Genomic DNA, 72,089 nt, shown 5'->3' on the forward strand with positions numbered 1-72,089 from the left:
GCTAAATATCACTGTATTTCTCTGACAGCTGCAGATGAGCGGGCTGCGAACCAGCTAGGCTGCAAAGGCTGCGTCACAAGGCAGGTTAGTAATAATATTGCATGTACCGTCATAACAAATAAATATAACAGTTCTAGAAAGTGTTGTACCAGTATAAAAATGTATTGTGTATGGGACGTACTGAATAAACTAGACAATATGGCAGGGAGACTGTCATATAGGTTGTGTGGAAATAAAGGTGTAATATCTTGTGAATAAAAGTATAACCACTGGAGTGCTTGCGTACATTCTGCTTTCATATGTTGATGTAGTGTTGCATCCTATAAATAGTACTGTTATAATAAGCAGTGTTATCCACACTGTTGAATGCAGATAAAGTGTGTAGGAGGTTCAGTATAACAATGTTGGAAGTCCCAAGAGGTCAATCTTATTGTACAACTGAGGGAGACTTAGACAGAAAACAATGGAATGCTTCACACCAATTCCCTGATAGCACAGCGTACTGTGATGTCAATTGTAATATTTTTACCACACACAGCAGGGGTTTGAATCCCGGGAGTGGTAGTAAGTTGTATGCGTAATCATACCCCACAACCGTACAGAGTCTGTGAGAATGTTCAGATAGAAAGCTGTATGCATAATTAGACCCAACTGTACAGACTGTGGCAGAATGTTCAGGTAATAAGCTGTAGGCATGGTCATACCCCTCAGATGTTCTGATCTGTCCAGCATGTCCAGATAAATGGCCCATATCTGCTGCCCAGTAACCTGCTCCCCTGACAAATCAGTGTGATGATTCAAGAAATGTAGACAGCTTTTACTGACATATAACTGATAGTCAGACCTGAACATAGAGAATGTATATGAAAACAAACCTGTCATTGTAGCATCTCACCCAAAGTGTATGACAAATATTCTTAAACTATGTCACATTAACACCTGCATCCTGTCAAGCCTTGACCAGTGTGTGTGCAATAAAAGACTGTTAGGTATATGTATAACATCAACATGGAATCTGGGAGTATGTGTAGAATTTGTCAGGTAGTGTTAACAGATTTTCTCCACAGCTATAACAGGTAAGAGGTGTAGACTGTAGGTACAACAAGTTCACTTATATACTTGTCTACAAGCATAGAATCTGGGAGTATGTGTAGAATTTGTCAGCCAGTGTTAATATTTTAAAAGGTAAGACTATATGTAAGACACAGTCCACGTATATACTAATCTACAAACATACCATTGTACAAAGTAAGGCCATTGGGTAGTGTAATAATACATGTAAGGGACAGATTACTGCAGTGACTAAGAAAGTTGTGAAAACTACAGAGATATATTAGTTGTCAATTGACCTCTCTCTCTCACCCCCACCATATGTGCAACAATAACCTAATTACACACCTAAATGGGTGCGTGTACACCCCAAACTTTTCTTGGGACACATGTCCTATTGGTTTATACATATTCACATTTGGTTCTATGCATGTGCCATGTTAATATACTCCCATATTGGTGGACTGTTGCTATCAATGAAACCTGCATGCTGTTGTAATGGTCACTGTTGTCCCATATATGCATGTGTTCTGCTCACCCTGCAACTGTTGTAAATCTGGTGTCTTGGGTTAATGGGAATACCTATGCATGATATTATAACTAATCCTGAATGCTGTTGGCTATTACTAACCGATATCTGTCCTGAAACTGCAACACCATAGCTCGTATGGGAAGGCCGGTCCCAGCAGACCCACCTGTCCCACCTCAGCTGGCCATGGCACCGGGCACCAGCACATCTGGCGCCCAGCCTGGGACCTCCTCCTTCCATTGGCCCTGCACCACCTCTGGGTGGAACTGCCTCAGGGGATGGGCTCGGCCCCCACCTAGGAGTGGGAGCGGAAAGGTACCTGTCACCCGCCGTCAGGTCTGGGCCGTGGTGCATCGGGACCTTGACAAGGAGATTCGAGACCAGCTATGCCAGCTTGAGGGCCACGTGGCACAATTATAGGGTGAGCCTGCCCCTCCTACCCAGCACAGCCACCTTTGGGGCCGTGAAGTTGCAATGGTGACTGCCTATGGGTGGGGATGGACCTCAGTCCCACTGTTTCCATTTGAGGGCTCATGGGCTTGCTACTTCCAAACATCCCTCCTCATCCAAGGTGTTTACCCCATGTGTCCTATACCACCCCTGTATGTGTCTTGTTTGTCTTGTCTGTTAACCTACCCAGCTTACCTCTCCAAATATACCAACTACCCCTCCCCAACATCCAACTCTCACCTGAAAAAAAAAGGGGGCAATCTGTTCCCACAAAAAAATATCGCCCCATACATAGCTGTCCATTTTGCACGCATGTCCACTGGACACAAGTAATCCAGTCTAATTGGCATCCCAACAAATTATTGTTCTCCTCACCCTGACCCAGGGGTTTGAGTGTCCAAATCTACCCCCAAATTCAGTGTATATGCACAACTGTTGCTGTAGAAGAAATGGGCAGCTATGGACCTTCCTTACACCCTTCCTGCACATCCCTAGCTATTTTCCCTACTGTCTTTCCCTCTTTGTGCACCTTTTTTCACCACTTTCCTATCAACCCCTTTTTCTTTTCTTTTAAAGAAATTAGTGCGGAGGTAAGTGGGAGTAAGCACTTTTAAGCAGCAGTAAGCGGGTTTAAGCCTGTTTGCATGGGGGTAAGCACGGCCTACACAGGTTAAGCAATTCAGAAGCTAACAGAGTATAAGAAACTGTAACCGAAAGTTACCAGTGCTTAACTCTGCACACACCTGTGCAAACCCCGCTTACAACTACTTTAAAGTGCCTCAATCACTCTGAATCCAATGGCCCGTGCTCTGCCCATCAACAAAATAAACAGCCTCTGCAAGGCTCGAACTGAGGACCCTGCACATCATACACAAAGTGAATTACCACAAAGCCATGACAGATATACATAAATCTGATGTTTTCAAAAACATATCATCCAGCCCAGTCATGCAACAGTACAGAGAATGTATACCAACATCTAGCTGTATGTGTGTGTGTAAATATATTACTATCTAAACAGATACAACATATCTATATATGTCGATATATATATATATATATATATATATATATATATATATATATATATATAAATGTATATTTAGAAATATATACATATATATATAAATATACATGAACATATATACATGCAAATGCCTACATCGACACATATATATGTCTACACCTATATGTCTAGATATACACAGCAAGGTACATATATGTATGCAGATATATATCTATGTAGGTACATATGGACATAGTCATATATATGTAAACAGATGTATATATCTATATAGGTATATGTGGCCATAAATCTGTAGATAGCAATGGTAGATTAACAAAAACAAATGTGTCCACATGCACTGTTAATGGGGTTGAGAGGCCCCAAACAATATACGTCTTGTATGAATAGGCATACCCCCCACAGCCAAACACGTCCACCCTGCAATACACTACAAAGTGTTGCAGATACCATAACCAGGACCTGATATGACATGGGCACAAGATGTTAACAGTACTACATCCCACCTGTATGATGTCAGGCTGGTATTGGCAACATATCATGCAGTACAGTCTGGCTCCCATAGGAAATGCAAAATGTGGAAGCTATCAACATCCCCAGGATACATATACACAGACACATATATGCAGATACAGATATACATATATATATATATATATATATATATATATATATATATATATATATATATATATATATATATATATATATATATATATATATATATATATATATATATATACACATATATATAGATGTATATATATATATATATATATATATATATATATATATATATATATACATCTATATATATATATATATATATATATATATATATATGTACATATATATAGATATACATGTGACTACACATACACACGCAGAGATATGTACAGTAAGATACATATGTAGAAGGTGCACAAAATATGGAACAACCACTATGCTTACAGTTCACACCTGAACAATCATTGCCTGCAACATATACCCACAGAGAGGTCATAGGACAAAACACCACACATAGGTTTGCAGAAATGGAAAACCTTTATTTGTGTACTATTACAGTTCTATATACTATTGCTACTGTAATTGGGATTGTCTTCACAGACATGGTGTGTGAGGGAGGTCACATCTGCTTTCCACATGTGTGCCATTGGCTACTGACAGACATCCTAACGACATCATAGTAAAGTACCACTGCTAGCACGTACTGCCCCTGCCGACTGCAGCAGAGATGCTGGCCAATATGTGTGGACATTCTGACACACTATGTACAGTCCAGAGGTATACACAGAGCCCCTTAGTGCAAAACATGTGTACCATGCCTAACAATATGGATGTTAACAGCCATGTAGATGGGTATCACACATAACAATGATATACATATGCCACCATAGGTTATGCATTCACACACCCCTGTCTGCCCTGACACATAATAACTGCTGGCACAGGGGTGCCATGGCCACATACTACCCACTAGATATTGACATACATCTGTACAGCATCCCACTGCTCTGTCTGACATACATGACAGTTAAGGGAGGCCTGGCAGCAGTACATCTGGCAAGTATCTGCACATGACATCTCACTGGGTAAGTACACTAAGCTGCTAGGTATGTAACAATGCACTGTGCAGGCTACAGGCAGACTGGCTCAACACTGGCCTACATCTCCTATGGGGGAATGCACATGTACCTGCATATATAGCAGGCTGTACAGGCATGTCACAGCACAGGGTAAGATACACCTGTGTGAAAGTGCATAACCACAACCAATAAGAACACAGCCACAGCCACATATGGCAATCTAGCATAATATTACAGTATATGGACTATCTGTTCGACACCATCCTCATATATGGCACTCACACACTAACCCTACATATACTGGGCCACTACACAGTTTGTTCTGATGGCTGACTGTGGTATGGGACATGTGTATGTATGGCCCTACAAACGTGTAAACCAATATGGCAACATACAGTGGAACAGCATGTAACATCAGATAGGATGGGACCTAGGATGAGGACAACTACCACAGTCTGTATACAGGCCAAGGTACATATTAACAATACACACACTGTTGACATTCACCATAAGTACACATACCTCAGTACTGCACAAACAACCACAGTATGTCCAGGTTATGTCATCAAATATAACCCCTACTGTACATAACATGTGTTGCAGTCTGATATCTCACTGGCTTATCAGATATGATGACACCAATTATGGTGTACAGCACATATGCACCTCTTAATGCATGACATATGTACAAAAGTTGACTGAGTTGTGGCTGGAAGCACATACACAGGGCCAATATTGACACATTGCTGTGATAACATCATACAATAGCTGTTGTAACAGGTTTTGTTGCAACATATGTCCTGTGAGGGATATGAAGTCAGTAACTGTCATGGCTTTCACCATCTACAGACTGCAATCCTCACACTACCTTCTGCAGTTCACAGATACATGTTCTGTGGGTAACACATGACACCAAAGGCACCACACACTGCCCAGTCTGCAAATGACCCTACAGATGGGGAGTCCTCATAAACATACAACTGACATGCAGGTATTAATACATGTAGGACAGCCATATCTGCACACTCCCTGTTAAACCAACATTACTCCAAATGCAGTATAGCAGTACTTACAGTCTGTAGTCAGGTCAGGCACATCCCCCTCCTGTGTGCTGGCCTGTTTCCACAATGTATGTTGTCAGAGGTAAATCCCCACTCTATCTGAGATGCTGTTTGCCAAACAACAGAAAGAGTTCCTGCTCACAGTGAATGAAAAGGACCAACACAAACATGATGTTACTAGATATTGGAGTGTGTTTCCATGCAATTGGCTATGGGAATGTTACCATGCAATCAGTTAAGGGAGGCTGCAATTCAAGCAGAGGCCATCAGCTGATCATGAGCATTACCTAAAATACACATGCTGCTGCCTATGAAAAGCAGGTATAGGTCTCAACATCCACCAGTGATGGAGTGAGAGAGGGAGATAGAGGCATCAACAAGTCAGGGAGGGGTGGGAGAGTAAAACCTACGCACGTTTGTGTCACACACCTACCAGCACAGGGTATCAAACCCTTGATGACTATGTAGTGCTATCACAGTCCTGTTCAAATGTTGGATGCACCGCAGTGTTTACCTGTTGTGGAGTCCGCAGAACAGATATGTGATGGTGAGTGACATCTGAACCAGGGATATGGTAGCTATATGGTAAGTGATGTGCATGTGCCTGTCCGCATGAACAGGTGCCAGCGTCAACACAGCCACACTCTCACAGGAACACACACACATTAACACACTTGGCAGGGCCAGGGATACAGCTCATCTCTAGTGAGATTGCCACAACACATTACTGTGCAGGTATCACATGCACCACACAGGTCAAACGGAGGTTATATGGGCAAAGGGTATGGGGAGGTGTCTGACATCAGACAGCATGCTTCAGTATGCCACTGGGGGTTGTAGTGAGTATGGATGTGATCAAATGCATCGTACAACACACACATGAACACACAGGGTGCCAGTACTGACATGCATGGGTGCATTTTTGCACGGGTATGTGGTGGTTGACTGTGCCAGACAGCTATACAAGGCTAGGTGATGGGTATACCTTGGCATCAGGCAACATGGCAATGGTCTGCATTGTGGCTCAGGCCTGTGGTTTCTGCATTTGCCCACACATGTGGGTATTGTATCCACCATCCAGTCACCTGGGTGGCTATTGCGTGTGGCCAATGCTGTGCATCGCTTGTCACGTATATATTCCCTATTCCATGACATGGATGGTGTCTGGGATGTGCACACCTCCCACATGCATGTACAGTGACATGTGGAACTGTACCTGGTGTGTCAGGCCAATGTTGTGTACACATATTATGATCAGTTGTGCCAGTCTTGGCCACCTGTGGCAGGAACTGGTAATGGACAGCAGGTTTACCTTGCACCTACATTGATAGCATGCTAACGGCATTCCCTTGTGTCAGTGGCATCTGTCCATACAGGGCATCTTTTCAGGCATGGTATGTTCTTTGTGGGTCACATGTGATGGTACCACAGGTGTTGCTGATGTCCAGTGGAGAACATGGGGAAAGTGCACTGTCTGCATGTATGTGCCTATTGGACAGTTGGACAGGGTGCTATTCCCTCTGTAGGCCACTGCAATCACTCCATAGTTACTATCAGTCGTCAATATGCAGTGTACTACACACACATATTGGCTGTTGCCTTGGCGTGTGTGTGTGTGTGTGTGTGTATGCGACATGGGTTGGGAGTGTGCTCTGGTTAATACTGGGGTTGCTAACTGTGATTGCATGGCCATGATGTCACATGTATGGGTATGGATTTGCACCCCAGCCTCTCGGCTATATCACAGCTGTTATCCGTGTACAGTGGGCATTGTGATATAGGGCTACCATAAAAGACATTTGAAAAACACACCCCACATTGGGCCTAGGTGTCACACACTCACACCCACAAAGGATACAAGTTACAAACACACACACACCTGTCATGTCTGGGAGTTGAACCCCTACCTAACTAATTTATTACACTACACAGTTATAGTATGCGCCATGAAGATTACTGGAGTACTCCTTTCCCAAAGGTGTATTTCACATTGTATGAAATCAGCAGGACTGCCAAAGTAGGCCATTGGACATGTACTGAGTGTGACTAGCCTAAAATGCATTGCTCCCCACAGACATTGAAACACACACAAAACATCCACAACTGACATGTGTGGGTATAGAACCCCTAAGAGAGGTCTATATCACACTACAGCATGGAGCTGTTATAGGACGCACAACAGGGATTACTGGGGAACTCCTTCCCCAAAGGTGTATTTCACATTGGATGACATCAGCAGGACTGCCAAAGTAAGCCATTGGAAATGTACTGATTGTGACTAGCTTAAAATGCATTACTCCCTACACAGACATTGAAACACACACAAAACATCCACAACCAACATGTGTGGGTAGCAGTACGCAATTATGGCATGCACTATGGAGATTACTGGGCTACATCCTTTCCAGAGGTGTATTTCTAGGTGGATGACATTAGCAGCCTTGCCAAAGTAGAGCATACAAATTGTATGGAGTGTGACTACCCTAAAAAGCATTGCTGTCTACACAGTCAGGGTCAGACAGACGAACACGCAAACACACACACACTTGCCATGTCTGGGAGCAGAACAGCTACTTACCAAATTTATCACACAAACAGCAGTACACAGTTACAGGACGCGCTACGGAGATTACTAGGCTACAGCTTCCCAGAGGTGTATTTCTAGGTGGATGACATCAGCAACCTTACCAAAGATGAGCATTTGAATTGTAGGGAGTGTGACTACCTTAAAAAGCATTGCTCTCTACACAGACAGATGCACACACAAAGTTGCCATGTCTGGGAATTGAACTCCTACCTAACTATTTTACCACACTACAGCAGTATGCAGTTATGGGACGAGCCATGGAGATTACTGGAATACAGCCTTTCCAGGGATGTATTTCTAGGTGGATGACATCAGCAGCCTTACCAAAGTAGAGCACTTCAATTCTAGGGAGTGTGATGACCCTAAAAAGCATTGCTCTCTACACAGACAGACACAAACGTGCGCACACACACACACACACACACACACACACACACACACACACACACACACACACACACACACACACACACACACACACACACACACACACACACACACACACACACATACACACGCAAACACACACACAGAGTTGCTAAGGCTGGGGTTAGAACTCCTACCTAACTAGTTTATCACACTACAGCAGTTATGGGACGCGCCACAGAGATTACTGGGATACAACTCTCCCAAAGGTGTATTTCACAGTAGATGGCCTCAGCAGGCTTGTCATACTGGGGCTATGGGGAGGGCATTGTGTGTGCATGGGCCATAACCCATTCATCTATGGGTTGACATGCCACATGCGGGCACAACCTGGGTCATATTCCACAGGTACGTGTATACAGATGCAAGATGACTACTTCCTTTAACAGTCATGTTGCACAGCTGGCACGTGCACCACATACTCTGTAATGGTGACAGATACCAGTGGCTAGTATCTGCAGTGTGTGACATCAGACCTCATCTGGTTGTGGCCCTTTGGTTGTGTGCTGGGTGCAAGAACCCTGGATGGCTCCTTGTCACAGTCACTCTCTTCCACACATCTATGTATGTCTACCTTTGGCTTATTAGTGTGTTGTCCTTACATATGGTTCATGGTTCATGGATTAGTACTAGACTAACTGCCCTTGTGGGCCATTTTAAGCCTAGCCAATTTACCCATTTGAGAATCAAACCCTGCACCTTGTGTCTGCAAGGTAAACACCTTAACCATTATGCCATCCTCCTGTATTCCTATCCACTGAGTGTGCAAAGCATGTGTGGTGCATACTGAGGAGTGTCTGCACTAACATCTGCGGCTGCCAGATGTGTCTGGTCCACTGGTGTTTGCAGACATGGCCTTCATGTGTTTAAGTGTGTGAGCATGCCCAGTATGACATTTCAGTATGTTGTTGACTGACACTGCCTTCATTACTCTGTGTGTGGGCATGCCCAGTATGGCCATCTGTACTGAATGTGTGGATCGAGTCCAGGTAATTTGTACTGCAGTGCTGACCTTTGTGTTGTACACCTACAGGTAGCATGCTATCTCTGCAAGGTATCCATCAATCATTTGGCATGGACTGTTACTACATTTCTGCATAGGATGGGGGGGGGTCACACTTGACTATTTCTACATTTCTACACAGGATTTTGGGGGGCACACCTGATTGTTACTATATTTCTACGTATGATGGGGGGCACACCTGACTATTTCTACATTTCTACACGGGATTGGGGGTGGGGCACACCTGACTGTGACTACATTTCTGCGTCAGATGGGGGGCACACCTGACACTTGTACACATTTGCTAGGACTGTACTGGTATGTCGGGTACTCCATTTCAGTCTGTAGTCTTACCTAAAGTGCTGGCTAGAGGCATACCAGTGTACTACAGATCTTAGCTTTTCATTACCTACATATTAGTTTCTGACTTCCTACCCTTCAGAACTGACATCCCACTGCCTGACCTGCTGTAGTCTGTCTGTGTAGGCCTGGGGGGAGGTTACCCATAGGCCTTATTCAGAGGCCATAGCACAGCCTTTGTTTGTGTTTGTCTACACCTGTCCTGCTGGCTGTAACTGTTGTTGGGTATGTGACCCCCCCCTACTGGCATGTGTGAGTCACTTACCTTGTGGGTGTCCCAGTATTGAAGGTGGCGCTGCAGGGCTGCCTATGATGGATGCACATAATACACACCCTACACATGGTTAGGCACAGGTAGTGTAATGTTTGGCATCCCTTTTACTTTATGTGAGAGTCGGAGAGAGGTGTTATTCCCTGGGTCCCTCCTGTGTCAGTGTATGTGCTATGCATTGCCTCTTTGCCAAGGCCAGGGCATACTGGGCATGCCTCTTTCTGCTTACTGGGGCAGGCTCAGGTTGCTCCGCCTCTGAGCCACTCTTTGCCTGTGCAGACCTTGGCAATGGTGGGGGGCTGTGTGGCCCTGCCCATGCTGTTCCTGCTGCAGCTGTTTCTGCAAGATCATATTGTGTAACATACCACATACAGGGACAGTTTGGGTACATGTAGCTGGTGAGTACTGTAAGACTCCACCGGATGTGTCCAGTCACCGGAACTGTGACTTGAGCATGCCAAACACACTCTCTACTATAATTCTGGTCTGTGCGTGTGCCTCATTATGGAGTTCTTGTTCGGGTGTGTGTGCATTTCTGATGGGTGTCATCAGCCACGGCTCCAGTCTGTATACAGCCTCCCCCACTAGATGACCATGAGGGATGTCCCCATTGGCAAATCTCTGGTACAGCTGCATCAGATGCCAGATGTGGGAATCGTAATAGCTTCCAGGGCAGATAGCACACACATTCATTATCATGCCTGGGCATCGCACATGACCTGGCAGTTGATGGAGGCAAAGCCCTTGCAGTTAATGTAGTCCCTACCCCATTCACCAGGTGGTGCTTTGATGCATATGTGCGTGCAGTCTATTGCACCCACTACCTCAGGGTATTCTGCTATTTGGTGGAACAGTTGCATATTGCTGGCCAACACCTCACGGGTCTTGGGGAAATATACGTGCTCACCCACATGTGCTGACATGGCATCCAGGAACTGGTGGAGTACTGATGCCTGTGAAATCCCCATCATATCCCCAGTTGGCCTTTGGGAGGTACCTGTAGCTAGTATTCTTAGGCCTACACATACCTTGGTATCCACTGGGATGGGTTCCCCTCTGTTAGTTCTGTGTGTCAGGCATGGCTGGCATAGCTCAACAATTTGCTGTAGGAGGTCCCTGTACACCCTATAGTGCTCCACTATCTACAGCTCATGTAGCCCCTGGTAGGTTACCCTGGGTCTGTACACTCTTCTCCGTCTCCTCACTGTGGGTTGGTCAACAGTATTCACATCCTCACCACCCTCAGCCTCTTCCACAAGTTGTATGATAGTTATTGCAGCCCCTATCATTTTGCTGTTGTGAGTGTTAAATGTTCCCCGCTTGTTTACACCGGTGGTGTAGAGTGTGGGAAAAAACAGAGGGGAAGGTGTTTGCTTAGTTTATAGTAGTGTTCTGGGCTGGGCTGGTCTGCTGCCTGTGTAAATGTCTGATTCTGATACATTTCACCTGCCAGCTAAGCTAGTTCTCTTTGATTACCTTCCCACTGCTGTGTTCCCTTCCCATTGCCATCCTGTTTAAGCCCATGTGCGCGCCGCACAGAGTGCTCAAATGTGCACACTGCTGCTATTTCCTGGTTTAACTTCTTTTTTCTTTCTGTAAAACCCAGTGCGCAGTGTGCACACCCGCTTGGACTTTGTAAAGAGTGCTAGGCAGGTTTGGACACACCCCCTAGATTAGCTGTGCTAAGCTAGGAGCAAACCTGAGACACAGGGCTCCAATTGGCTTACAGTATGCCCAGCACACCCCCCATGATGTCACCTAACTCCTGGGCTTGCACTAAGCTATTCCTACTCTTACGCTCTTGAGACCTGACTCACATGCTAGGGAAAACTGGTACTCACTATCCTTCCCCTCTTTTGCATAGGATTACCTGGTAATGCATAGTTCCATATCTTACACTGAGCCTCCCCCTTTAGCAACCACTACTCACTGGCCAGGTTGTCTTCTGCCTTCCATTGTCTTGCATGGCAGAATACTGATTTTAGTTAGACTGTTTATTTTATTATTTCCCCCCAATCCCATTTGTGCGCCGCTGCCCTACGCTTCAACAGCCGAGATCGGCTAAAAATAAATAAAAGTTGATTTTTGTATTTATTTTTTTGTTTGTAATGCCAATGGCCTTATACTTGGCCATTGACATGCTTACTACATGATATGCAACCTTTATTTGGTGCTGCCACAGCTCCGTTTTGGATTTTGCAGAAATGTACTTGGTTACTAACTGAGTACATTTCTGCAGATAGCACTAGTCTTGCACGGACTGCTGCAAGCTACCTGGATTGCAAAATCACTTTATTTGCATGGATTTCACCTGCAAATGGGGTGATTTGCATACCAGGGCTTAGTCCATGCAAGATTAGTGCAGGATTGCTCATGCACACCCATGCAGGCTGTTCCTGGATCGTGCGGCTAGGGAAATGGTATTAGCAAATGAAATAAGAGCAGTAGTGGTGCAGTGGTGTGGCCAGAAGCCATGCTGAGTTGGGGCGATCAGGTTACCTTGAGTGACATGAGCCAAGATTTGTTTGTGGACACAGTGTTAGAGCATTTTGGAGAGGGGAGAAAGTATGGCAATAGGTCAAAAATTAGAGAGATCTGTGGAATTTCCACCTTTGTGGATAGGTATGGTATAGAATTATTTCCAGAGGGTAGGGATAGTTGATTCTGTAATAGAGTGATTTATATGGCTGGAGACAGGGTATGCTACAGCTGTAGCAGCAGCCTTTAGGAAGAGAGATGTCAGACTGTCAGCTGAAGGGGAGCATGGTTTGAGTTTGAGGAGATTTGTAATGCATCTTGTAAGAACTGGCCTTAATGAGAAGGGGGAGTTTTGTAGTTGGGAGTTGAGGGATTCATTGGGTTGGAAGTCTGCACAAGTTTACTAATGGTGTCAATGAAGTATGAAGTGAAGAAGGATGCAGTTTCTTGGGGTGTACTTTTAGGGCAAGGGTTGGGTGTTGACAGATTTCCTAGGTGGAGAATTTGATTAATAGTGTTCCAAAACATTTTAGGGTTACTGGATTGGGTAGCTTGGGGGTTATGGTAGAAGTTTCTTTTATTATTGTTAATGTTTTTTTTTTTTTGGTTAGATTCTGGAGTTCCCTATATTTTTGGTAGTTTGTGGTAGATTTTGTCTTGGACCAAATTTACCAGGCAGAATCTCTTTTGTGGATAACAGACTGAGTTGAGTTGGTAAGCCAGGGGGAACATCAGGATTTGACTCTGACAGTTCTGGGAGGGACAAGAGAGTTGACTGTGTTGAGGAAGATGGAGTTGAATTGTGAAACAGCTTTGTCAAGAGGTAAGATAGAGAGAAAGGACCAGCCTACAGCTAACAGAGAAACATCTCTGGGTTAAAGGTGGTCAGTTTTTGGCAGTCTTTAAATGTGTGGGTTCTGTGGAGGTGGGGAGAGAATCGCAGGATGTGTACTGGGCAATGGTTGCTGATGGAGTCAGGTAGTGTTTCAGGGTAGTGACAGAGGTTAGGGTTAGAGACAAGAATCCAGTCAATGATAGAACTAGTATTAGTAGGTTTATGGTGAAAAGTGGGAGAAGAGATAAACTGGGTATAGCCATATAGATTTATGCTGGTGGAAGGGGAGTCATAATAGAGGGAAAGCCAACTGATGTCAACATCACCTAGTATTATGGTCTCATTAGGTATGTTGTTGGACATCCAATTAAGAATCTGTTCTAGTAAGGGTATGTTCTCTCCAGGTGGTATGTAGATGGTGACTATTGTAAGGGTTGTATGGCTGTCAGGTTTATAATTAGCAATAATGAGCTCTGCTGGGTGAAAGGAGGGAGAAGGGTTAGATGGGGGAGTTAGAGTTAGGAGGTCTGAATACATAATAGCAATTCCACTGCCATTTTTGTGTGTCCTATCAAGACATAGGTTCATAGGTTGGTACTAGGCTATCGGCCCCAAGGCCTATACAGGCCTAGCCATAACAATTCCCTGGATATTTCTTCCCACAATATTTACTTCCCTGAATCCTGTCTAGCAGGGTGAATGACATCATCCCTGGGGTGAATTTCCTATCTCCCATCCAATCAACAAGGTTACTTTTGAAGAGGGCCAAGAAGGTGCTCTGTTTGACATGTATGGGCAGTCTATTCCAGAGTATGGGGAGTCTCTGGGTCAGGAACCTATCCCTCCAGCATGTTTTGTTCATTGTGATGACAAGGTTTAGATCCCTGGAGCATGTGGCTCTAAGGGATTGGGATTTCTTTAAGTGGAGCATGTCCAAAAGCTCAGGGTTTTACATGGCCTTGTATGTTAAGCAGAGATCACCTCTGAGTAGACAATATACCAGAGTATAGCTGGAGTTGTTTTAGACAGTCAGCATAAAGGAATTTGCTTTAGGCCTGTGATTCTTTTAGTGAGGTATTTCTGTGGCCTTTCCAGCTGTTGCAGATGTCTTGTGAGGTATGTACGAAATGGGGTGTTGTACTCTGTAATGAGGCTAATGAGGGATGAGTATAGTGGGACAATGACCTCCTTTTTTCTGGATTAAAAGCCCTTAGTGATGAGGTGTGCCACATAGAAGGATTTCCTGACTGTTGTGGCGATGTGGTTAGCAAAGGTGAGACCACTGTCCACCTGTGTCCCTAAGTCTCTCATCACACTTTCGGTGTTTAGTGTACTGCTACCTATGTGGTAATTCATGGGTACATGTTTTTTCCCAAAAGGGATAACTATACATTTCTTGGCATTAAGCTTGAGCCCATGGCTCTGGCACCAAGCATCTGTTTCTGTAAGGCCCTATTGTAGAATATCCACATAATTTGGGGATTCAATAATGGCTCCCAGTTTGCAGTCATCTGTGAACTTTGTTAGCCAGAGTCCCTTAGTGTTGGCCTGTACTTCAGTGAAGTAGATGTCAAACAAGAGTGGTCCCAGGACTGAACTCTGAGGTACTCCACTTGTCTGGAGGAGCTGGATTTGGAGTCAGCTACATTTACAGCCTGGGTTTGGTCAGTAAGCCAGTTAGCAACCCATCGAGTGACGTAGGGATTTATGCCCAGCTTAGTAAGTTTATCTATGATTCCAGAGTGGGGGATGGTATAAAAGGCCTTGGCGAGGTCCAGATAGGCTGTGTGGACCGCATTACCCTCGTCCACAGCTCTGGAGACAGATTTGAAGAAGTCACTCAGGTTCAGGAGACAAGATCGGCCCTTCACGAACCCAAACTCGGTAGGGTCCAGTGATTGAAGGTTGCCAATGTCTTTGTTTATAACATCCATGATAATGTGTTCCATGCCCTTGCAGATCAGGCTCGTCAGACTGATGGGACGGTAGTTCTCGGGATCCAAGGTGGATCCCCCCTTGTGGAGTGGGATAACTGTAGCTGTGCTCCACTCAGTAAGATGATGTATCCTGAGGGGAAATATTCTTTCTCAGTGTTGTGTGGTTGGACCCATGTTTCAGAGAGTGTCACTATGTTAGGGAAGTATTGGGCTATCCATGAGTGGAATTCAGTTATTTTATTAAGGATACTGTTGGTGTTGATAAACTAAAATGAAAGATGTTTGGGAGAGAGGTGAAGAGTGATTAAAGTGTTTTGTGATGTGGTAGGAGCAGATGGGTTAAAGTGCAGGCCGGGAATGAGGTGGATGTCACCTGAGTATGAGGGTGTAAAGGGGGTGGTGGATAAATTATATAGAAGGGTAGGGAGAGAGACATTTTTGTTTAGTTCTAGTAAGTGGATAGATCTTGGGAGGCAGTTTGATTCTGGGAAGAGTGAATTCGGTACAGGAGAAGTGTGAGGGTAATATGGGAGAGCAGTAGTGGCTGTTGGAGTGTTTAAAGTAGTGAGATGAGGTTGGAGTGCAGGGATGTTGGATTAGCTGAGTGTGTTATGAGGTGAGGATAGAAAAGAGAAGAAGAAGAGAGAATATGATGAGGGGGAAAAGACAGGATGATGGAAGAGGAATGAGCATATTGATGGGTATTCAGTATGTCAGAGAGTATTGACAGTGTAGATGATAGAAAGACTGTGGGAGTAGTAAATGGGTGGGAGGGGAGTGGTGAGTACAGGTGGGTGATGTGAAGTAAATGAGTAGAGAGGTGGGAGGGGTAGGTCCTGTTGGGTTAGAGCTACTGGAGATTGGATTTCAGAGGGGTGGGGCGGGGTGGGGTTGAAGTGGTTAGCTATAAAGGTAAGTGAAGTAAGGGTGGGTGGGAATGGGGGTAGGGGAGCAGAGTGAGGCAAACATAGCAATGGCAAATGGAGCAGGCTGGACTGGGATGCAGCCAGATGCAAGAGTGAAGAAAAACAATGTGTGAACGTGAAAAAAAAGCTGAAAAAAGCAGTTGCTAGTTTAGTACAATGGAAAAGGGAAAGGTGAATGAAGGAGCAGGCTTACTGGGAAGGGAGTGGAGGGTACAGAAGCTTAGGGCAGTGTGTGTGTTTACACATAGATTTATTTATGACAGTATGCATAAGTCTAAGCAAAATGATATATGTATATATAAACATGCAGATACAGATATATACAAGTATATGTATAAATTAAAGATATAGCTGAAGTTTAAAGGAATGCCCATCTTCAATAATCTTTAGAGATCTTTGCCTGTCTCAAAATGGATGTAGTCAAGGAAAAAGGATGTTCTCCTTCATGGGTATGTCTGTAAAAAAATCTCCACAGAGTCATGCACTTTGTCAACACTGTGATGTGCTGGGATAAAGCCCAAGTGATCTGCAATCCACCAGAGACCTGGAGATATTATTTTCTATCTGCTGGACAGTTTCACCGTGCAAAACAATACTGTTTTTTTCATGAGCACTTCAATATACAATAATGGTTTTCACAGACAATAATGCCCAATACTACAGCAAACACTAAAGAAAATAGAAAATAAACAAATTTCAACAACAGTAAAGTGATAATTACATGAGCTGTGTACACTTTACTGTTTCTCCTCACATGCTGGTGATACTTGGCAATAGAAAAATCCTTGGGAAGAGAGGAGGCTTAATGCAAAAAAAAAACAGTTGTCTCAACTTGTGCAATGCACAAATCTCTTCAAGAACCCTAAAGTGCAGGAGGATTAACATATATGTGAAGAATTTCATTTCAAAGGCATGCATCTGGAGCATTTCTCCCCGGGCCTCCGCTGAAAATTGGTTTTGTTCCAAGTCGGACTTTCCTGGTAAACAAATGTTAATAAATAAAATTAATAAATAAATAAAGGACACTGTATTAAAGAAGAAAGCTTTCATTGTGCGAAAATCTGAACAGAAAAATTTATACATGAAGTCCTAAGAACACTTAACTGCAGACACAGATGTAATTTGACCTTAATCATCAATGTTGGGGATTTCCGAGATAAAAAAAGCTCTTACGGGGAAAGCTCAATAACATCTGTCCCGTGTCTTTTGTTGGTCTGGAGGCACTGACGCCAGAACGGTATGCTGGAGGTCTTGGATTTGACACCTACTCCAAAATGAGAACTAACATCTTCCTTTCACTTCTGTGATTCAAGTAATGTTTGAACAGAGGGTGTGTGTGTGTGTGTGTGTGTGTGTGTGTGTGTGTGTGTGTGTGTGTGATGCTTTTATAGATGCATGTGTAAATATACACAAAAAATGCAACAAAGGTGAGATGGGATTTGGAAATTAGTGAACAACTACATTACAAAGAAATATAACAGATATATACAAAAGCATAAGGCACACAAGCTTATACACAAAACACATAATTTTTTACAACATATGCACAGACATGCAAGAATACATGAAAGATGTGTGTGTTTGCTAAAATAACAGATCAGTGAGTAACTGCTAAAGGAAGCTCCATCTTTTTCAATATCTTGTAAATCTTGCCTGCCCACTTCTGTAAAATGGCATAAGGAAGACCTGGCAAAAGTATCTCTCAATCACACTGCTCACTAAGAATGATTCCGCTGTCAGTGGCAAAGATCCTGAGAACAAGCAGTATGTTATGTATAAGGAACGTGGACTGTTACCTGTTCTGAAGTCTCGTCTTCTGGATATTATACATAAATATACAGAAAATACTCTCAGGATGCAGTATATTAAGATCAGTTTTAGTAACACAGCCTAAGATTCCAGTATGCCAGGAAGTATTCAGGACACCCAAATGCAGAAAAAGAATGGTTGTAATAACAAGTGAGCAGAGAACTGAATATACAAATTAGGAAATATATCTACAAAAAATATATGCAAATCCATATGGAAAGGTCACAACAAGATGAGACCAGGATACTGGTGATCAATCAGCAGACATGCAAGGAAAACCTATAGAGATATTCACAGATACTAGCTTTATATTGTAACTCTGAGACCATATTTGTGAGTTCCGGAAATATAGGGAAAAAACTGGCAAAACTACAAGTGAGCATCTAATGTCAAAACTCAATGCTCTCCTTTAAAGTTATTATTTTATTCAGAGGCAAGACTCCATGCACACCACACACATGCTCTGTTAACATATACCAACTCTGTAATCACCATACCCTAGGGAAGGACAATTCTCTAAAACACAGCAATCTCTTATTTAGTGCATGTATTCATCATTTTTCTACATTCAAACTCTGTATTCTTGGCCTTGTTCCTACAAATCTCTGCCTTTAACATCACTACCAATATATATATATATATATATATATATATATATATATATATATATATATATATATATACACACACACACACACACACACACACACACACACATAAATATTGTGCACACACACACACATATATATACACATATATATATATGTATATATATATATATATATATATATATATATATATATATATACACACACTATATATATATATATATATATATATATATATATACATATATATATATATATATATATATATATATATATATATATATATATATATATATATATATATACATACATATATATATATATATATATATATATATATATATATATATATATATATATATATACACACACACACTATATATATATATATATATATATATATATATATATATATATATATATATATATATATACAGATACAGAAATGCACAGTTATAAGAATAAATGAAAGATATAGATGCTTACCACAATAATAGATCTGTAGAAGCTTTGAAGCTGCTAAAAGAAGGCCCATCTACGAAAATCTGCATGACTCCTTGCCTGACTGTTTTAAAATGGAGTCAGTCAGGAAGGAGGAGGTTCTCACTCATAGGTTCATAGGTTCATACTAGGCTATCTGCCCTAGGGCATTTATAAGCCTAGCCAGAGTGTGTATGGCTTTCGCCACCCCTTGGAATGAGAATACTATGCCCATTTAGGGTTTAGTTTACTGTTCCTCTGTCTAGTAGTGACATAGAGATGACCCCCAGGGTGAACCTACGATCTCCCATCCATTTGTCAAGATTTCTCTTGAAGAGTGTCAGTGAGGGGCTCTGCCTAATATGGACTGGGGTTCTGTTCCAGAGTGTAGGGAGCCTCTGGGTTATGAATCTGTCCCTCCAGCATGTCCTATTTATTTCTGTGTTGAGGTTCAAATCTCTCGCTCTCGTGCCTCTGGTGGATTTGGATTTTCTGAGGTGGAGCATGTCCATTAATTCTGGATTGGACATGGCCTTGTACGTCAGGCATAGATTGCCTCTGAGTAGGCGGTATGCGACTGAATAGAGCTGGAGTTTCTTCAGCCGGGCAGCATATGACATATGTTTGAGACCCTTGATCCTCTTGGTGAGGTACTTTTGGGGTCTTTCTAACTGCTGCAGGTGACGGGTAAGGTACATCCCAAATGGGGCATTGTACTCAATTATGGGCCTGATAAGGGAAGAGTATAGGGGCACAATGACCTCTCTTGATCTAGATGTCATACTTGAAAATGATCTCCATGGAGACATGGACTTAGTAAATGATGATGGCAGCAAAATGTGCCAAGCCTCTGTTGGCTCTGTGGTGCAAAATAATGAAGCTCAGAACTCCAAGACTGACTAGGGACAAGGGATTTTACTTTCATCTGCTTAAGAATTTCAGAGTACAAAACAATATGCATACCCTCTTTAGCACTTCAACATTTAGTTACTTGCTTTCCTAACAATACAACTTATAAGATTACAAAAAACAATGAATGCATTTTAATTAAGAAAAGTAGAAAATAAATATTACTATTAAACTAATAATCATTGTACCAATGCACAGATCCCTATTTCTTACCACGTGCCAGAAGCACTGCATTGAGCAGCTTTGAATGCACACAGTTACACCATGTATCTATATTAAATTTGAAGTGAACAGACAAAACATACCACATAGTGCATTAAATCTGAAGAGTAAGTAAATAAATAGAACAATGCCTTTATATTCTATGTCAAGACTTTTTTTACAATTTTATTTTATGGCTTTAGCTGAGTAGATGCACTCACTCATGGACTTTTTCAGGCACATCCCTGGTCATTATGGCTCAAACATTAACAACAGCATTGGCTGACATACTGTACATAGAAGGGAATATTGTGTTATCAAAATCATAGTATACAAACATACATGGTAAACAGGGCACAAACAGAAATATGGTGAAACTGCTGGATGATGCAAGGAACATTCAGAATTCAAATTACCTATATAAATAAATTGTATGAACTACCTTAGGTCAAAGTGGGATTATTTTCTAGATGTTAAGACAAAACCAGAGAAGATTTGTAGTTAGATTAGTCAGAAAATGACAGTATTCCTACAGAAATTACTATGAAAAGAAAAGCTTATGACAGAATAGAAAATAAGGCAGGTGCCATGTTTTAGTGTCTAATTAAGCATATTTATGTTAATTTAATATTTACAAATTTACATTAGTAAAGTGATTAAGAATAAAAGTGCTCAGCAGCTGAATGTACAGTGAGTTTGCAGAAAATAAAATATTGTCCAAGAATGGATTGTCCAAACGAACTGAAGTATAAAAAATAAACTTAAAATGGGGTATAAAATAAGCTATTTTTTCCATGACGGATGGTGCAAAAGGCTTAATGCGTACAAAACAACCTGACATTTATAACACATATATAAAATGAATATTACAAATGTGTCCACACACTGTCTTTGTGGAAAAGGAGGGTTGGTATACTGAAGAGGGGTGACCATGACATGTAGATCTATCATAACATTAAATAAATTACTTTATTATCTGTCAGGTCCTGGTACATCCTCTTCAACCGTCATGACAGAGTCCCATGTTCACTACCTTGGGTGGCATCAGAAAAGTATACTTCAATGGCCAGAAGGATGACCTAGAGTTAGAGATAACATCCTTTTTGTTGTCTCCTATTAAAGTGTTTAGAAAAGTCCACACCACAACTTCACAAATGTCATTAAGAGATGCATTTTAAAAATTGTGCAGCAGAGTCTTGCACTTGCAACAAAACTTAATGTAATCAGAAAGCTACATAGACAGAGTGACTTTAGACACTTTTAGCCCAATTTGTTAGAAATATCTGAAACATAATTGAAGGTTCTTTCTTACAGGTTTTATTTTTATTTACTAAATCTTTGTTAACCATGTAGGTGGACTTATTCCAAAGGCATTTCAGCCATATTCCTGGTGCTGCTGCACTGTACAGTCCGTGCAATACAGCGTAGTTTTTTGGTAAATGCTGCGGTAGCATTGTCGCCTCACAGCAAGACGTTTTCCCGTTCGATTCTCAGCTAGAGCGTCTTCTGTGTGGAGGCATACGTGAATGGGGCGTGCCTTCGTTGAAGGTTGTGCGTCAGGGCTGGTAACCCGGTACGTAAAAATCCACTATCAATCATTAGCGGACCGGAGTTCCGCTGTGGCGATCCCTAACCGGGAAAAGCCGAAAGACACAAACAAAACTGCATATAAACAAATACACAAACAAATAAGGTGGAAGTACAGCTATCAAAGCAGAAATGTCAGGCTTATGATGTCAGAGAAGTACACATTGTTCCACATGCCATTACATATCTTAATATTTACCTTCAGGTTCCACAACTAGTAAATTATAGATTACCAATTGATATAACATCAATAGTAGAAGAGAATGTAACCATGTAAGGTTATATATTTATGTATTTAAAAGCAATAATATTCAGTGATCTCCATGGTAATGGTGAGCTAAGTAAGATGTGAAAAAGAAGTTATGCATAGCTATGTGGTTCTGGTTACCCACTGTCCATGAAACAGGTAAACATGTAGGAGTCCTTTAGCTACTGAAATTCTTCCTGAAAGATCAGCAAATAGCCCCAGAGTGAAGAATACACAGCATGCAGAAAGCTTCTATTGCCTAAAAACATGAACAGAATTTTTATATGAAGTCCTACAAATGGCTAATTGAAAGGACATTCCTGATCCTAACTCCCTGATGTTACCTGCCCTGTCAATATTGAATCCCAGCTACCTATATACAGCCAAGGAATGCAATAAGTACTCCTCTTAATAATTGCTACATTTGGCATAAAATGTAGGGTTTGTGCACAAGAGTGCTCTGTCATCATGCACATACAGCATATCTGGAACTAGACAAGACCTTTGAAACTATTCTCCATGCACACATTATTTATAGATTTGGAAATCTGAATATAAATCCTTATGCTGTGTGGTGGACAGTTAAATGTTTATCATACAGAACCCATGTGGCTGGAGTAGCAGACGCCTCTTCTGCAAGCAAAAAAGTTACCAGTAGTGTACAGCAAGGCTCAAGTGTTTGACCAGCTCCTATTTGGCATCTACTTCTCAGACCAACACTCCCATCCTATGATTACTTAAGATTTCAGATGACTGTAAACTGTGTGTTATTATTTGATCTTCACTGACTCACAATTGCTCCAACATGGATTAGATCATGTTAGCAACTGGGCATGAACACTGGTGTCAAATTAAATGGGGAAAATTTACATATTTCATATAGGTGACACAAACCTCCAATCAGATGCTTTCATAAGGGATCTAGGCACTCTTGTTTTTAATTCCTCATAATTTGACCATTATGTTTCTGTAGTAGTTCAGGAAGCCTTCTATCTAGCTCATCTACTTTTGAAACACAGATCAAAAGAAGTCCTAATTCCCCTTTACTTATATTTCATTAGACCCATTATTGAAAAATAATGCACCTTCTGGTACATATTTGCCTAAGCATATCTCTCAACTTCAGAAACCTCAGAAATTCATAATTAAAATGATTAGTGGCCTAAAACAATCTTAGTCATCAGGACAGACTGGCAACCTTCTCTCTATATTCAGTCTCTTATACATTCCTCCATGGAGAAGTGTCTCTACCCTTTGAGAAAGAAAGAGCCAACCTTTATGACCTCCCATTCCTTTACAGGACAAATGGCACCTAAAATATATGGTTAAAGATATTAGACCTTCATCAACAGATAAGACATTGGCATGATGGATTCATATCCCCTCACATTCCTTGCCACCTTTAAGGTAAACCTAGATAACTGGAAGGCAGATTCAAATTCTCACTGTTCTATCTTGCCTTACCATACCTGAGCCCAAAAGTAAACTGTTGAATAGAATGTTTTGGCTAGGCTTGGAGTAGTCTGCAGATGGAATGCCTACTGATTAAATATGACCCTGTGAATATATGGGCATTGACACATAAGGCCTGTAGCTCAGAATTCTTTCTGAGGAAACAGCCACCAGGAAACAGTTTTCCAAGAAAGATATTTAAATTATGCTATGGACGCCTGTTAAAAAGGATGCAAGTTTAACTTTCATGAAATACAAATCTTATGGGGTACAGGATCCACTAATGATTTTATGACATAGAACATAACCCACAGAAATACCCTAGATACCTTAAATGAATCCAGACAGAGTTACAAAACACCAAGGCAAATCTGAAATCGATGAAAGATGGCCTTTGATGGAGTAGCTAAGTCCTGCATCAGAAATCTGAGGCACATAATCTAGAATTGCTGATGCAGGGAGAAAATGGATCCAGTCAATCTGAAATGGCCCAAGAAGAAAAATATATCCATATACTTTTATCCACCTATGGGCAGAGGTAAGGCTCTGGATGACCTTAGAAAGATATATGGCAACCCTGACCACCAATGATACAAAAGTAACCATGTAATTAACCAGAGATAGTGAAGGGTCAAGTGAGGTTTACTGGATGGCCGAGTCAGGTGAGTTCTAAAGAGCTTCAGTCAAAGAGGCTCTTCTAGAAGATGAGGCCAAAGCACAGGGAAACATACTTGACAAGCCTTAGAACTTAAACATGCTCTGTATGGCTGTCTGAAAAAACTTGGTACAAGGGGAAATGGGAAAGTGCAGAGGAGTCCTGGTACTATTTCTGGACAACAGTACCTCTGAATTACTTTCCAAGAGTGGAGCTCAGAAGTAGAATTTGCTGAATTTGGCACTGAACAGAGATGCAAAAAGGTCCTAGCATGACCTCTCTCAGTGATGGCAGAGCTTCCATGTCAGTGACAAGTTGACAGAAAAGTCACATTGCATCAGTAGACAATAATTAAGTGCACCTGCAAAAGTGGCTGAGTAAGATGACCCATTCCCATACCATCATGGCCTCTTAATGTAACCGTTATGAGTTCCACCCTATATGATTATGTATCACACCATGCTCATGTTGTTCAGAGTATGAAAATGACATGCTGTGGGAGACAATCTTGAAAAGCCAACAGAATGAGGAAACCCAATTTCTTCCACAGAATGGTGACATGGAAATTTGCCTCAATGTGTGACCACCTTCGACTGTATGCCCTTGAAATTGCCACCCTACCCTACAGCTGAGGTGTCCATGGTGAAAAGGTTGCTAGAAGACACTGCCAAGAGTGAGTCATAAGAATGCAGCCATCAAGTTAGATGTGCTTTGCAAGCCCTGGAAATCTATACTCGGTCCAAAAGAAGGTTTACATATTGAGATCATCCTATATTGACAATACTGCAGAACTCTTATGCTATATCTAGCAAGGGGAAGGAGGTTAACAGCAGTTGCCATTAATGTTAAAGATGTCAGACATTAGGTTGCTAGGACTTTAATGAATGGAAGAAGCAGGAACACTAACTTTTCAATAAGACAGATGTGATCCTAGGACAGGATGGCCTAGCATAACAGAGTATCCAGTACACCACAAATAAAGGAAGGGTCTACAACAGCTGTGTCTGCATCTTTATAGTGTTCACTGAGTTTTTTTAAGGACTAGAGCAGTTTTAATAGACACTATCATGAAATTACTAAAGTAACTAATGATGACACAAGTAAGAGCCAATCTTACACGTAAGGAAACACTGTCACAACCTGAATTCTCTCATTCACTGCAACCACTGTAATACACTTAGCAAACACCCTTGGTGCTGAGGTAAGACTGAATGGCAGAGCCCAAAATTATAGCGACTGTCTCAAACCTAGAAGTGAAGAAACCTCCTAGACACCTATGTAAACTTAATTGTGAAGTCTAATGTTTGTTAAAGTTAATTTAATACAGTTTGAATAATTTTGTATAAATGTAAATGATAATTTACATGGAAGTGATAATTCAATAAAGGTGTTTAAAAAAAAAAAAAAAAAAAGATACGCAATCTCATTTTGACTATGTGGAACTTTTCTCCAAGAATGTACACAGACTACTGAGATCTAGAATGGAACCAACATTCTTTGTCTTTTACAGAATGAAAAAAGAACCTGCAGCAATATCTAGATCCTATTTAATCTTTTGAGCTCTCCTAGATGGCTTTTTTCTAGTATGTTTAAGATCTCATGTCTAGCAGTTCTCTTCTGATGGGATGGGATGTTAGATACAGCAAGACATTGTGGCCTCAGAGGGGTAAGGAAGGGGAATTTGTGGCCTGTGGACATGACTGTCTAAATCCTCCTGTCCTGCATGATAGATAGCTACACAAACAACTGAAAGAGGGACAGATGCCTCCAACTCTCTCCAGAGTGGGACAACTAGACCACTGATATCCTTGGTTCAGTCAAGAAATCCTTCTTCTGAGTGGATATCCACTCTGAAAATTACCATCACAGATATGCTACTTCTTCCCACATTGTTGAATTACTTTCTGCAGAAAATTGTATCTGTCCAAAAAAGTTTGTAATCCACCTAAGGTAAAAAAACAAACCAATTCCCAACAAATTGTTGGTCCAGAAGAACTGAATTATATAAAAGATATCTCTCTCTCTCTCAATATATATATATATATATATATATATATATATATATATATATATATAGAGAGAGAGAGAGAGAGAGAGATGCAAAATAAACCACTGGTAAACAAGGAATCATCCTGAAGAACTGAAATATAAAAATAACATGAATGTTCACAGGAGTTAAATAGTGTGACTGTGATACATTGTGATTCAAAGATACAGTAAAGCTGCATGGGAGCAAGCAATATCTCATTAGTGGTTTATTATGATCTCTCCAAATGAAGCTCTGTTTAGTGACAGGTAACTGTGCAAGTGCTCTCCCCACCAACCCACATAATGTTGTTGCACAAGGACCTATAAACATGCACTGAAGCATAAAGGCACTGGTTTAAATGGAGCAAGTGTGAGCTTTTCTAACACAAAATTAAGATCCCAAGGAGGGGGCAGCAGTTTTATTGGAGGCCTCTTATGCAAAACCCATTTCAAGAAGATTTTGACATAAGACTGTATTGAAAGTGGAGGATCAATAGGCAGACATGCTGAAATGGCCTATAAATGAACCTTGACAGAGGAATACGAAAAGCTGTAGGATAATAACCCACACAAATATTGTAAAACCAGAGAACAACTAGCCCTGAATGGGTGTTAGTCATGTTGCTGGTACCAACTAGAAAACCTTTTTTCAGTTGCTAATATACAATTTTCAATAGCAGGCTTTCTTGCCTCCATTAGTACCTGCTGCACGCCCTCAGAAAACAGGTGCCTAAAAGGAATTAAGACCCCATCATCTAGGTAGTCAACTGAAGATGACTAATGTTGAGGTGTATCAAACACCCCTGTTCTTGTGTAAGTAGATCCATTCTGTGAGACAACTGGTGGTAATTGCACCTGGCCATTTCCAAAAGAAGAGAAAATCATGGTTGCATGGGCAGAAGGGAGTCACCACAATGATCTTGTAGGATCACTTCTGAGTCTTCAGAAGTACCTGGATATTAGCGGAAAGGATGGCTAGGCATACAGGAACATTCCTGTCCAAAAAAAAAAGGAAATGGCATCTGTCTTCCAGGCCTTTTTGCATGAATTCCTGGAACAGATGTCTGCTGGTTGATTGTTCAGATAGGATGTAAAGGGGTCTACTTGAGAAACTAACCATAGATGGATCAAATCTTGGAAGACCTCATGATCTAGTTTTGAATCATGAGGGTTTGTCATGGTCCTGCTCAGCATGTCTGCCACACAGTTTTGCTATGGCAGAATCTAGGATGCCTGCAGAGTGAGATTATCATGTGGTTATATACCAAGCTAACATGGCTAGTCTGCAAAAGAGGTATGACTTGATTCCCTTTGCTTGCTGATGTACCACATGACGTGGTACTGTCCGTAACCACTTGAAGATGTCCCTGAGACCAAAGATGGTTTGGAGAGCTGAGTGCCTGGACCAGGGCAAGCATCTGCTTTATATTTATGTGCTTGAGTCTGGCCTAGGTGTCCCACACCCTCTGCACCTTTATCCCTCCTGAAACTGCTCTCTAAGCAAAGTCTGAAGTGTTAGTGGTAACTGACTGGTTTGGTGCAGGGAGGGAGAAGAGGAGACCTGGATTTAATGATATCTCTTGTCTCCATTAAAAGATTTCTCTTTCGACAAATCTCAACTGTTGGATTTGAAATAATAAAGGGTGTTGATGCTGGGACCAAAGAAATGTCAGATACAACTGTAGCTTTCTAATGTGGAGTCTTGCCAGGGGTATCATAAGAATCATAGATGCTGTGTGACCCAAATCCTGAGGTATTCATTCTCAGTGACCAAAATATGAGTAGAAGACCTTAGAAATAGATTTGGATAAAGATATATATTTTCCAGTAGATGAAAAGCTCTTTGAATTAAGGTATCTAGTTGACATCCCAGAAACACAATTCTATGTGAGGGCATCAAGAAAGACTTTTGAATGTTCTCTTAGAATTCCAGTTTCTTTAAAGGGATCTCTCACCCAAGAGAGAGAGAGAGAGAGAGACTCCTGACACTTTGAAAAACACTCTGCAAATATATGCAAGTCATCTAAACACGGAAAATTTGGATACCCTGTAGCCTGCAATAAGCTATAACTGGAGCTAGGCACTTAGTGACCACTCTTGATGCAGTAGATAGTCAAAAGAGTAATGCAAAGAACTGATCATGAAATCCAAACAAATAAAACATTACAAAACATCTAAAGTCAGGATGGAGATGAATGTGATGATAAGTACATTTTAAATCTAGTGTTACCAGGAAACTTGAATGAGGAAGAAGAGGTAACCGGTTGAAAATACGTTATTTTTAATTTGGGCACTATCACAAACAGGTTTAGGAACAATAGATGCAGAGCTTCTATTTTTTTTTTTTTGGCACTATGGACATCCTTGAATAAAACCCTTCTCCATTTGGGAAGGAGAAACTGGTTCTGTCATCCTTGGGACAACATGTGAGGAAGAACAGCTGCAAACAAAAGATTCTGATGTGAAGGATGAGGAATGACCCCACTGGAGAGGATGAATTTCCTCCCACTGCCATCTCTAACATTGATGAATGATTTTCAGAACCCATCTGACTGAAATAATCTGTTGCCAAAGAAAAAAAATGATGATTCAGACTTTCTGACAGAAAAAAGGGGCCAGGATGGGAGTGGGTCACAAGGTCTCTGGAAATGTCATTTAGACTTGTTGAAGTGCCCTTGGTTTGGGGAGGTTTTACTTTTCTATTTGAATCTCCCTTGCCATTTCTTTTTAAATGCCTGTTTATGTGAATTCTTTTTAGATGGTTTATTCTGTTTTTTTTTTTTTGTCAAAACTGGATGAGAAGAAAGAAAATCTCTTGGACAATTTGGAAAAGGGGGGCATAAAAATCTTAGAGATTTCCTGGATCAGCTTGCCCTTTTCATCACATTTTTTGATCACCTCTTCATCAGAGTGGTCAAACACTAAATCATTATCCATTGGAGAATTTAAAATCTAATTTTTAACATAATCTGGAAGGTTCTGAGAATGCAGCCATGCAAGCCTCCTTAAAACAGGACTGGTGGCCATAGCCCTTGAAGAAGTATCCACAGAGTCATGAGTAATCCCTCCATCCATTCACAACCCCTTTTTCCCATTTTGTACATGGGGTTGGGGTGTCACTTCAACAGTGACAATCACCTAGAGTCAAAGTTTACACCCCCAAGTAGTTAGCCCTGCCACAGAAGTTCATCCACACCACACCCTTGCACGCTCACTCACACCTATGGCCAATTTAGTGAATCTAATCCACCTATTGCACGTCTTTGGAATGTGGGAGGAAACCAGATCACCCGAAGGAAGCCCATACAACACAGGAAGGACATGCAGACTCTGCACAGAAGGCACCCCAGGTGAGAATCGAATTAGGGAGCCTCTTGCTGTAAGGTGACATCCGCTGGGCCATTGTGCAGCCCTCAAGAAATCCATCTTTCTTTTAACAAAAACTACTTTACAAGAAAGATCAACAGCCTGAATTAAACCCTGAGCCAGACTGAGTAAACTACTCCTATCCAAATAAATTTGAAGAGGAGTAGATACATGTTTGGTTTTCTGTTTCTTCTTGAAAGGAAGAAAGGGGCCTACTCTGTTACTAATGGCAGTAGCTGCTTCCTCAGGGATGAGTATAGCATTCTGACACAACAGGGAAACCCTCCCTGTTCCCTACTACTATGACTGACAAGAGTGGCTCTCAATTGCTCATTAAGTGGACTCCAACAGCCGCAGAGGAAGTGGCTAACCCTCAGTCCATAATGCCTGTAGGTGCTACACCGGAGGGATCCAGGGTATAAAATGAGAGGTCTGCGGTACAGAAAATATCCACACCAGTGTCACCCACCTAAAGATGAGGCAGCTAGCCTGCTGTGGTTGCAAAGGCTGTTTACTTATGTTTTTCTTTTTGTGGCTGGAAGAAGGACCAACAGTGGGACTGGTAGTCTGTTCCATGCTCAAGCAAAAATTATGCCTTTTTCCTGGGGAAAACAAACAGAAAATGCCAGAAAAATTAGTCTACAAAAGTTACTTTTTTGATAGAAAAAACAGTAAAGGACACTTTAAAGCAATACAAAGGAAAAATAAACAATATTCTCCACAGAAAATATGTTTCTGGTTAGTTTACACTATTTTTATAATGAAAGAAAAACACAAGTGCTGCATTTAAAAGAACATTACAGTCTTGAGACAGTTTATTAAAACACAACACTCCTAACTTTAAAATAACTTTCCTGAAGAGGAAAGTAATAAAACATCAATGAAATTAAGAAAATGGAAGGCTTTTCCCCCCAAAGGAAACGTATCTGCTCAGCACAGGAAAGCACAAGTGAACTGTCGATCCTTTGAAAACCTCAGAGCTTACCCTTTGGTGGCAGTAAAACTCTGAAGGGCTTTGTGCTCAAATCTATCTTTTAGTCAGCTCAGCTTGAGCTGCTTGACAATTTAGGCACAAGAAAAATTCCCTAAAGCTTTGGAAGCTGGCCGGTTGTTATATTCGTTGTAGGATATAATCCATATAGCTAACGCTATTGCAGCAGTGATCAATATTATACCATTCCCCACTCAGGAATTATTGATAAACTCACCAAACTAGGCATCAACCCCTATATCACTAGGTGGGTTGCAAACTGGCTCACAGATAGAACCCACAGTGTGAAAATAGCAGACTCCAAGTCAGACTGCCGACTAGTCACGAGTGGAGTCCCACAGGGATCGGTCCTGGGTCCTCTCCTGTTTGGCATCTACTTCTCAGAAGTCCAGGCCAACGCAGAGGGACTCTGGCTGACCAAGTTCACAGATGACTGCAAGCTGGGAGCCATTATTAACTCCCCAAGTGATGCAGACATCCTACAGAAAGGCCTCACTGATACCAATGACTGGTGTCGAAACCACGGCCTTAAGCTTAAAGCCAAAAAATGCATCGTAATCCCCTTTGGGAAAAACTCAGTTCCCACTAATTACCACATCAATGGGAGCCCACTGAACACTGAAGGCGTTATAAGAGATCTGGGGACACAGGTTCTCAGCAACCTTTCCTTCAACCACCACGTTGCCACTGTGGTCAGAAAGTCCTATGTGGCACATCTCATTACAAAGGGTTTTGTATCCAGGAAGAAAGAGGTCATCATCTCTCTCTACTATTCCCCTCATTAGGCCAATCATCGAGTATAATGCCCCATTTGGCATGTACCTCACTAGACACATGCAAGCAGCTGGAAAGGCCACAAAGGTACCTCACAAAGAGGAACCTAGTCCTTAAACACATGTCCTAAATGGACAGACTCAAAACACTCCAGCTATTCTCTGTCTCATATCGTCTACTAATAGGTGATCTCTGCTTGACTTACAAAGCCATGTCTGACCCAGCTCTGTTGGAAATACTACATCTAAAGAAATCCCAATCCCTCCGCACCACATGCTCCAGAGACATCAACTTCATTACCACAATCAACAGAACATGCTGGAGGGACAGGTACATAACCCAGAGGCTGCCCATGCTCTGGAATAGACTTCCCATACATGTCAAGCAGAGCACCACACTGGCCCTCTTCACAGAAATCCTGATGAGTGTATGGGAAATAGAAAGTTCACCCCGGGAATCACTCGAGTGGCTCTACTTGATAGAGGTACTGGGAACTAACGGCCGGCAACATGATACCAGGTCTCTTGCATGGGCTAGGGTTGTAAAGGCTCCAGGGCTATTTGCCTAGTACACACCTATGAACATCTACAAGATAAGGACATAAAAAAAAATTTTTATGCTCTTCTTAAACTCTTGACAATTTTGACAAAAATGGAGTTTGCCACATATGGTTTTCTCACAGTACTGCCACTAGTGGTGTATAAAACAGTTTCCATGAACAATTATCACCTGTAAATAGTATTTGCTTACTGTCTCAGATTAATATATTAATTCACATACACAAATGTAGACAAATACACACTTCTGTGTGTACAGAAATGAAAATACCAAGGAATACATGGACAATTACTACACACTGAACACCCAAAGCCTAGAGGCACTACCTTTCATTACAAGATTTAGAACTCAAATTCAGCATGCATAAATCAACAACAGCTTTTTTCGACAAAAATGGTCTTGCCAGAAGAAGAGTAACATAACTCGGTATTTTAAAGCCTCATGTGAAAGTGTTTTTTCTACTTCCCAGATAAGACACGCCACTTAGACCTTACACATTTTCTGTTTTATTTATATGTGTGTGTGTATATATATATATATATATATATATATATATATATGACTTATTTACTGCTACTTTATTTCAGTCCTACTCAAAATTTGTATTGATTTCCCAGTACTTCCTTATTATGGTGGCCCTGGCGATAGTGGCCTTGGCAATGATGCACACTGTAGACAATGATAATCAAGTTAGCAGACTGATATACAAACCGCTTGCTATAATAAGGAAGTACTGGTCCCGGCGATATAATTAGGTAAACAGTAAACAGGGCAATTGCCTACATGCAGACCTAAAAGACAATGACTCCTCTTTATCCTTAGTTTATTTTTACACTAAACTGAGTCCTGAAACTGGACAAAAACAGTATTACAGTACTATCACTGTGAAATAAGGTATTCATCTTCCTCTACCTCAGACATATACAGGTTTTAAAATTGGCAACAACACTCCATGCAAATTGAGTACCTTGGGTTAGCTTATTTAATAATGTGTAATGATGCAATATCAAACTGTCAGCCGTGGTCATCTTACATTAGGTGATGCACACTGTAGACAATGCTGATAATCAAGTTACCAGAATGATATACAAATGGCTTCAGCTGTATCTTTGAAATATCATGCATTTCTGTCTTCACTACCGGAAGAAATAGTTGTGAAGAACTAAACAGATGCATGTGTGCTATGGCATGGATTTCTCACAAGTGTACTTAATTGCTAACACATCTAACTGCAAAAGGCTTCAGATCATATAGATGTAGAGTAACCCATATATATATATATATATATATATATATATATATATATATATATATAAAACTACATTACATTAACGGTATAACCACCCAGCGGTGTAAACCTTGGCTGTAGATGATTAGCACTGTTGAACTGACACCCCAACCCCATGTGCAAAAATGAAAAAAAAGGGGTTGTGAATGGATGGGTGGATTCATTCTTATATACCCTTTATCACAGCCTATGTTTGTATTCTGGAGATTACTTCATCCAGACAGTGTACGTATTTATGCAAGTAAATATACCACTTAAAAGAAAAAAAAACTTACTAACGACCACTGAATAGGTAGAACAGCAGATTCAGAAAAAGGTAAATGCAATTCAAAAGCAGGAAACAAACCAGGAGGTGACTAAGAGAGGCTGGCTGAAGTGAATCGCCAAGGCCACTATAAGAGGGAAGTACTGATTTCCCTTCTTTTCTCTTAACCTGGTCCCTGCCAGCTCCCTTGTCTATATTATCTTCTGTTTCTATTCATGCTCCAGCATACCTGTCAACCTCTTACAGCAAGAAATCTGGACAAAGACATAAATAACAGGGTAGAAAGTTGATAAAATAAGTTTTGTGTTAGTATGAATTTTCTGAAGTGTATAAATTATAAAACTCAAATGTCTGTCATTATTTTCTGATTTCAACCCTCAATGATTTGCTAGAAAATCACAATTTTATGAGAAGCAGACCAAAATATGGGGCAAAAATCTTGACATTTTGAGAAAATCTGTACATTTGAGAAGTATGGCCTCCAGTATGCTATTAGGATCCTGTCCCAGCCCTCGAAAAACTGTTGAATGAAACTTAATTCCAACTTACCTACTAACAAGTTAAGGCTGTAGATAAACTTTTCCTTGTATAGGTCACATTGGCACAGAAATATCCTCAAAATACATGAACTATACCGTGATGAATCCAACCTATTAAAGATGATGCAGACAAGTGAAAACAAATAATCTTCAATTATGTTTATAAAGAAGCGTAAAATTAACTGTGAATTTAACATATTTACTGTACATTTTTAAAACTGCTGCCTTCTGGTAAAACTCATTTCAACTCCTTAAACTTAGTAGAATGTTCATTTCAAGCCTTTAATCTTAGTAGAATGTCTAAAGCTGTTGTCACACACATCTACTATGACATTTAACAATGCAGACAGCTGACCTGCAGGAAGCCCCGCCCCATGATTTGTAAAGGTCGTCAGTATGACAGCGTGCGACAAAACGTCTCGAATAAAATAATAGTACTACAAACTTGAGACATTGACAGAATTAAGCGATTGTGGTAGATTTTCTGAAGTAAAAGAAGTATAAAATTTTAATTATTGTAATTAAGTGTTAAATGAAGGTATCACATTTTCTCTAAAAAAATCATAGGTTTTAGGAGAGATTAGAAGCATAACCCTCAGCTCTCCAGATTTTCACCTCAAGTTTTTGTTCAGTTTCTCATAAGATTTGTGTTTTCCTGACAAATAACTGAGAAGTGAAATTATTAAATAATGACACATTTGCATTTCAGACTTGATATCCTTGTCTCTATTTTTGGGCTTTTGCACCCACATAGGCTCCATCCAGATTTGTTGCACTAAAAGGACAGATCCAAAAGTTGAGTCAAAATCTTGGAAAGTTGCGATGTATGCCTGAGCCTGATATCAGCGTAACGCTGGGAGACAGTACTCTGCAGCCTGAACCCGAAGTCTGCAAACTTTAACCCCACCTCCATTTCTCCGTAGTTTTCTGCCCCTCGTTTCTTGTTAAGACAGAGCAACGTTACATTGTGGCAGCTTTACCAAAGACATCCAAAGCTATTGTGCTTTTTTGTTTCTGATTTGCTGCATGTCTCTAATAAAATACTTATGTTTATTTTATTCTGAAAACTTTGATTTTTTTTTTTTTTATATTTTACTGGTCAGCTCTGAGCGTTGATATCTCATAGCCCTCTCACAATAAAGACGGAAGTTTCCTGGTCCCTCCTTTGATTGGTTCTTTTTGTTGCATGACCACCTGTTTTTGTTCTGTAATTCAGCATTCCTCTACTGTATTTAGCTCCATGTGTTACTTCCTTTTTTACCACGAAGGAGGAATAGTTGATTTTATTACTGTTGAAGTAATATCACTCTTTCTGGGCGTATAAAACCATCTTTAACAGGGCGCCCCAACCCTATTTTTCCGGTAGGAGTCGGACTCATGGGCAGAATGTTCCCTTTGCTAAGGTGTTGCCAAAAGTTTGGCATAAAGAATCCCTCAGACACTTCAAATCCATGTGAACGATTAACAACCGGAATGCCGCTGGAGCTAATCAGTTAATTTTGGAATTTTGAATCAGCAGTGCCATTCCTCGGTTGCTACTTGATCTGCTTTGAATATAGAAAAGAAAAATAATACTAACCCCCAATTAAGTTCAACAGTTTAAAAAATAGAAATACACAAGAGAAAGATAGAGGAGACATGCATAAACTCACAAAAGAACTAAAATATCTTCACATGTCATTTCATTTAAAAAATCTGAAAACTAACCGAGGGGCACGTGTTATTTGTCTCGCCCTTCCTTATCTCTCCCGCTTAATGAAAAAAATAAGTTATGTCTTAACATAATGTTCCATCTGTGTTGATCTTTTTTCAGTCATAACTCTTGAGCTAAGAAGTTACCCAGCATGCCCCTCTCCCTGTTACCTCAGATCGAGTTTGCAAGTTGTAGAAAGAAGCAGAGGCTACCTCTGGTCAAAATGACCTGCTGTTATAGGACAATGAGATCCACCAGAAACCTTTGGTGGGGGAAGGAGGGTGGGAAGTAATGACTGAACGAAGATCAACAACACAGATGGTTATGGTTATGGTAAGACATAACTTCTTTATCTGATGTTGTTAATCTTCGTTCATTCATTACTGATGGGACAGAATCCCCAGCTACCTTTATTCCTGGGAGGCTATCATGGAAGGACATTCCTGAGCACCATTGAACCAAATGAAGCTCTTTCTCTAGAGGCCAAATCCAATCTGTAATGAGTGATGAAAGTATGAGGTCTGGCCCAAGTTGCAGCTGCACAGATGTCATTTAGAGAAGCTCTAGCATGAAAGGCAGCAGAGGTTGCTACTGACCTTGTAGAATGGGCCCTTACAGTTCGAGTTACAGGGATGTTGTGCTTTTTGTAAATAAATGGTACACAGTCTTTCAACCACTTAGCCAATGTGACCTTATAAACGGGACATCCTAATCTCAGTCCAGAAATAACTGATCTGATTTGCGAGAAGTTCTTGTTCTGTCCAAATAAAAACGGATTTGTTTGTGAATGTCTAAGGTATGTAGGCAATACTCTCCTCTGTTTGAATCATTGTGGAAGAAAACTAGCAGGTCAATTGTCTGGTTTATAGATAGTTCAGAAATCACTTTAGGCAGCAAGGATGGATTAGTTCTCAGTGATACTCTTATCTTTATGGAAAAATAAATAGGGGCATTTGATGCACAAGGCCTGGAGTTCAGAAATAAGTTTGTCAGAAGTAATGGTGACCAGGAACAAAGTATTCCCTGATAGAAACTTGAGGTTGCAAGAGGATGCTGTTTCAAATGGAGGCGCTGTCAGGGTTTATAACATTAATGACAGGTCCCAAGGCTGCGTTGGTTCTGTAAATGGGGTTTTCAAGTGAATCATATGTTTTTAAGAAAGTTTTGTACAAGCTGTGTGACATAAGTGAGGAATCTTGGTAACTGTTGTGAAAATTAGATATAGCAGCCAAGTGAACTTGAATGGTAGAAGCTGATAGTCCAGATTGAAAAAGATTTGAGAGGTATTCCAATACTACAGAAAACAGGAGCTGGGAAAGGATCCATATGTTTTTCTTTTAACCATATGGTAAATCTTTTCCACTTGCTGAGCTATGTTAGTCTGGTGAAAGATTTATGAGAGGCAATAAGTATATCACGCATTGGGGGAGAAAGGTTATGCTGCCTGGCAATCACAGGAAGTGAAGGAGCCAAGCTGTGAGCTTCAGGCTGGTCAAGTTGGGGTGAATCAGGTTCTGCGGATGAGAGATCTACTCTGGTGTTGAAATTGAGACTCCACGGTCGATCTAGCAAGTGAGGCCATAGAAAGGGAAATCACATTTGTCAAGGCCAATATGGTGCAATGAGGATTACTTTGCTCTTCAACCGGCGGGCATTCTTCAGAAATTGGAGAATGAGGGGGAGAGGAGGAAATGCATAAAGTAGACCCGAGGGGCAATCATGGACTAGATCGTCCCTAGGTAACTGTCCCTGAGGGGGAGCAGGGCGAGGTAGTTGTGCATTTGTCGTTGGTTGGGAAAACAAAGAGGTCGCAGCAAGGATAGCCCCAGTGGTTGAAAATCACCGCCGTTAGAAGACTGAGGGACCACTCGTGAGGTTGGAGAATGCACTTGCTCAGTTTGTCTGCTATCACGTTGGAGCTCCCGGGAATGTGCATTGCTATCAGAAAGTGGTTGGTAGCTATCAACCAATGCCATATCCTCATGGCCTCCCGACATAGTGGGTATGATTTGGTTCCACCTTGTTTGTTTATGTAACAGACTACTGACGTGTTGTCTGACTGTTTGCAATAGTCCCTGATGGAAAGATGGATGCTAGAAGTACCACCCTCAGTTCTAAGACATTGATATGCAGATGGACCTCTAGTTCTGACCAAGTACCTTGTACTGTCTTTCCCTGAAACAGCCCCCCCACCCCATCAAGGAGGCGTCTGTGGTCACTGTAGCCTTGAGCTGATGGGGGGTAAAGGGACAAGACCACTGTAGAGAGTTGTGTGACATCCACGAGATTAAATCCTGTTTGCACCTTTGAGTTACATGAATTTTGAAAGACAGAGGGTATTGTAATGGGTACCACTGGGTGAGCAGTAGCCACTGGAGGAGTCTCATATGAAGTCTTGGAAAGGGAACAATGGCAAAAGAGGCTGCCATCAACCCCAGCAGCTGAAAATCAGAGTGAACTGTGGGTTTTTCTTGAGAAAGAATTGGTATCAATTGCTGTTTTATCCTTTGAATTCTGTGGTCGGGGAGAGATGCTGTGCAACTTCTTGTGTCTAGAAAAACCCCAATAAACTCTAGAGACTGAGAAGGGGTAAGATTGAACTTCTGCCAGTTTATAGAAATGCCTAGTTTTTGTGCTGTGTGAAGAGAATATGCCAGGGCTCTTCCAGTAGACAACTAGGGGGGGCAGTAATGAGCCAGTCATCTAGATATGGAAACACCTGGAATCCTTGAAGTCGCAGGTGGGCTGTGACAACTGCCATGCACTTGGTGAACACTCTGGGGACTGTAGAGAATACAAAGGGCAGTCCTCAAAACTGGTAATGACTGGCTCCTGCACAGAAGTGAAAAAATCTTCTCCATGGTTGTCCACTTTTATGTGGTAATACGCACCTTGAAGATCTATAGAGCACATCCAATCGTCTTTTTCCAACAGTGGAAGGATAGACTGTACCGTGACCATCCAGAATTTCTGTACCTTTACAAATTTGTTTAACAGACTGAGATCCAAAATTGGTCTCCAGTCCCTGGTCTTTTTTGGCATTAAAAAGAGTCTTGAGTAGAATCCAGATCCTATCTGGTCTAAGGGGACTATATGGATGACTCTTTTTTGTAGCAGCTTTGATACCTGTAGTGCTGCTTCTTCCCTTTGACTGGAGTAAGTTTCTGAGGGGGACAGGACAAAGATTGAAGGGAATGTGATAGCCTCTGGTGATTATCCATTGTACCCAAGAATCTGTGATTATTTGCTAGGCAGAAGGGTACAAGGAGAAATGACCCCCACCTGTTTCCAGAGGTAAGTAGCGGGGCTGCCCTTCAGGAGCACTGGTAGGGTTGACCAGAGAATTAATCCATGGAACCCTGGTTTTGGGGACCTCCCCTGCCCCGAAAGAGGTGTCTTCCATTGGAGTTTCCCCCCTCTGCCCCTGGGGGAGAAATCAGCACATGCATCACAGAAAGGGCCCTGCAATTTTTTATGCCACATCTTTCCACTCCTCTGATTTCAGGAACAGAATTTCTGAGGGGAGGAGAAATGGACACCAATGGCAGATAGGGTCTTACCATCTTGTTTGCATCTAGCCAGTGTGTCTTTTACTTTGGGTCCAAACAAAGAAGATGGGAATGGGAGCAATCAGGACGGAAGCTTTGAAGGGATCCACAAAATCACAAAGGCACATCCAGGCATGCTGCCTCATGACTATTCCTGCACCCACTGCTCTAGCTGCTCCTTCCGTGGTCTGAGAAACCAGGCGCATGGAGGAGTTGAAGACAGATTCAAGGGTAGCTAATTGTGAGGCCATTTTGTCACGGACCTCATCAGAGACATTCCAGCCAAGGTTTCAGAGAGCTCAGTTATTAAGTTCCTTTGAAGCCTGGTGAAATGTGCCAAAAAGTTCAAGGACCTGACTGCAAAGGTCGATGATGCAAAAACGTGCTTCCCTAGTCAATCCACCACCTGGGATTCCTTGTTGAGTGGATGGACAGTCTGGCTCTCTTCTGCCAGTTCCTTTTTAGTTGCAGCTGCCACCACCATGGCATCTACTGGGAGGCCTTTAGACCAGTGGGGATTACTCTCAGAAGGAGATAAGATTTTATCCGGCCTCCGGGGAATAGCTTCAGTGGTGTCAGGAGTCTTCCATGCATGCTGCATGATGAGCCAGATGAACTCATCGGCAGTTGGAGTAACCCAGGAGGTAGGAGGCCAGGCACAGAAAGCCTGCAGGAACACATAAGGGGCCAGGCACGGAAAGCCTGCAGTAACACAGACTCTTCTGAGGAAGGGTTGGAGGACTTCCAATCATCGCTTTGTTTCAGGATATCAGGATGTCACCAAAGGACAACTCATCAGAGGGTGACCGTGGGGACTCTTCCCCATCATCAAAATCTGTGTCTTCCATCAAGGACTCTTCCAGGGAGTCCACATGCTTCCTCTTGCACGTGTTCTTGTGATGTACTTCCTCAGAGGGAGGTTCTGGAGAAGACAACATAGAAGGAGTCTCCTGTGGGAGGGTGTCCTGAGACTCCCGTGCCCAGTGTTCAACAGGAGTGCCTTGCATCAACTGTGGCCTAGAGGAGGAGATAGATTCTGACAGTATAAACTTGCCTACCAAGGCAAGGTAGTCCTGAAGGGGATTCCAGTCTTTCCAAAAAGGGGCTGTACTGGCTACCCAAGAAAGGTTGCTCGAGGGTGAATACTTAGCCCTAGCTTGAATGAATGATGTCTGCACCAATGATAATGGTGCTGTAGCGGTAATGTGTACCAAAACTCTGGTGTCGATCAGGTCTGCACCATCAGAGATGGTACCAAAGGTGTCTGCACCAAGAACAAGGTCGTCAGTGCCGAGGAGGTTGTCTGCACCAAAGGGGTCGGTGGCAAAAATGTCTGCACCAGTAAAACTGTTGGTGCCGAAGAGGTCTGAACCAGAAAAGAACATCTGTTCCGAAAGTTTCTGCACCAAGGCTGGTGCCGAGGGGGACTTCACCATGATAAGTGCTGAAGAGGTCTGCAACAATTCCAGAGACGGTGCCGAATATGCCTGTGCCAAGGACTTTGGTGCCAAAGGGGTCTGCACCGAGTGCTTTGGAGCCAAAAAAGGTGTGGATGTCTTAATCGGAGATATAGTCAATTCCAATGGTTCTATCAGTTTCAACTTTTTGGGACTTGGTTCCTAGGGTCTCCAGCAGGAGACGATGGAAGAGACCTCGAGGACATCTCAGCATTACTTTTTTGTTTGTTTGTTTTTTTTTTGTGGAGCTTCGAAGGAAGCGATGAAACCTCCGGCCCAAGAGATAGCCTCGCTGAAGGAAGTTTTTAGGAGGCCCTTTAAAAACAACTTATTTTTCCTCTCATTCAAGGTATGATTAGAAAAATTCTTACATGTCCCACACGGAGGGACAACAGTGAGGTGGGACACACCCAAACAGTATACACACAATCATGTGCATCTGAAAGTGGTAATTTATGGCTGCAGTCTAAACACCTTTTAAAACCAGGACTTCCTTTTGTCAGACATCGTTATTCAAAGAAGAAGGAAAGAAGAAGAAATTACCAACAATGGTATGAGAGAGGCTACCCAAGAGGGTAAAGAAGAAGAGGTTAAAACTTGGTAAGTTGTTGAAATATCTGATAAAATATTGAACAAATATACTTAGCTCAAGAGAAGTGGCTTGACATGGCCGTTAGGCAATGCAGCAAATGAGATCTGAGGTAACGGGGAGAGAGGCATGCTAGGTTACTTCTTAGCTCGAGAGTTTTTGGCTGACGCATGCTTGACATATGGCCGGCTCGCCATCTGTAATGAATGAACGAAGATTATCAACATCAGATCTTTTTTTCTCTGTTTACATTTTTTCAATTGAGAGGGGAAATCTGGAGTGTGTTATAACCGGCCTTAAACATAGGCCAACTAGGTGGCCGCCTATGGTGCTGCTCTAGCAGGGGTGCCTTTCCACTAATCTGGATGGTGTAGGTAGATCAGCATGGGGCACTGTGGAGACCTTGTGGAGACCTCTTGCCTAGGGCACCAGTTGACCAAATTCCAGGCCTAAGTGTGTGTGTGTGCGTGTGTGTGCGTGTGTGTGTGTGTGTGTGTGTGTGTGTGTGTGTGTGTGTGTGTGTGTGTGTGTGTGTGTGTGTGTGTGTGTGTGTGTGTGTGTGTGTGTGTATATATATATATATATATATATATATATATGTATATACACACAAACAAATAAGGTAATTTGTTTCCCCAACTTTTTATCACTGTTTGCAAGAATGATGTTTACAGTGTTGCTGTACAGACATGAACCAGACTTTTTATTAGTAGTAGTTTCAGTTTATGTGCTTCATTTAGTAGAACAAAACCAGATGGCTGATTTTCAGGACACTTAGTTTAATTTCACCTTGCAGGCTTGCATCTTTCCCTCATCACTGTACAATATATTTTCCTTTTGTTTGCTGCAGCCCTCTCATGCGTTCATTATAAGTCATTTTAATTCTCCCTCCCTAAATGTATAATGTCAATGGCCAAGGAGATGCTATTCTGGGGTTGTCTTAGGACGGCACATGATGATCTTCTCATGCAGTATTTAAAGGGAAACAAGGTATACTACATTTTGCAATCCTCAAGTGACATAACTCCTGTAGGACACAGTCTGCATTTGTATGTGTGAATGTATAGCTATAACATTTATAAACAAAGCACGTTCTTCAAAAATAAATAATTATTAGTAGCTAAAATAATAATCAAAATAAGACAATAAAAAGCCTTACTACACTTACACTTACTAAAATCTCATCAGGGACTTGGATTGATTCCTTTTGCAAAGACAGTATGACACATCCGAAAGGAGGCATCAGTCTCACGAATGTTTTCAGGGACGGTAATGTGTTCAACAGAACCAGTGTCCAATAGACAAATGAGAACCTGCCTGATGTTTCCACGTACATTCTAGGATCATTAGCAGATGCAGACCCCTTTTTGGTGATCTTTCTGGGTGAGAAGTGTGATGCACCATTTGCACTTTAATATTAATGAAAACTAGAGTAGTCTCAGAATGTGAGCATAAAGTTTTAAAAACACGACATGCCACCTCACGGTAGCCAGTGCAATTCCTAAAGCAATGGACTGATGTGATTAAACCTAAAAGCAATATTTAACCATATAGTGCTCTAGTAGAGACAGAATAAAACTAGTATAGGTACAAAACTGTAGCTGGATTCAAGGATGGAATTAAATATTTTATCCGAATAAGGCTGTTCATATATATATTTTTTCTATGTGATGATTCTATAAAGATAAACTGTGATTAAATTAGAAGTTAAATTTGACCATTAAAAAAATCCAGAAATCTATTTTCCTTTGTGTGTGTGGGGAGGGCATTAACAGATTTTTGTTTATAGGTTCATAGATTCATTGTTTCTTACTAAACTATCGATCTATGACGAGTCTATGAAATATAGACATATAGTCCTTGCACGGTATACGTCTGACTGCCCAGAGGAAGAATTAGTTAATTTTTAGTGCCCACTGTACCATTGGCATACTAGAATCAATGCATTATGGGACAGGCAGCTTGTAAAGACACATATATTTTACAAAATCAGAATTATATATGCATATAAAAATCTGTATCAGAGTGGTCTTTTTTGGATGCGTATTATCATGAAAAAACTTAAGATTTTTTTTAGCCATGTAGCAAACTCCATTCTACTGTCCTATTATATCACAAGGGGAGTGAGTATGGAGCATTAGTCACTAAGATATGCACCAGCAGCATAGTCTCAGTCTTTGTGGAGTAGAGTTTATGCTGGCTGTTGTTTATGAAGCAAAGGAGAGAATCCAGTCTTCTGATTGAAAATGGGGCACTCCTCAGAAAAACAGAGTTATTGCTTGGTCTCATTGTATAGGAGATAAAGCCCTGACTTTGCCCCAGATGTTTGATTAGTGGTATGGGCTCAAAGGGGACTGGCAGCAGAAGATGGTAGTGGGTGTCTGACACTGCCATGCCTATCCTGGCAAGAGAGGTGTTTCATCGCATTATACTGGTGTCATCTGCAGGAATGTAGTTGCAGTGCCCACAGTAATAATCCTAGCATATCTGCACAGCTTTGTGGTGCAGTGCTTAGGCAGTAGGGTCAGCCTGTGTGGCAGCATGCTTATATCTCATGAAAGCAAGAATTGTACAACATACAAGCAACTTTTGAGGAGGAAGTTAGGATTGCTCATAGGAGCAGTATACTGGGCCACCTCCTAGTATCTGATTCTCATCACCAGACAGATTGAATGGCAGATTTGGCTTTCTGGTTGGGGAACAAATGGGCCATAGGTGTCTTGCTCCAGTCACTGATCTTGAAATTTAACCAAAAGAGGAGCACATTTGCCACTTTGGTGTACCAAATAGTAGCCACTAGGCTGTTCTTATGGACAAATAAAGAAAGAAAGAAATGTAGAAGTCCAACTGCTTGTTGTCAGCAAAATGTTGATACTGAACATATCTGCTATGCATGGCACACTTCAGTGGTGATATGTATGTCATGACTAACAAGGCAGTCAGTACAGAGCAATTAGACATCCAGCATATCAGCAAAAAAATGTTAGTGTAATTAACTCTAGAAGCAGCCCTCTAAGAGCAATTTGGCAGGTAAGATGCAATTCATTCATAATAGTGGATGAAGTTCCTCAGTGGGAGTAAAGTAATTTAATCCATATGAGAATACATTCACAATCCTAAGCATAAAACACAAAAGACTGAAAGCTTCACAATAAAAGGTAGAAATGCAGAATGCCAAACAATGTACAAATAAGTGCTATCACCCCTCACACCCCCTGCTACATAATTTTATATATATATATATATATATATATATATATATATATATATATATATATATACAACATATAATATATAATATATATATATAATAATAATATAATATATAGCAATATATATATATGTTCTGTGTTTGTTGTGTTTATACCTAATATAGTTGATCATCTATATATATAGTTCAAAGTAAGTCTAATGATATTAATGTGTTCTGATATAAATGTTCTGAGAGATGAAGGATGGATCTAAAAAATATAATTAACTATACAGGTAACTAATTTAAAATAGGGTTAGTACTAAAGAGATAATTAAAGGAAAAAATGGTATTTGCTGATGTAAAACACCTCTTAAAAATGACCACTCTTATTAATCTAAAAATTATACAAAAACAAGTCATGCATCTCTACATACAAATTGTAATATCATAGAGTCTTGTCTATTTTTTTGTTTAATGATTATTGTTATATTGCTTTTATTTATTATTAATTTATATAACATACACCAGTAATTATTGTTTTATTTACATTTTATTTTTTTTTTTTTTTTGTTTATTTTCAATTTATTTTTTGTTTTTATTTTTATTTTTTTTTTTTTTATTTTTTATTTTTTAAGTTTTTTATTTTTTCTTCTATTCTTTATCCCATATCATGTTTTATTTTATTTCATTTTTTTATTTTTTTTTTTTTCTTTTTTTTTCTTTTTTTAACATTTTCTGTGTTTTGTCATTCTGTCACCTGTGATAACATGGACTTTTCTTTTGTATTTCCATAGTGACAATAAGTGACAATAGTCAAGTATCTAACTTAGCTAGTTAAAATAATTTTTCACATTGCTTTTTTTTTTAATAAGCAATTTAATTTCGAATGAGCCACACCCTATGAGGTGCTAATTATTGATATGAAATAAGATGGAGTGGAAAACTTCTTCTGGAGCAGCAGCCACACTCAAGGGTGGCTACATTATATTATAACTCTTCACCAAGTATAATCCTTCTTCTGGAGCAGATAAATACTCAGTAGCTTCCCTGAATTTTTTTTTTTACCCCTGCCTTCATTATTATCAGTTCCTCGCACATTACTTTTTTTCCTTCCCATCCAGTTTTATAGAAATACTTGTCAGATCAGGAGAATCCTTTGTTCCTTGGTCTACTTTACTTACTTTATCTGTCTTTTACCCGACATATTTATCTCTTTTAATTGTTTTGTGTTTTCATATCTCTCTCTTCTCTTTTCTTTTAGCCACACAATCTTTCATCTCTTTAGCATATTTTTTGTCTTGTTCCATCTAGTTGTGAGCGCGCTTTTTTGCTTGATAGTTAAAGTATTTCTTCTTAGTGTTTTTGCTGGTGTATAAGTTGTATGTTTCATCGTTAATTGTATCAAACAGGATTAATATATCTATCTCCAGTCTACTACTACATCATTCATAAATAGAATGAGTTTATATTCCCTGGTTCTTGTCTTCCACCTTTTAATATCTTTCTAGTTTATCTAAGTAAGCTGTCTGGGCTAGCAAAGTGATAGGAAAGCATTGTGCATACCAAGCCTCTAGTAGCACCTCTCTTGAAAGTGATAGGAAGCAGTCCTTTTATCTTGCTTTACATTCCCTTGTACATATTTCTAATGAGCAAAACTACACTAACGCATACTAACCTATTTTGTACATATTTCTATAAATTATTCTATGCTTACTCTTTACTCTGCTTCTTTCTAATCTTTAATCTACAACTAACCCCCTTTTTGTATCTTCTCTCTTTGTATCCTCATTCGCCAGTTCCTAAAATCTATTTAGTTAAATCTTATTGTTATCAAACTTGACAACTCAACATCTGATCCTCTTACAATGAATGTGTAGTGGTGTTTATAGGTTTCTGGACTGTGGATTACATGTTTATCATTGTTGTCATTTGTTGTTGAAGTGCTCATTCTTTTTCTTTTTTTTTTTTTTTCTTTTTTTCTTTGTGTGTGTGTGTGTGTGTGTGTGTGTGTGTGTGTGTGTGTGTGTGTGTGTGTGTGTGTGTGTGTGTGTGTGTGTGTATATGTATATATATATATATGTATATATATATAGAAAAAGAGAGCATGTATATGTATTATTATTATCAAAATGTGACTTTTCATAATGCACAATTCATAGCATAGCCTAATCAATCAAATTATCTAATGCTGAAGAAAGAAAGAGATGAACTGATTCATTCCATTTCCTTTTTTATAATATATAGACTTTATTATTTATTATCTACATCTGAATATCTACCTACTAGTGAAAAAATCTAGATGTCTGTCTTTATCCTTCTTTAAACATAAGAGGAAAAACCTTCCTATTTTCTTAAGTATTTGGAAAGAACATAAACATTTCAAGCTACAGCTGCCTTATCACCTCTACATGCATCTGCTCAGCCAGTTATATTATCTTGATCTTTTGAAAAAAGAGAGAAAAGAATTATTTGAACTATTTGAACTATTTGAACTATTTTGCTTTCCATTCTACAATTCTATTTCAATTCACAAACAATGATTATTCAACTATGGATTAATGATTGCTGAAAAATAGTGAAAAAGACAAACTACAGTATATACATATTAATAAAATTATAAGCAAACTTGAAAAGTTTACTAATAATAGGCATTTATAATGTTAATAGAGCAGATTCAGTCAACATAATTGCCTTCAATCTCCTTTTTCCCCTTTTCACATGGAGTCAGTGTATCATATCATCATTAGTCAATGTAACATAATCACATAGAGTCAATTTTTACACCACACTGCCAAGTGGCCAGTCCTGATGTATTTTGTTTTTATAGTTTCATAGGTGTGTAGTAGACTAATGACCACAAGGGCATTTTTAAGTCTAGCCATGCATTCCAAATCTCTGGCAAGTTCTGGTACCTTTGATAAGTGATAGCAGGGGCTTAGGAGATGAAACATTTACAAGTTGCCTGTGTCCAGTTTCCATTAATTTCACTGTGTTAAATATGAAAAACTCAATAACAAAAGTAATACAACACCACTAAAAAAAGATAAATTTCCAGTACTTTCTTTTCTTAACAATGCACATTTTCAATGGCTCTGATTCCAAAAGACTAAATCTCAGTGTAAATGACCACTTACCCTGAGAGCAGGCTGAAAGCAAGTGTTTTGGCATCTTGTCCCCATAGTAAGCCTGTTTATAGATATGTTTTACACCAAAGCAAGTAATCACTTACACTGAGAGCAAGTCTTTTGGAATCAGGACAGACTTACACTGAGAGCAACTCTTTCAGAATCTCATCCAGTGTGTTAGTGTTGTTTAATAAGATGCAAATTATTTACAATTACATCACTTTGAATTAAGCTGCTTAACTTATAGCCTTATTCAAGAATATTTTATTTTTAAATTATGCTATACCTCAAAGAAACACATATTTTAATTATTTTTAATAAAACAGTTGATTAGTCAACATAATATTTCTATATCATATTCATGGCAACATACTGTAAGCATAATATTTAAAATAATATTTTGGTTATTTTTATTAATTTCAGGCTTATTTCCATATATTTTAAATCACATATTAACAAAATATGGACTTGTAAAACAACATGAACAGTTTTCAGACAACAGTGTCACCTACTCACAAAGGTGAATGGAATTTAAAAACAAGAAAAATAAAAATGTCTGCCTAATAATGAATTGTTCAAGTAAAATGCAAGTGGTTATTTTCAGATTAAAAAATCCAGTTATTATAAGAAGAGGAAAAAGGGAGGAACAAACTACTGTGTGTGTGGGGAGGGGGGGCTTAGGCATCCACTATGAGTGGACAAAAGCGAATAGACCTAGGACTGGAATCCTCTAACTTCATTCGCCAAAAGTATCTTACAAAAAACACTTGTTAAAGTGTTTTTGCAGGGGGAGCAACAGTCTGACAAATAAAAAGTCACAACTGTAGGCTCTATGAGAGTCTCATTTTACCTTCAACAAACAAGCAACTCTACCTGAATGTGCCTCAAGATATATCCAAAATAATCCCCAGTTGGGTATTAAAATCCAATCCTCAGCCAGAACCCCCTGCTCTGATCATCTGTGGATTTTTGACCAAGTATTCCATTTCTTGATTTGCTGTTTCAGGCTAGGGCTTTGTATATCATACTGATAGGCAAGAAATCTTCACATTAAAATGATACCTACATCAAATTCCAGGGTAAATGCAATTAGAATATCACAGACACAATATTCCTTATACATATTTAAAGTACTATACACTTTCTGGTATACAACATGTCTGCATACATCCCATAGGCCTAAACTATAAGAGTTTTATGGTATTATTCAGTGAAGACTCTCTCTATCTTTATATAATTCTATATATATATATATATATATATATATATATATATATATATGTGTGTTAATTTTATACATATATATATATATATATATATATATATATATATATATATATATATATATATATATAGAGAGAGAGAGTGTGTGATAGATATGACACTGTAACACATATATATATATATATATATATATATATAGAGAGAGAGAGAGATAGATATAAACACACACACACACACACACACACACACATATATATATATATATATATATATACATATATACATAGATATATATATATATAGAGAGAGAGAGAGAGAGATATAAACACACACACACACATACACACATACACACACATATATATATATATATATATATATATATATATAGAGAGAGATAAAGACACACACATATATATATATATATATATATATATATAGAGAGAGAGAGAGAGAGATAGATATAAACACACACACACACACACACACACACACACACACATATATATATATATATATATATATATATATATATACAAAGATATACACACACACACATATATATATATATATATATATATATATATATATATATATATATATATGTATATATATATATATATATAGAGAGAGAGAGAGAGATAAAATTAGCAGGAGGGTATGGGGATGCAGAGGGGCTTTCCCCCCTGTAAAACAAATGATTTTTTTATATATTTTTTTATATTAGGCTTTGTGTTTGCACGAATTGCCAGTTTGTGCATGCATAGTAGAGTATGTCTTTTGTTGTTGAGTTTGTAAATGATTTCAGTGTTTACTTCAGTTTCAGTACACCTGCATGCACACACACACACACACACACACACACACACACACACACACACACACACACACACACACACACACATATACAGACGTGTGTGTGTGTGTGTGCGTGTGTGTGTGTATGTTTATTCTGGTGTCTATATTCCTCATTTCTGGCTTTGACCTCATCCTACAATATTCTTCATTTGACATTATGCTCATGGCACCTTCTTTTCATATCAAACATTTCATCATGTGCTTATAAATCTGTATTGTGACTTCCAGTTTCTTCAGACTGTCTTCTTTCATTAAGTCACATATTTCTGTGTCATTTTCTTTGTTTCTAGATATACTATCAGATTTGGCAATTGAGTTACACTCCATATTCTTTACATATATCTTTCAGTTTTCTCTTACTGAAGCTATCTCCGGTTTGAAATCTTTATGTGGTGACTTGACATTTGTGTTTCTGCTTCTGCACACTTTTGTAAAACATCTGTTTCCTCTGCAGTTTACATATATATTTACTGGATTCAAATACTTTTATGAGGATACCATTTACCATAATACCTAAACTGTGATTTGTATCACTTTTTGAGTTTTATAGCCCCCAAAAACGTTTGTGTCTTAGGATGCAGATAACGCTGTTTGTAGCTGGAAGAATGTTGAACTATAGTTTTGCTTTTCTTCAGGCATAGAAACACTTGTCAGAAAGAACTATACTAAAGAATTTGTCATTTTGAGGAAGATACCAATATTCATCTGTAATTTGTTTAATCTTGAATGTATTTCTACCAAATTTATTAATTAATCTAGGTAATATAGCTAACATCTATAATATATTTTCTGAGCAGTGGCCTGTTGTGTTATACATACATATTAGTTGTAGCCCTTTATATGTTCCACAGCTTGCAAAGTATTTCTGGTATAAATCCAACTTTGCGTGCAGGTAAAATAATACGTGCACTCTGCAGTTCTGCCATTGTATTCTTTAGAATTTATACTTCTATACCAGACCCAGTTGCTTAAAAATGTATTTCTTGTTCTGGAACTTCTGACCTACCTCCTGCCACTTGGGCAGGTTTTGCATCAGTTATTGGTTATTTGCATTGGTACATATTGCTTTTAAATCCTCTTTTCAGGTCTGATACCACACATGTGCAGCCCTGCTCTGCTGCATTAGTGTCTGGCGCATAGAGTACTGTCTGTATCTTGTGCAAACAGGTTACATTTGTCATGTTCCTGCCTTTGATTCAGTTTTGTTGCTCATCTGTTTCTTATAATGACCATGTAATCTGTGGGTGCATAGTTGGAGTAGTTTCCTTGTCAAATATGGTACCAGCTGTCATGCAGGCACACAGACTGCCTTGCTGTACACTCTACCTGGTATGCAGAGTTATCCCTCTTCTCAATGCCAGTGCTGAGTCACAGCACCATTTAATGTTCCACTGTTATAGCCAGCCTCCTGGGGGGACATTGCATTTCACATAACAAACCCCTTAGCGGTTTATTTAGCCCATACTAACATATGTGCAATCCTGTCTAGAATTCACTCACTTGTCAGTATTATGGGAGGAACTGATTATTTGCTGCTTCTGGTATAAAGTGTAGAAGCTGTTTATTAATACTTCAGTCCATATCCATCCATCCTCAACCCCCTTTTCCCACTTTGCACATGGGGTCGGGGTGTCAATTCAACAGTGACAATTATCTCAAACCAAGGTTTACACCACCAGGTAGCTAGGCCTGCCATTGTAATTCATCCGTACCACTCACTCACACCTATAGCCAATTTAGAATGCCCAAATCACCTAATGCATATCTTTGGAATGTAGGAAGAAACCGGAACACCCAGATGAAGCCCACACGACTGCAGGGAGGACATGCAGATGCCACACAGAAGGCACCCCAGCTGAGAATCGAACTGGAAAACCTCTTGTTGTGAGGCAACAACACTAATCCTTAAATAATTACTGTATTTCATGGCCATAGTTATTTACAGAATTCTGCAATGAAGGCATATGGCATCCAATCCACTGAAGATAACAGTAGAAAGGCAGGAAATCAAAATTAATATACTAGTAAAATCATAAAATGAGACTACTGCAGGTTCTGCAAAAGTAATCCAACTTATCTCTGATCAGATAACTGGAGAAATTCTGTACTTTCAAGCAACATGCAAAAAAAACTTTAAATCACTCACACATTCACAGGTATTCAGTAGCTCACTACAGGTGGTAAGAAGTGGTGAAAAGACCTTGATCTTATTAGTGACATTGAATATAGATGCACAAGACACATGGCAACACCACATAGTATGACACTGATAAAGGGCTCTAGCCAAATTTTGGACTCATCTGTGAAAATTCACTCAGTTTAGGGAAGCTGAGACAATATGAATACCTTTATACTGTTACTAACTGTTGTAATATCTCCTTCCAAAGACAGTTATATAATTAAATTCAATTTATAAATAGTTTCAAAAATAATATACAGATAAAAAAATCTCTGTTGTACAGTCTGTGTATAATTGGCATAGCCCTGATGGGAATACAAGACTTAGAGCAGATAAGTTTAAGCTGAATATGAGAAATTACAGTTTAATCCTGTCAGATGCACTAAAGTGATGCTCTAGACAAATAATGTATTATCTTATAATAGCAATTAAAAAATTCTCAGACATATGGCAGGGTAAAGAAGTGACCTAGCTTGGAACTGATCAGGCTGGTATGTTAATTATGAAGTCTGCCATATGACTATTAAGATGGTGTTCACCTACATAGCTTGCTGTGATTGCATATGGTGTGTTAAAATGGAATGACGCAGAGAACATTGCACAAGATTTTAAAGGCAGAACTAGGATATCATGGAAATAGCTAAGCAAATAATTACAAACAAATACATGCAACCACACACACATATGAAATGAATAAGGTAAATACTAAAAGTGGCAACTGTCTGCACTGTTTCAGAAAATGACAGGAAGTTAACAACGAGAAGAAACAGTTAAGAACTTAGAATGACAATGTAAACTTAACTTTATCATAGTTATTTAGATAAAATCAGTTCAGCAACATGCTGATAATCTTTTAGTACACTAAGGAGGGTATTCATTAACAGTTACAATGTGGTGGTGCTGCAATATTTCTCAAACACTGTAAAATAAATAAAAAATAAATAAATAAAAGTGTTGGCATATGGTATGGCCTAACGCTGCTGAGTGATGTATCATGACAAGCATACCACCAGCATTCCTGGCAAAGAGCTGCATAATACATCAAAGCAGCTATGTTACAGACTGTATCTGCTATTGAGCTACTGCACAGAGGCTGTGTTATGGACACTCACATAACTGATGTGACATGCATAATAAGGTGGCATGCTCGAAGCTATATGTATTCACATGCACAATGAATCACTTCATCACTGCAAAACAGGTACCATGAGCAGGACACACAAAATTGGCCCAGCAAAGTGCCAAATCAGTTTTACCATATAAATGGGGACGAAAGTGGGTATTACAGGAAAATGATCAAGAGCAAGCGGATGAAAACACACACGCAAGAGTAGCCAGAAGAAAACTAGTTAAGGGAGGGTGTATTTCTGTAGGACAGTTGCCCATTTTACATTTTTGAAAAAAGAAGCATAGATGGAGTTTGTGTGGAAAGGAAAGAAAAAGTACCAAAGGTAGCAGAGTCAGACAAACACAAAATGTTGACAGACAGACAGGAGTGGTACAAATGTAGATGACTGCAAACTATACCCCTCAACCTTTAGAGCAAGAAATCGGGACAAAGCAACAAATAACAGGGGGACAAAGGCCCAAAAATAGACACACCTTTTAAATATTGCTCTTAAAAACTTATCAGTCCTTAATGATTTGCCAGGGCTCTGCCAAAAAAATGCAATTTATGAAAAACAGACAAAATATGAAGCACAAATCTGGACATTCTGTGAACATCTGGACAATTGAGAGGTATGTTGCAGACGGTTCCACTTCATATGATCGAAAGCTCATAACATCTAAATTCAAAACAGCGAGGCCAAATGATCAAAAATCCAAAACATCTAAAACTCATAACATCGAATCTCAAAACATTGAAAACTACAAAGCAACCATAAATAACATCCCACACACTGTTTACTACATTTATGCAGGGGGGCAAGCCCCCCTGCACCCCCCAAGTGGGGGCTCCACCCCTTACACCCTCTGTAAATTAAATATACCAACTCCGAGGTCGCACTACAGTGGGGTTAGGAAATTAACTTTTTCCCCCACTGTAGTGCGACCTCATTGTTGGTATTTTTAATTTATGGGGGGGGTGTGGGGGTGCAGGGGGACTTGCCCCCCTGCATAAATGTAGTAAAACCTCTGTGGGATGTTATTTATAGTTGCTTTGTAGTTTTCAATGTTTTGAGATTCGATGTTATGAGGTTTAGATGTTTTGGGTTTTAGATGTTGTAGTTTAGATGTTATGAATTTAGATGTTATGGGTTTTCGATGTTTTCAAGTGGAACCATTGGAGACATACAGATGAAGGATAACTGGTGATGGAAAGAACTGGACCACAAACAGGGCACAAGAAGTGAGACATGAAGGAAATTCCAGGATGAGGGATAGGGCAGGTGAAGTACATAAACCCTGTCTGACAAGCTTAGAGAACAATCCAACCAGATGTCTGTCACTTCCATGCATAGGGAGGCATTGTTCCTCTTGGCCCAATGTTGAGGACCATGCTGTCACATGATTCTATCAGCAGAAATGAGACACAACAATGCAATATACTCCTTTCAGTTCGTAACTTGAACTTCATCTGATGAAGTTCAAGTTACAAACTGAATGAAAAACGCTTAATTAAATTGAGTTTGAATTGTTTTACATGCCTGTCATTGTTCTCTGTACACATGATTCTATCAGCCACATAAGGAGGTACTACATGGTCCCTTTGCAGGATTACAGTTGCCAGTGCACATCATTCATAATCAGCCACTGCACTTTATGCAAGGTGACCAAGGGCCTTTCATGCCACTCTCAGAAGAGAAGCTTCACCCACCCTTAGAAAGGTGACCTTAGGGGCCATCAGTGAGCCCTGTAGGTCACCTTCAATAGTATGAGTTAACCTTCATTCCCCTGCTGAGAGGCAAGCTTTTGACAAGTGATGACCAAGTACCTACTGTAGATGGCTGCCAGCACTTTGCATTCTGCATCTCAGCTAAACATGTGGAGGGGGGGACATAAACAGGAAAAGAAAAATACAGCACACTAGTACATGTGTATGACAAATATAATTTCAATGATAGAGAACAAGAATGGACAGAGTATAGATATCTGGACAGCACTGTTGAAGAAAAGCTCCTAGAATGCTGCAAAAGAACACAGAGACTATTTAGCATAATGTGACCCTGGCTATAGTAGGCAAGGAAGCCAAGAAACAGCCAACATATAAATTACAAAATCTATGTAAAGTGCTTTAAGTAAAATTCTAATTCAGTCCCCCTAATGTCTGTCACCGAGTTGTGGAGCAGGCCGGGCTGGTGTCTCTGCATGTTGTTACTGTTATGCCTGCACTGCTCACCAGAGCAGGTGATGCCAGTGGCATTACTTCCACCCTGGTAAGTTGGCATCAGTTTTATATAAGGATCTATCATACTAACCCAGCAGGCACTCCTAATAGTCGTTATGCAACTGATAGAACAGAACCCTGCTCACATGGCTGCACCAGGCAGGAGTCCTGCTGAATTCAGTTCCTGAGGGAAACATATCCACTCAATAGGTCAGAATGAGGAGCAAAATGATTGCCCCATGTGCACAGCTGCAGTTTGTGGACACAATGTGACACACATCATTGGGCAACAATAACATGCTATGGATAGCATCACTAGTACAGAGTGTTGGTGGTATAGACCTGTCAGTATCTATTCACTTGCTTAGTGTAAACATGTCCTACTAGTCTGGGAGTGTGAAGGGGTTAGCATGACAGCACTGCCTGGGTGTGATAGTGCAACACATAATTTCAGCAGTGCAGAGGTGGTTGCAGTAAGTTACTTCACTATCATATTCACCATGCTGCAAGATCTAACACAGTGTAATAAAAAGTGTGGTGACAGTACTGCATCCTGTTACACATAGTAAGTCAAAAGCAGAAATTCAGTGGAAAAAAGAAAGTACTGTGATTTATGTATCTTCAAATACGATCATTCCACTGTGATATTCTCTCAGAAAACCTACTTTTTGTGGTCCCTAATAATTCCAGATTTCTCCAAAACCAATTATTTCCTTTTTACAAATTGTATTTCTAACCACAAATGGTATTAATCTTGTACTTAAGGTTGCTGCCTAATCCTTTTGATTTTACTCACTCTTATTTAGATGTATTTTAGTGTCTGTACCAGTCCAATGTTAGGGTAGTGGCAAATTTGAAACTCAATACATATGATGGAAGTACCACATCAGCAAACTGTATAAGAAAGAGAAGTAAGTCCTGGCCATCTTTAAAAGATGACTACTTCATAATTATAAAATGGATTTAAAATGGGTACCATTAGGAAATGCATGACTAACTTGCATCTGTTTGAAAAGGTAACCATAAGGCCTTCTTTACCTACAGTAAAAAGCTTATAAGTAACTGACAATCCTGCCCTGAAGTTATCTCTGTAATGACATCGTCTGTAATGACATCATCTGTAACTCCAAGGGCATTGATAATATTTTTTTAGACATGTTTCTTCCTGTTATATCCCACTTACAGTGCTCTCTGTCTCCTTCATTCCCCCTCACACTTTCCCTCCCGAAAACATTTTGAAATAACTCTTTTTGGCATTTTCCAGAATTAAAAATACCAGCTCTATGCATCCTGAAAATATCCTGGGAATTTTGCTGAGAAGAATTAATTGTCTCTGAGCAAAACCTCTCCATTAACTTTTTAGCAGAACAAATGTTGCAGTGCCCTTACATAGATGTGAGTCCTCAGCAATTGTAGGTCTGTTAGCATTACTAATATTATTTGCAAGGCTATGGAACTTATCAGAGCTGAACTAACAAATGAGGACATCGTTGAACTTATATTCCTGGATACATATCAGTTCAGCATTCTAAAGTGTATATCATGCCTGTTCAACCTGGCTGGCTTTTTCAAAAGGGTTACTGAGACAATCAATATGGGGCAAACTAGGTTTACTTCTTCAAAGGGGTTACTGAGGCCAAGGATAAGGGGCAAACTGCTTACTTGGACCTTGTCAAGCAATTCAACACTATCCCTTATTTGAGAAACTCTCCAATTCAACATTAGGTTTTATAAAGTTTACTGAGCAGGCAATTGTCTGACTGCCTCCATTCATTAAGGTTGTGTATAGTTGTTGTAGACAGAAAAATGTTACCAGTGGTGTCACACAGGAATTTATTCTGGATCATTTGTATACTTCTTTGACAGCTGATGTTAAAGGACTATGGATAATCAAGTTTGCACAGGAATGCAAACTGAAGTGGCAATAAAATGCAATTCTGAAAAACAAATTTTCAGACAAGGATGGTCCAAACAAGTGCCTGGTATATCTTAAATGATAACAAATCCCACATTGTTTTGGGTCTATATTATATCCTCGAAAAACATCTTCAATGAACGCCTGTTCATCGACCAATAAATGCAAAATACAACTTCTTTGAATGTCTGTTTCAGTGAATTTTTTCCTAGGGGGAAAAAACACTTGGCCATCATCAGGAATTTGCCCTTTTCCCTACTGTAGTGCGATCTCAGAGTTGGCATATTTAGTTAGGGGGGACATGAGGGCACAGTCCCCCACATTGGGGTGTGTGTGGGGCAAAGCCCCCACTTTGAAGGGTTTGAAAGCTTGTCTGGTTTCTTGTTTGCAAGCGATTATTTTCCCCTAGGAAAAAAATTGCTTTTATGGTAATTCAAAGAAATTGGATTTCACTGTTTATTGGTCAACAAATAGGTGTTCACTGAAGAGGTTTTTCGAGGATGTAATATAGAGTCAAATAAATGTATGCTTTTACAGTGTGACCATTCCTCCATTCCTTACTGACCTCAGTAGTGAGCATATTATCAGTGCCCACCTTCTTGCAGCGCTGTACAAAGAACAAGCAGTGCAATGCACATCCTATGCCTCTCCTCACCCTCTCTACACATAACCACACTGCGACCTATGTACAGGAGGCATGACTTCTCCTGTAGCATGGCTTGCAATCTGTGCGCATAAGCTATATCATGTCCCTAAGTGGGATAGTAACCTGTCAGGCCATTATGTCATGTTCTCTGTCAGGTTAAGCCACCCCCTCCCAGCTAAACAGCACTCCATCATGCCATCATGCATTTCTGTTATTGTCTCTATAAGGGTTCCCCTCCCCACTGAACATTACTCCATCATAACCCTGTGCTATTCTGTCTGTCAGGGTTAGCTCCTCTACAATGCCTTTCTCCTATAGTGCCTCACCCAATCTATTTTTTGCTGTCTGTCACTGCTGCTGTTATGCATCATGAATGCTCAGTGCAGTGCAGATGTACATTACCAGCTGTCTTATCTTCTTTATAGGTTCATAGGTTCTTACTAAGCTAACGGACAAGAAAACTACTGCAAAGTTCACCACATCACCCAGTATTGATGGCAAACTAAAAATGTACCCGATTAACTAGATTTTTCACACATATCATAGATACATTTTTAGACTCACCCACCCACTCATCCACACTGGTTTTAAAGGATACTAAGCAACTATTCTGCTTAATATGTAATGGCAGCCTAGTCCAGAAATGGAGGATACTTTGGGTTAGATACCAGCCACATCATTTGGTGTTGTTTATGTAGTGACTTTATATCTTTTCCACTTTGCCACTTGCAAAAACTTTTTTATGTTTGTTGCATCTTTGCCTGTTTGCGTGAAGTCTATTGTCTTTCTTCTTTATGGTTTGATTCTTTTGTCATCCATGATAGTAAGTGAATTTTGAGGTGAGTGGTTGCTCAAAACCTAGGTACTCCCTCAGTACGTCGATAGTAAAGTCTCCTAGATTCCTCTATATATAATGTTCTGTAAATTATAAATATGTGAATATGTAATTTAAAATATGAATTTATTTAATGTATTTATTCATTTATTTACAGAATATGTGAGCATCTGCTGTTTGACAAAGGAAGGTTGTCCGGGCAGACATTTTTGTCCACGAAATGCTGCCTGGGAATATTGTTGGGGTGGGTATCATAGGCTTGTTGAATTAACAGGTAAAGTAGTTAGGTTGGATGTAGAGATTTTTGGTTGAGGTGTCCGAGAAGAGTGACAGGAAGATGCCAGTAAGTTGTGGGATAACTGCTGATAAGGAGTAAGGGAGGAAAGGGATATGTCAGGGTGGGATGTTGGGCATTTTGTGAAGGATATTTTCACAAGTCAGCTCTCAAGTGGTTAACTTGATGACAGGTAGTTAGGAGTGGTGATTATTGAAGGTAAAATGAATTCCTTAAGGATAGGGGAGGGAGGTATAACCGATATTTGTTTACCATATAACTTAGGGGTTGTAGTGACCATGTGGCAGTGGAGTAGCACGGAAGGTAGAGGTAGGCTGGTTCTTACATTAGTGGTTAGGAGAAGTAGATAGGGTTAACACTGTTGTATGTTTGTTCCACAGAAGGGCAATTGGGAATAGAAACGTATTAAAAAGAGGTAAATACGAGTCAGGAAGGTAGGTCTCAATAGTTCTAGCTAAAATGGTGATTAGGTAGCATAGTAGGAGTTGGGGGTGCACCAAGTGGCTAGACAGTTAAGCAAATGGTTTCCAGAGGACTAGTGGGCTTCCCATCCTAGCCATGTGGCTCTGTCTGAGGAATGGTACCATGATGGCAATAAAATATGCAAGAGCAGATGACAAGCTGCAGTATGCTTTCCTGCCCTTCTCACTCATACCACTGTATGGTGATCTTAATTACTACTGCACCTCCACCGGTCTCCCTGTGGCTTCATCACTATATTACTGTGGATCACGTGGCATGGAGACAGGTGTTAGAATTATGTGTTTGCGATCTGAGCCTGGAATCCTATTAATGTTTGCTCCAAACTGGCTTTCCTCATTTGCAGTCTGTTAGGCATCAGTTTATGGTAGGAATACTAATTCTGAAGTGTGTCTGCACTTAGACTGGTGAGCATTTCCCCTTTATTTGTGATGGAAGTTTTTCACAGAGATGACATTAAGACAGTTGTTGCAAATTGGTGCCTACTAGGCAAATGGGCTGTGTTTGTGGTGAAGGTAGTTGGACAAAGATAAATTCCACATGGTATTAGATTGCAAATCAAAGAATATTCTTACACAGTATGCCTGAAATGAAATTATGTATTGTACTATACAATTTGTACATCATAGTTTTCTTATTACTTTTCATGTGTGGTGCCTGTGAATAGTTCACCTATGTCCTCAGTCATAGCTGAAAATAGTCTCCGTATTGATTTATTTCCCTTGGTAGGAAATAAATGAATAAATAAAACATTTTCAGAATCCCTGGTCTAGCCCTTTTACCTGGCAAGTTATTTTTAGCTGCTGCTGGAACACTTTGTGAGTGTGTCACCGTGTCCAGTGAGCTTTGACTTCAGGATGTCCACTGAGTTCACAGGGCTTTTCTTCTTCCCCTGGGTCTTCCCTGTTAGGGTGTGGCTGCTTTCTTGGTGGAGGTACCGTAGGCATGGCACAAGGCAGCACTGGAGTGCTTTAAACAGGCCAAAGAAGGTCGAGGATGGCATTCTCAGTGGATTAAACCTGGGCATAAGAGTCCAGATTTGACAGAATGTGTAGAAATTTACCTCACAATTTTGTTCTGGTCCTCATAAAATGGTTTTCTGTAATATCGTTGAGAAGTGAAGTCACTAAATAATGACAGACAGTGGAGTTTCAGACAGCATATCATTCGGTAAATGAATGCTGAAGAAACACTTGTTGTTCTACCAACTTTCTAAGTTTATAGAAGCAATATGTAAACATGGTCCCTGATTTTTGGGGCTTTGTGTCCCTTGTTATTTTTGGCTTTGTCCAGGTTTCTTAAACTAGGAAGCTGAAAATTAGGGTCATTACACAGAAAAAGAGAGGAGCAGCTGGGTTGTTTGTGAGACATTTCAGCTGATGACACTAACAAGTAGTGTGACTGTACAAGGACCCGTTCAGCTGTCCATATCTACAGCAGATGCAGTCCTAGTCTTTAGCTGTGGGTTAGAGAGTTAAATATCAGTGCATTCTGCTGACACTGATGAGTTGGTCATGGCTGAGGGCAGGCCATCAGGTTCAGACTTCAGCCCCTGTGGAAATGTTGCAAGTCATATCAGAAAGTTTCCTGTCCATTCCTCAACTGTCCCTGCTTCACTGAGGCATCACAGATTTGGCATAGATTTTGCTGCTCTTACTTTGCCATAAAAAATGGTGATAGGAGAGACTTGGTAGTGGATTACAATGGAGGGATTGTGGCTATAAGTAATGAGAAATGTATCTAGTTGATCAAAACCAAGTTGTTACACTTGATGAAGCTATCAGTTTTCAGGACAGGTGCTTGTGAGAATAAGTGTCCCTATTGCCCTTGATTATTGCAATATGTTCCTTAATTTTGAGGGGAATGGGTGGTAGCTACTAGTAACCTATTCAGGGGGGGGGGGATATGGGAGGTTGGGAGCTAGGTAACAATGGGTACCTTATACATCAGTGGGTGTAATGTGGCCTTGATTTGATGCTTGTGTGCTGTGAAGGCATGGGGCTTTAGTATTTTTATAAAGAAAAAAGTTAGAAAGAAAGTGAATTGGGAACACAAGGACTGTCAATGTTAAGAAGTGGGTCATGGATGTGGGGATGAGGGGGCTAAAGAAAATTTACTAATGTTATGTTTTTTTGAAGAGTTGAGGAGAAAAATGAAATGATATTGCAGCGCAGGTGGATGAGTTCTTCTAGCAAATATCAAGCACAGCCCAAGATGATGGGGAATCATAGTCCAACCAGGCCAGTGGTCTCAGATGGCAGAAGGTGACAGTCAGCATGCCTGTGATGTATGGATCCCAGTGGAGAATGGGATCACAAAAGAGAAGGGAGGCATTAGACGTGTTGCAATGGTACTGCAACCCACTGCAAGTAATGTGCTTAATAACAATGTTGTTAATGAAAAGGGTGATGTGTAGTTAGCAGCTGAGTATTTAGTGAGCTTATTGAAATTTAATTATCATTTTATTTAATTAGGCATTATCAGTTGGGAAACTGTTTTAAAACAGTTTAAAGCCATTCATCAATAATCAGCAATAATAAAAAACCGAGTACACCAGATATTATTCCAATAAAAAGGTGTAGAAAAGAGTAAGGGGTAATAATAAAAGCAGTGCCTTCATCATCGTGAAAAACATAAAGGGCTTGTGGAACTCAAGCCCTTGGCGATCCGAAAAAGTTAACTGAGCAAGCCTTGGCTTAGAAATTTTCACATTATTTTCTTAGAGCACATAAGGGCTGTAAGAACTTAATTGAGAGCTAAATTTTTTAGTTAATGCTTAAAAGTAATATAGGATGCTATTAAAATCATATATGCTTAGTAAACAGACTTGGATTCTACAAACTATATTATTAAAAAAATAAGTGACTTTCCTAACAACAAATTAGGAACTATGCAAAATATTATAAAAGTATAGAGTTTTAGACATTTAAACTGTTAATATTGAAAGGAAAAAGAATAGCTCAACATTAGTAAACCTCTAGAAGCTTACCTGACTTTAGAAAATTGTACTCTATAAATGAGAGCAGGAAAAACAAAACACCTCATTAAACTTCTGAGAATGAAACATAGAATAGACCTAACGGCAACCCTGTAGCGACAACTAGACAACCAACTAGCTTAGGTAGAGACACAACAATAAAAAATATCAACAACCAACATAGTGACAATAGGGGCTACAACATATATAGTACAACAACAAATAACCATTCAGACGTGTCATTGATAGGACATAAAACCTAATCCAGCAATTTAATACAACTCAACAATGGATTGAACCAGCAATCAAGGACAACTGGAATGGGATCAAGGGAGAAACAAAAGGGGACTATGAGGAGGGAGTTTATATAGAAACAGAAGGAGACTTGATACAATTTAATATACTAGCTTCGAAGGTGAACTTAAAATATTTAATTACACTGTCTCTAATATCCAACTTTTGTTTGATTGACTTTCTTCTTACCAGTCGAACTTTAGATTCTAGACTTAAGAATGGATGGTCTGATGTCCATGATTGATCTTAAGTTGTTTGTCCGTAAAGTTATTCTTTGTTCCACCATATGTATGAAATTTATTTAAGCTTACACTTACCCTGTAATTTATTGTCTTGATTTTGAATGTGACTTTGATTTGAAAAATGTGTATTAAAAATTTAGGCGTAAGAGCTTTCAATCATAATGACTAGTATTTTTGAGGATATTTGATTAATTATAAAAGGTGTGTGTCATTAATTTGTGATAATAGAGATTCAACGATTGATTAAAGAGTCTTGTGATTATGGATCATAATGTGGCTAAAATGTTATGATTGTGACATCTTGAGGTGAAGGTTGTGCATGTGTGAATTTGATCTTGGTCAATGGAGCACGCAATAAGATTAAAACAATTTTAGAGCATCTTTTTAGATCATTTACATGACATTGATTTACCAGTTTGATTTATCTCCATTATTATATCACTCTAGCTTTGTAGCACCCAAAATGAGTTAAATCTCTTTCGACCCAATTTCTTAATTAAACCAATACGGTCGACGGTAGTTTACAGTTGAATATCACAGTCTATATTTATAGTCATTATTTAGAAACTTATAAACAGAAAGTGAGATAGTTACATACTCGGAAAGCTTTTGAAGAATATTAATGAGCTTCAGCTTCAGCCTAATGGATGTTTCCTTACAATAGACATTAAAGATTGGATTACAGTACATCTTCAGACAGCGGGTAGGGAGTGGGTATTGTTATTTTTACAATGAAAATTAATTGATATTACCATCAACAATTGAGACACTCTTTATAATAGTAATGACTTTGAATTTTATGGCAATTGAATTTGAAATTAATTTTACAAAGTCTTGGGTTATTTGCTATGGATGTGGTGGAAGAAGTGCTAATAATGCCATGGCATTTTGGGAGTTTAATAATGGCATAATGTTTAGACCCATTATTATTAACAATCAACAATAGTACAAGATAAGAAAGATGTATATTCTGTATCTGGACAGAAAACAAGAGAAGATAGATCCCCTGGACCACAACATCTCTAAGACCCATCTAAGATTAGAGATTTTACAGAATTTGCTACAGGGGAGGCGTCGTCCATTAGCCTTGACATACTTCTCTTCAAGACATTAGCCCCCAACCGATATATAAACCACATAGAAAAAAAACAACCATAAATTCTTTCCTTCATTTTTTCAGTAATTCACCCCACCATCAGAATCAGTAGTTAAGAAAGGGGCAAATGTTAAGGCCGGTATGATTACGGATGGATGACACTGTCTGGAATTTTGAATGCAATCTAGAAACAACTATGTTAAATAGAAGTAGAACTTCCTTCTTCATTTATAGGTTTAGTTTAAAACAAGGTCATTCATAAAGAACCACTGGTTTTTATTCCGTTATTGCGTTATTATAGGGGTCACCATTGATTGGGAATTTGACAGATAATTCAAGTCCTCAAATAAATGAAGCTAAGATACAAGAAAGATACCTAGAAGACAAAATAGTATAATAAGCACAATACATCTCTCACTTTCTCTGTGGATTATGATTATGCCCTTATTAGAAGTGTTATATAAAATTGGACTATCATCAGAGGAGGAAAATGTTAGTAAAAGCCCCGGGGCTTAAATCAAAAAAATAACTTAAAGGAGGCAAAAATCTAAAAATGTAAACCATAATTAAATATAATTTAATCAATTGATAATTAACAATAAATTTTAAATTGAAAACTAAATTTAATTGTAAATGAAATTGCACATTGTGTAATTGTGTATAATACATTGGGAATGCAATGAGAGAAAGGAAAAAAAAACAACGGATAAAAAAAACAATTATGCCATTAGTAAAAACGATATTAATAATGCACTTGCCAAGCATGTTATGAATTACCCCAATCATAGTTTTAAATTTTTTATTTTGCAACAAAGAAACAAAGGGTATAGAGGGGGGACGTGGCAGAGGTAATTGAAAGATGATGAGCTAAAAAAATGGCAAATAAGAACAGGGCTCACACCTTTTCCGGCTGAGACGAGTATCTATTAAATGCATGCATTTTGTTTGGATTGTCCTTAAAAGATATAATTTTTTTTTAATGGGTGTAGAACTTTCATTTCATTATCCATGATGAAGTTGGGACACATAAGTTAACTTTAGCTGGGTTATACTTGAATAAATGTTATGCCTAGTTTGATAATTTAGATGTTGGATAGGCTGAGGTTGCAGGAGATGTTAAAGGGAGTAATCTGGCATCAGGGCAGGATGGGATGGCAGGGCAGTTTGAGGAGCAGCAGGTTAGTCTTGATGATGCAGTGGCTGCAAAGAGGGAAGGCAGATTTTTCATCTTCTTTTGGAACAGGTTAGTGTTAACATTTACGAGGAGTAGGTTATGAGTGATCACATTGTCGGTCCACTATCTGAACTGGCTTTATTTGCAGGGGACCAAGGTGTGTTTATCATGACCCACACATCCTCAGGGCAGTGAAACAAAAGATCTAACAGGGAGAGTATGTAGACTTGTTTGAGTTGTTGAATATGGATGGTGCTCAGAGGATAGCAGAAGCTGAATTGCTTGCCTGACAGGATTTGATGGCACTGTTGACTGTCTTGGATAAAAGGCATATATGTAGAAGTAGGGTTAGGACATAGCCTATTTGGGTACTGGTATTTGTATACGTTATGGTGGTAAATGTGGAGAGGAAGCTAGACCAGATGCTCTATTTATTTATTTATTTTACTATGAAGGAAGCTCAGAGACTGATGGGGAGGGGTTAATACCTGGACATGGTATGATCTAACATTTCACGAAGCTAAAATTTGTGGAGAGGTATTTCAGATAGAACTCTAGACATCCGATGAGGAACAATGATTGATAAGGTGAATTTAGGGCCAAAAGTAGCAAACGTGGGTTGAAGGATTGAGTGAAAGCACATTGGTCATTTAACAGAGGCAGGTGTGCTTGACCAGAGTGCAGGTTTGGGCATATTCGTTCAGTTTGTGAGGATGTATATAGTGCAGTTAGGTGCTAGTACAAAGAAAGTGAGCAATCAGTCCATAGCCTGCTCACTTCATAGAATGGACAAAATTGAGATAAGCAGGTAAGTCAGCCATGAGAGGGCAATATAATCTTAGAGCATTAAGGGAGTTGTGACCCTTTCAAGGACGTGCTGGGAGACTGTCCAACTCACTGTCCTATTAATATAGAAGCATTATGGCTTTGACTGAAATGTTATCTAGACTGGGATGTAGTCTAATAGTTGATATTATGCTTTTCCATAGAATTCTACATTCAGTTGGAGGTGTGGGTGGAGGTAAGGTTGGTGAAGGTGTGTAGCAATTTATAGTCATCAAAAATAGGTAAACTATAGTCCAGGCTGCGTTAGATAATAACGTGCAAATAGGTATGAGTTTCACTTGAACATTTTGGGCCTGGACATGAGTACTGTACATCTGAGAGGTAATGATCCAAGTGTACCCAAAGAGGAGGCTATTGTCTTGCATAGTGTGAGATTTGTTGTTGGTGCAGCAAAGGTCACCAGGGTGGTAAGTGTGTACCCTGTTATTATTCCTCAATTGATATGAAGGGGTGCAGTTAGAGTGGGTGCCATTGAAGCTGCCAGACATTTTATTAATCACAAAGTTGCTATGGCTGTTGCAACATTAGGAATGACGGTGTTAGAGCATTAGGATTTTAATGATAGGGATCCTGTCCAGTATTCAGTTGATGGGGTACATTTGAGTGAGGTGGAATTCCGTCTTTTTAATATGTGTATGGCTCTTATGGTAACCAGGGCTAGGTGGCTCAGTTGTTAGTTGAATGAGGTGATTGTGAAAGGAAAGTGGGGGAAAAGACTGCCATGGAGGCAGCCTGGTGGACTTTCTGGGGCTTTAGACCACTGCTATGAGACTGCCATTTGCCTCTTTCTTTTCCTGCATCAAAGGAGAAGATATAAGTAAATGGTGTTGTAAATACCTTGTTGTTTGAGTATATTTGCAGGTGAATGGTATTTAAAGTGCCTGCTGGTTGTTTAAATGTTTGCAAGTGAGCACTGTGGACAAGCCTGACAACTTTAACTTTATATTTCCATCATTATATGTATGTTTTGGCAAAAAAATTTATTTTCAAATCTCATATAATTGTTTCCAATAAAGCTGATTGCATTGCAATTTTGATATGTTTTTTTTTCTGTGTCCAGGTTGGAGGTGTCTAAACAAATGGAATATGTTATATTGTAGATTCATGGAACACATTTTATGTTAATTCTCCACTACAGGATGACTATATTCAATAACCTTGAAAACATACTCCTAATTTGACAATTTGGTAGCTTAGTTGTACGATTTGTATCCAAAAATCTGTATTTGATGGTCAGTCTTGACTTCTAGCTATATGTCGTAAGGAATTATTCATGTTTTCCCTATGTCAGAGAAGCTTTTCTCCAGATACTGCAGTTTCCTTTCACATCCTAAAAATATACTAGTTCACTGACCGTGCTAAATTTTCTATAAACATGTTGTATTTATCTTACTTAGTGTAGCTATATGGAACTGAGCCCATTTTGCTTCCAATACTCTAATGCTGTTTTCTGAATGGGTTTGCATTTGTGGAATAGTTCGTTTTTTCTGTTTGTGCTTTTTTTTTTTTTATTATTCTGTGTTTAATTTTTCATTCACAATTTTCCATATTTCATCTCTAGTGTTTAATTTTTATAGGTTCAATGGTTTCTTTGTGGTCTATTGCTGTGTACACTGCATAAAGTGGGGCTATATTCAGCCATCATATGAAAAAATTTCCGAACGGCATTACATCAAAAGTGTCATTCAGAGAAACTCTTCATGTGGGTGGCTGTGCCCCCAACTCCCCCCACTAATTATATATACCAACTTTGATATTCCACTACAGTGGGGAAATGGCAAATTTCCTGATCCCTACCATAATGCTATCTTACTCAAATGGCTCAGTGAACAACATGTTCAATAAAACATGCCATTCAAAGCTTTTTTCCGTTTGATGGCTAAACACAAACCCGTATAAAGTCACTTATTTTATCACTGTAAGACTGAATTATGGAGCTTACTAACTGATTTGTTATGCTGTTAGAACATGTTATGATAATCAGAGTAGTGATAAAGGTAAATGCCACATAAAAATATGTGCACTAGGCATGATACACATTTATTTACATATACCTTCTCAAATATATCTTGTCATTAAATCATTTTAATACAAATTTCTGAAGGGGAATCCCATATGAGTATGAGGCAGGCTGCAGAAATCTGTTCTAGAAAATAACTTCACATCTGACAGTTTTTACTTCAATTTATTCTTAATCTGTACTTTTAGTCATCTGCCTTTAACTTACGAATGCTCACTGCACAAGATTCTGCAGTTTAATTCCAAACTCTACGTATAACCTTTGTATGCATGCAAACCACATTTTGAAATCTTATAGAATAAATATTTCTCCTGCCCTGTTAGCTGTCACATTGTACTAATAATAAAGACAAAGTGTTTGCTCTCAGATCACTGCAGGAAGGTAAATGCAGCAATTGTGTGAAGTTTGGCAAGACACATCCTTAATTAATGGATCTTCTCACTCAGATAACTGCAAGAGTGATTGCCATATGTATACCCCCAGCCCAGACAAGCTCAGTGCTAATTAGTGTCTGTGTTTCTCTTGTCAGTTATAAATGTAAGCTATAAAATCACGTGAGTGTTTCTACCTTTGTCCTGGTTTAAAAAGAAGAATCTCTTGGCATATAAGCATTTTTTTCATTTTTAGGAAAAATGTTTTGAGTGCATCTTAATATAGAAGTCGATGTATTTTTTTTGTTCTCCAACATATAACATTTTTAATATCCAGAATATTAGGCATTTGCCATGTTTATTTTTTATTTTTTGCATTGAACAGGTAGGTGTTTCATATTTTGTGTTTCTGTTTTTAATTTTAATAACCTGAAGTTTGTTGGTTGTCCTAGCTTTAATAATGGAGAGAAACTTGAAAGTAATATTGTACATAATTGAGATAAAGTATGAATGGACTCATGAAAACAGTAATGTTGTAAAATGTACTTTGCATTAGGTATTTCCATTAAGACTTACATCTCATTCCTTCTAAAAGAAAAAAGGATTCAGTATTTTGGACTAATTCTCACAGCCATAATGTAGAGGTCCAGAAGTCATGTCAAACAGCTTTAACTATGGAACGAATACCACTGGTGCCAATGTTGGAGGACTGACTATGCTACAGGGTGGCCCCCTAAGTTTGCAGGGTAGGGTAGTTATCTGAAGAAGTGATTGGGAGAAGAAGAGCCGAGTACCAACAAAAGGTGTAAAGGGTATAACTGTCCCAAATGTTTAACCTTTGTGGAAGACAACTAAAACAAGAGGCACTTTATTGAGTTTTGATATGGTACAACATATAGATTGTGCATTTGCTTTACTGATTCTTTTTCAGGTGGCTGCAGAAGTTGACCATAAGAAATGTGTCCACTGCCAAAGGACCACTTCACCACACAGTGCCAGTCCAACCCTCCTCATAGGAGGGAGTGCACATATGTGTTTGAGGTGTATGGGGTATAATAATGGGGAAAGACAATGTGTGTAGGGAGCAAAGAATATGAAGATCAAAAAAAAAAATCATAATATATGTGTTATTTAATATTCCTTTTTAGCTGGCCTGCCCTTTAAAGGATAAGTCTGGACTTTCAGAACACATAAATCAAGCACCTCTTTGTATGTTTGCTAAATTTAAAACAATGTGCAGATGTATATTTTTCAAATGCACCAGGGACAACCTCCATTGACTATAGCAAGATGTTTGACAACATTGTACAAAGTGCTAGGAAACATATTAGGCAGCCTTGAAGGAGGTTAAAATAGGATAACCTTGCTCACATGAATGTAGCTCAAACCATGGGAACCAAATCATCAAAGACCTTCTAGTCAAAACCAGCTACAAATTTCAACTCTGAAAATTATACCAGGGGCCATAAAATATCATTGCAGAGGCCATAAAAAAATCATAACAGGAGCCATAAAATAATATAGCAAAGGGAACAAAATAGCAGGGGCCATAAAAATCCTAGCAGAGGGACCAAAATAATAGTAAGGGGCCATAAAATACCATAGGATAGGGACCAAAATCATAGCAGGAGCCATAAAATAATATATCAAAGGGAACAGAATAATAGCAGGGGCCATAAAAATCCTAGCAGAGGGACCAAAATAATAGTAGGGAGCCATAAAATACCATAGGAATGGGACCAAAATCATAGCAGGGGCCAGAAAAAAGTCATACCAGGGGGACCAATATCATAATAGGGGACCATAAAATATCATAGCAGAGGGACCAAAATCATAGCAGGGGGCCATAAAAAATCATAGCAGAGCGACTAAAATCACAGCCCTCAAAATTTGCATATGTGTAAATTTGCACCCCTGGGGGGGTAATTACACAAATGGGCAAATGTTTTCTCTTACCAGGTACACTGTATAGCATTACAATCCTTGTGGTATTAATGGATGCTCACCTACATAGCTGTTCCAGAAAAGTGTATCCTTACTGCACTGTGCAAGGATACTCATACCTGTTTCCTTGGCTTGCTTCTACTGGTCAGAAATACCTGTCATTTACTTAGCAAAATCAGTATAAACTTTGTGTATTTTTACTTGTCCACAGCATGGTCATGGAACTTTCACTAAGCATACATTTAGGTTGTGGATAAATAAAAAAAGACACCTCCGCATATAACTCGTCAACTAAAAGCATTTCTAAAAAGCCAAACAGCCTTAAATTTTATTAAACATCTGCAACAGTTTTAAGGTGATATTTCCCTCCTCCAGAAAAAAAAAATGATTTTGATCATTTAGGTCTATACAATATATTGATCCAGTTGGGGCAACATTACTAAACTGTCTCATAACCTGAGGAAAATATTAGTTATAAGCTCTTTCTTTTTTGTATAAAACATATTGCATTTTCATGCCTTGCATCCTTCCTTAGTATCATAACATTATAAAAGCTTTGCCTTTTATAATTTTGCAGACACAGCCATCAGTTACAACCACTTGTATGACTGTCTATACCCTGGATATCTGCTTGTAATTACATGAATGAATAAATACATAAAAAGGCCAAGAAATATATATTCAGCTTGTTGCTTTAGGAACAATACAGTGCATCCCACAACAGCCCTTTGTCTTTACTACCAATTTGCTCAAGAGTCAGGAACAAATACCCCAAATCAGGGCCAGATTTTAAATATTGCTCTTACATACTCATTAAATTGCTAATATAATAGGTTTTACATTAGCAAACATGTTGTGAAAGATACAGATTCCAAAAGTCATATCTGTCATTATTTGGGAGTGTAGTCAACAAAAATTTGCTAGGAAGCCACAGAATTTAAGAGGATCAAACCGAAAATATGAGGCAAAATCAGGATGGGGATGAGAGCTATGCCCTCTGTACATGTGCACAGAAATGCCCCCCCCACACACATGCACACACATGCACGCACACACACACGCACACACACACGCACACACACACGCACACACACACGCACACACACAGACACACACACAGACACACACACACACACACACACACACACACACACACACACACACACACACACACACACACACACACACACACACACACACAAAACCTACAATTACAGCTGCTTGTATGTCTAGCTTAGCTCCACCCATCCATCCATCTGCAACCTCTTTTTCCCATTTTTGCACAAGGGTTCAGGGTGTCACTTCAACAGTGATGATCATCTACAGCCAAGGCTCATACCACGAGGTGGCTAGCCCTGCTCTGGTAGCTCTTCCATACTATGCAGTCTCATGCACAGTCACAGCTATGGCCAATTTAAAGTGTCTTATCCACTTACTGCATGGCTTTGGAATGTGGGTAGAGACCTGAGCACCCAGAGGA

This window comes from Protopterus annectens, chromosome 15.part0 (assembly GCF_019279795.1).
Source record: "Protopterus annectens isolate FY-2018-M chromosome 15.part0, PAN1.0, whole genome shotgun sequence".
In the NCBI taxonomy this organism is placed as follows: domain Eukaryota; kingdom Metazoa; phylum Chordata; order Ceratodontiformes; family Protopteridae; genus Protopterus; species Protopterus annectens.